This window comes from Gossypium hirsutum, chromosome A10 (assembly GCF_007990345.1).
Source record: "Gossypium hirsutum isolate 1008001.06 chromosome A10, Gossypium_hirsutum_v2.1, whole genome shotgun sequence".
Classification (NCBI taxonomy): domain Eukaryota; kingdom Viridiplantae; phylum Streptophyta; class Magnoliopsida; order Malvales; family Malvaceae; genus Gossypium; species Gossypium hirsutum.
In genome coordinates this window covers 18791567-18863655 of record NC_053433.1, presented here as the reverse complement: position 1 = coordinate 18863655, position 72089 = coordinate 18791567, and the positions used below count along the sequence as shown (strand labels likewise).

General features: G+C 33.5%; 1 protein-coding gene, 4 non-coding genes and 1 pseudogene across 6 annotated transcripts; all 6 read right to left on the bottom strand.

Moving 5' to 3' along the window:
* Window positions 1-37863: 37863 nt before the first annotated feature.
* On the bottom strand, window positions 37864-40166 carry LOC107895759 (oxygen-evolving enhancer protein 1, chloroplastic-like; annotated as a pseudogene).
* Window positions 40167-40177: 11 nt separating this feature from the next.
* LOC121208808 (small nucleolar RNA Z105) lies at window positions 40178-40249 on the bottom strand. The gene has a single exon (XR_005903931.1). It is a non-coding gene; the product is annotated as a small nucleolar RNA Z105 (small nucleolar RNA).
* A 50-nt stretch (window positions 40250-40299) lies between these two features.
* Window positions 40300-40384, bottom strand: LOC121208835 (small nucleolar RNA SNOR75). The gene has a single exon (XR_005903959.1). It is a non-coding gene; the product is annotated as a small nucleolar RNA SNOR75 (small nucleolar RNA).
* A 6057-nt stretch (window positions 40385-46441) lies between these two features.
* Window positions 46442-51996, bottom strand: LOC107897518 (wall-associated receptor kinase-like 14). Of its 2 annotated transcripts, none has more exons than XR_005903249.1 (4): window positions 50808-51971; window positions 48891-48965; window positions 47378-48698; window positions 46442-47288 (listed from the first exon to the last, which is right to left on the bottom strand). XR_005903249.1 is itself a non-coding variant. In XM_016823005.2 (4 exons), the coding sequence occupies exons 2-4, from the start codon at window positions 51583-51585 to the stop codon at window positions 47470-47472; spliced, it is 2082 nt and encodes a 693-aa protein (XP_016678494.1). In that variant the 5' UTR covers window positions 51586-51592; window positions 51874-51996; the 3' UTR covers window positions 46442-47469. The 2 variants fall into 2 exon arrangements, 1 of the variants encoding a protein (XP_016678494.1); XM_016823005.2 differs by having other exon boundaries at window positions 46442-48698; window positions 50808-51592; window positions 51874-51996.
* On the bottom strand, window positions 46448-46519 carry LOC121208806 (small nucleolar RNA Z105). The gene has a single exon (XR_005903930.1). It is a non-coding gene; the product is annotated as a small nucleolar RNA Z105 (small nucleolar RNA).
* On the bottom strand, window positions 46591-46675 carry LOC121208836 (small nucleolar RNA SNOR75). Its single transcript, XR_005903960.1, has one exon. It is a non-coding gene; the product is annotated as a small nucleolar RNA SNOR75 (small nucleolar RNA).
* Window positions 51997-72089: the final 20093 nt, after the last annotated feature.

Genomic DNA, 72089 nt, shown 5'->3' with positions numbered 1-72089 from the left:
GAATGCACAGAAAAAAATTTGGGAAAATACTTTTGGGAAAATTCAATTGATTAAGACAATACCTAAGAAAAAAATCCACCTAGACTTCACTTGTTATTTGACTCTGAATCAAACAATTTATTCATTTGACTTGATCCGTAGAAATCCTTAAGTTATATTATTATCTCTCTTAAGACTAATAACGTCTAACCCTAGGTTGAATAATTGAAATCTCTTCTGATTAACACCCTAGAATTGCATTAACTCGATCTATGGATTCCCTTATTAGGTTTCACCCTAATCTGACAAAATCTTGTCACCCTATCTCTAGGCGCTCAATCAACTCCGCTTAATTATGACAATTTTAATCTTAGACAGGGTCTACTCCTTCTCTGAATAAGATCATTAACTTGAATCAATATCCTGGAATATTAAAACAAGAATTAAGAACACATAATTAAGAACAAGTCAAATATTTATCATACAATTCAGAAAATAATAACAAGACCTATCTTAGGTTTCATTCCCCTTAGGTATTTAGGGGGTTTAGTTCATACTTATGAAAGAAAACATCTCAAAAGTATAAACGTGACAAAACATAAGAAAACCCAAAACTCCTGAAGGAACTTGAAGGAAGATCTTCAGTCTTGATGATGAATCCGGCTTCTGAGATGGATCAATCAGCTTTCCTTGAGTAATTCCTTGCTTCCTACTCTGCGTCCCCCTTCTAATTGCCTCCTCAGGTGTTTAAATAGGCTTTTGAATGCCTAAGAACCCTAAAAATTGGCCTTTTCCGAGTAGGACTATACTTGGGCTTAGCAAGGACACACCCGTGTGCGATTCCTCCAGCCCGTGGTCGAGGCTGTTGAGCAGGCATGGGCGTGTAGTCTACCCCTGTAAGTCGTGCTTCGATCCTACCAAATGGAAACGCTCGTGTGAGGAAGTCCAGGCCGTGTTGATTTCCCACGTGGGTCTATTTTCTCCGTTTTCGGCCCGTTTCTTGCTATTTTTACTCTTCTATGCTCACCTAAGTATAAAACATGAAATTAAAGGATTAGAAGCATCAAATTCACCAAATCTAAGGAGAAATCATCCGTAAATACACTAAGCATGGGATCAAAATATGTATACATTACAGTTTATCACTTACCAAACATTCATACACTTATACAATATACACAATTACTAAGTTCACCTGTCAACCACAATTTCACATGATGAATTTATTTCATTGAGCTCAATTTCAAACATCAAATATCCAATCATATTCCAGCATTTAGCTTCAACTATCACTTACCAACACTTGTCAAATTAGAGAACGTCTTATGGATTTAAGTACGTTGTTCACTCGTTGTCACATTTCACTTTGTCATATTTGGCACACTTTATCATTTTTCCATGTTCGGCACACTTTATCACTTTACCATAGTTCAACTATGGACTTGCACTTTCAAATTTTTCACTTGAGCACTTTGTCACATTGCCATAGCTTAGCTATGGTCTTACACTTGAACAGTTGCACTTTTCCATGATATAATCATGGTTTCATCCGTCAATCCGTCATTATTCACTGAACAACAGTACTCAATCTTACGTTCTACTAAATTTCAACTTTGCTTCGATTTTCATATTATTACAATATTCATGATTCAATAACAAATATATATAAAATAATACATTTAACCATTCTTCATTTAGCAAATAATTATGAAAGTTCAAGCATATGAACTTACCCGGGTCGATTTGCAAAATTTGTGAAAGTTTAGGGTCTAATCAGCTACTTTTTCTTTTCCTCGACTTGCTTCGGGTTCTCGATCTATCATTGTAAAATCATTCACTTATCAGTATTGACTTCACCTTCACTCTATTTCACATCCTTAATGTTTATAACTTGCTTATAAGTAACATTATTTGTAATTTCACTATTTACTTATGCAAATTCAATGCTATTCATCTATATCATAGTCACTAAATTATTTTTATCTTGAGACACAGAACTCCAAATTAGGATACGATAATTTTTCCTAAAACTAGACTCAAATATCTTCTTACCATAAAATTTTTAGAATTTTTGGTTTAGCCAATAAGTACAGTTTATTCTTTAAAGTCACCCCTATTCTGCTGTCTGACAGTTTCGACCCTTCACTAAAAATTAATTATCTCCTTGTACGGGACTCAGATGATGTTCTCATTTGTTTCTCTTGAAAATGGACTCATTAAAGATTTTAAAAATATAAATTTAAGGCCCTAAATATTTTTCTCCAATTTTTTATGATTTTCCAAATTTAGAATAGGGGAATCCGAAATCATTCTAACCTTGTCTCACATAATTTATTATATCTCATAATTTACTATTCCATTGCTTTCACTGTTTTTTCTATAAGAAACTAGACTAAATAAGATTTAATTTCATATTTTATTCATTCTCTAATTCAATTTCTAAAATTTTTGGTGATTTTTCAAATTTAGACTAATGCTACTATTCAAAACTGTTTTAATGCAAAATGTTGGTTTCCATTTCGCCCCAAACTTCACAATTCATACAATTCAATCCTTGCTCAATTAACCTCTAAATTAAGCTAATTTTTCTCAATTAATACTTTACCTAGACATTATAAGTTATTTCACAACTATTGAAATTCAGAATTTCCACATAAAACCCTAGCTTCAAACTCTTTTACAATTAGGTCCCAAACATTCACTTTCTATTCAATTCTTTCAATAAAATCAGCATATAAACAATTTAAAGCTCTAATTCCACGCTAAATCATCATATACTTCCAGAACATATTCATAGCAACTTTTAATTTCTTTCATAGAATCAAAAACTAATGAATTCAATAAGTGGACCTAGTTGTAAAAGTCACAAAACACAAAAATTTCTAGAAATAATCAAGAATTAAACTTACTTGTAGTAAAAGTATGAAAAACTAGCTTAAGGAAACCCTTCTATGGTGTTTTTTCTGATGAGAATGCAGAAAAATAAAGAGAAATCTAGATAATTCCACTTTAGTCCTAGCTTTATTAAGTAAATTTTGCAATATTCCAATTTTGCCCTTAATTCATCAATTTTCCTGCTAATTTCATGCCCCTTGCAGTCCAACCCAAAAAAATTTTGGGTCTAATTTTCTTCTAAAACCCTCCTTAATAGTCACCTAAGCTTTTCAATCACTATTTAACTAGTTTTGCATTTTTTTTCAATTTAGTCCCTTTTAACCAATTGACTATCCAAATGTTAAAATTTTATAACAAAATTTTAATACCAACTCAATGGCACTCCATAAATATTTTTAAAAATATTTATGGCTCATTTTATGAACTTGAGGTCTTGATACCTTGGTTTAGACCCAATTTACTTATTAATTTCTTTTTAAATCACAAAATCCACTAATCCAAAAATTCCCTTTTCATCACACTTGACTCATACGTATTATTTATTAAATTTTAAAACCTGTGTATCAGATTTAGTGATCTTGAATCACTATTTTCAACACCATTGAAATTTAGGCTGTTAGAGAATTAGGGTCTAAATTTAGCCTGGACTGGTAATTCAGATCCAAGCTCATTAGAGTAATTGTCGTTGCAGGGGATTTAGCCTAGACTGGTAATCCCAACAATACTCTATGAGTTTACATTACAGGGGATTTAGCCTGGATTGGTAATCTCGCTGTAAGGATGATGTTCGCGGGAGTGTGCTCTTTGAAATGGAAATGTGCGCACATGAATATGAATTGATGGACCCTGAATTGTACACTAAACGTGTACCTCTAAAAATCCATCAAAGTTATGAGAAATTCAATGGGATAAATATGGAAAAATAACGAGGGAATGGAAATCATGGTATTGATGAGCTCATCAATCGTGGTATATATTATTGATACATGGAAATTATTGGACTAACTTGAATGTTTAGTTTGTGCATGTTAGGGTAATAATGCATTGAATGGATATTTGAATGTTTATTGCATTGTATTAAAAATATTAGGTAAGTATAATTCTTGTTACATGAGCTTACTAAGCACAAAGTGCTTACCCTGTTTCATTTTCCCCTGTTTTATAGTGTTAAGAGCTCGGAGGTCGAATTCGGTCGGAGACACATCACACTATCAACCTCAAGATTTTGGTAGATAAAGAAACTTTATTTTGGAAATCAATGGCATGTATAAGCTAATAAAGTAAATGTTAATGTGAAATGATTGTAAGGCCAGCCATTGGTATGGCTAACAAATCTTGGTTTTGGTATGTGGTGAGGTTATCTTATAAACATGCATGAATTTATCTTGAAAATATGTTTAATTGGATTGGTTGATGTGGATTGGTCTCAGTTTAAAATTATAGGGAAGGTTAGATATCTATAAAAGGGTTATATTGAGTTAAAAAAATTAATTCGTAAACTCCGGTAATGCCTTGTACCTTATTCCGGCAACGAATACGGGTAAGGGGTGTTGCATTTGTTGGTATCAAAGCTACGATTTAGCTAGTTCTAGGACTGACGTAGTAAATACGGGATTAGCTATTCATGTCATTTAAATTATTATTAATAGTGTGATATCTCCTGATCATTTAAATGTGTCTTCTTATAGTAAATGTCTGCCTACCGAGTTCAATCTGAGGAAGCCAGGAGTCATGCTCCGACTCCAGAACGGGCACAGAGGGAAGCCGAAGTTACTAGTAGTACAAGGCCCATATTTGAGGGCCAAGGTGAGGAGGCAAAACGAGCCTTCTTTCAAATGATGAATGAATGGTTTAGTCAATACTTAAGAACTAACCCTGTAATGCAACAAGCTCAAGCTTCCCCTCTTGCTCCTCCATCGGTTCCCGAGACCCCACAAGGTGCAGGTACTGAATCTGTTAGAAAAGGGAAAGCTTCGGTAGATAAAATTCAAAACTATGGGGCCGAAGAATTTCGAGCAGCATTTGATGATGATCCCGAACGGGATAAATTCTAGTTAGAGAATACCACTCAGTTTTGGAGGAATTATCTTGCACACCAGAAGAATGTCTGAAATGTTTTGTCTCACTACTAAAAGACACAACTTACCATTGGTGGAATACTAAAGCTTCAGTTGTTCCAAAAGAAGAAATTACATGGGAATTCTTTTAGACCGAGTTCAGAAAGAAATATATCAACTAGAGGTTCCTCGATTAGAAGAGAAAAGAATTTCTTGAGATAAAACAGGGTTACAGATCAGTATCTGAGTATGAAAGAGAATTTGTTCGATTGAGTAAATATGCTCAGGAATGGGTACAGTCAGAAACCAAAATGTGCAAACGATTCGAAGAAGGGTTGAATGAAGATATTAAGCTACTGATCGAAATTCTTGAAATTCGAGAGTTTGCTATATTGGCAGAGAGAGCTTATAAAGTAGACGAATTGAGCAAAGAGAAGAAACAGGCTGAGAAGGAAGCTCGAATTTTTAGTAAAAGACTAATGGGAAAATCTTAGTTTTCTACTTCAAAGAAATTAAAGAAATACTAGGATCGTTCTACCTCAGCCACTGGATATTCGGGTAGAGAGCAAGGTTCTCAACGCACTAATCCAAGACCTTCCACTCCATCAGTGACCAGTGTTGGCAGTGTTGGTACCCCTAAGCCGAGATACCAGTACTGTAATAAAGCTAATTTTAGAGAGTGCCAGCTAAAAAGTGGGGCTTGTTACCGATGCGGTTCATTTGATCATTTCCTCAGAGATTATCTAGAAAATGGTGAAAAAGAAGCTGAACTGACATCGAAGCCGATTAATCTAGTTTCGAGGGGTAGACCGCCTTGACCATCTGGTAATGTCAGTGGTAGCCGAGGAGCTACAAAAGATACTGCAGGCAGGCCTGAGGCACGAGCACCTGCTAGGACATATGCCATTCGTGCCACAGAAGATGCCTTAGCACTCAATATTATTACTAGTACATTTTCTTTACTTGACACTGATATTACTTCATTAATTGATCCTGGTTCTACGCATTCATATATATGTATAAAGCTTGCATGTGTTAAAGATTTATCTATTGAACCTAATGAATTTGTGTTTAAAGTCTTGAACCCCCTAGGCCAATCTGTTTTGGTGAATAAAATTAGTAAAAATTGTCTACTGATGGTAATAGGTTATTATTTCCTGACTGATTTGATGTTACTGCCATTTGATGAATTTGACTTGATATTGTGCATAGATTGGCTAACCCAGCATGATGCAATAGTAAATTGTAGATAGAATACATTGCACAAAAATGTCAGAATGTTGAGTTACTCCAGGTTAAATCTAATCAAACAAAGGGGTTATCTGTTGTGATTTCAATGATGGCAGCACAGAGGTATGTCAAAAAAAGGTATGATGCTTACTTGGATTATGTACTAGAGACCAAGGCATCTGAGTCGAAGATTCAGGCAGTGCCAATGGTATGTGAATTTTCTGATGTGTTTCCAAAGGAATTACCAGGGTTGCCACCAAAAGGAGAAGTGGAATTTTCTGTAGATTTGATTCCGGGAACTTCTCTGATTTCCATAGCTCTGTACCAGATAACTCCTACAGAATTAAAGGACTTAAAGACACAGTTACAGGAACTTGTTGATAGGGGTTTTGTTCGACTGAGTCATTCACCTTGAGATGCTCCAGTTTTGTTTGTGAAAAAGAAAGACGGGTCTTTGAGACTGTGTATCGACTACCGGTAACTTAATAAAGTAACCATCAAGAATAAGTACCCGTTACCCCGGATTGATGACTTATTTGATCAGTTGAAAGGTGCTACAGTGTTTTCAAAGATTGATCTCCAATCAGGTTATTATCAGCTATGGATAAAGGAGTCAGATGTGCCAAAGATAACCTTCAGAACCAGGTATGGGGATATGAGTTTCTGGTTATGTCGTTTGGGCTAACTAATGCACCTGCAGTATTTATGGATTTGATGAACCGGATATTCAGACTGTACTTAGACAGATTTGTGGTAGTATTCATTGATGATATTTTGGTTTATTCTCTGGATGAAGAAGAACATGCAGAACATTTGAGAATTGTGTTACAAATTCTGCGAGAGAAGCAATTATATGCTAAATTCAGTAAATGTAAATTTTGGCTTCAAGAAGTAAGTTTTCTCAGACATATTGTATCCACTGAAGGCATCAGGGTAGATCCAAGTAAAATCTCAGCTATTGTCAATTGGAGTCCATCGAAGAATGTATCTGAAGTTAGAAGTTTCTTGAGTTTAGTTGGTTATTATCGGAGATCTGTACAGGGGTTCTCTATGATAGCTTCTCCTATGACTCAATTATTGCAAAAAGATGTAAAGTTCAGTGGACTGATGAATGTTAGTAGAGTTTCAACCGATTGAAAGATCTACTAACAAAGCACATGTATTAGTGCAGCTTGAACCGAGTAAGAAATTTGTTATTTACAGTGATGCCTCATTAAATGGTTTAGGTTGTGTCTTGATGTAAGAAGGTAAAGTAATAACCTATGCTTCAAGATAACTTAAACCACATGAAAGAAATTACCCAGTACATGATATTGAATTAACTGCCATTGTATTTGCACTGAAGATATGGCGGCATTACTTGTATAGTGAGAAATGTCATATTTATACTGATCATAAAAGTCTGAAATATCTTATGACGTAGAAAGATTTGAATTTGAGACAGCGCAGGGGGCTTGAACTGATAAAGGACTATGATTTGATTATTGATTACCATCCGGGTAAGGCTAATGTTGTAGCTGATGCTTTGAGTCAAAAATCTCTATATGCTTTACGAGCTATGAATACCCGATTGTCACTGACTGATGATGGTTCAATCATAGCTGAATTGAGAGCTAAACCGACATTTCTACAACAAATATGTGAAGCTCAGAAGAATGACGAAAAGTTACAGGTTAAACGGGTACAATGTGAGTCAGGTACTAATTCTGAATTTCAAGTTGAGATTAATAGTTATTTGTTATTCAGAGGTAGGGTATGTATATGTAACAGCCCAATTTTAAGTGGTTTCGAAAACAGCGAGTTGGAGAGCACTAAATCTGACAAGTGAGTTGAAAATTTAATAAATTAATACCTATGAGTCAAGTGTGATTATAGAAGTATTTTTTTAATTAGTGAATTTTGTGATTTAAAAGAATTAATTACATAAAATCAGGTTAAAAACGAGGTATTGAGACCTCGGATTCATAAACCAAGCCATAAATATTTTTATAAATATTTATGGAGTGTTATTAAGTTAGCATTAAATTTTCGTTAGAAAATTTTAAAGTTTGGCTAGTTAATTAATTAAAAAGGACTAAATTGAAAATAGTGCAAAATTTGGTAAAGTAATTAAATAGCTTAAGTGACTAATAAGGAGGGATTTAAAAGGAAATTAGGCCCAAATTATATGGTCTGGACGGTTTGGGCAAGAAAATCAGCAAAAAGACAAGGAGAAACAAGGGCAAAATTGGAAATTTTGCAAATTAAACATATAAAATAAAGACAAAATTGAAAAATCTAGAGATATCATCATTTTTCTTCAACAAAAACGCCATGGGAGGTCTAGAAGTTGCTGGTTTTTCATATTTTGACATATGTGAGTTCAATTTTTACTTTTTCTTAGTAATTTTTATGTTTTTGTGACTTTTACAATTAGGTCCAACTATCTAATTCATTAGTTTTTGATTTTATGGGTGACTTTAAAAGATACCATGAACAAGTGTTGTATGATTATGGTGAATTATTATGGAATTGAAGTTCTTATTTTATTATATGATGATTTTATTAAGTGATTTTGATAGAAATTGATTTTAGGACCTAATTGTGAAAAAGTTGTGAATTAAGGTTTGGTACTGAAATTATGGTTTTCAAAGGTTGTGTAGTAGCAAAGAATTAATAAATAAAGTGTTTATTAAGAAAAATTAGCTTAATTGATGGGTTAAATGAGCAGAGACTAAATTGTAAAAATTTTAAAATTTAGGCAAAAAGTGTAATTTCGTGAATTAAAGGGTATAAACTGTAAAGTAGAGTAAAATTAAAATGAATACTAATAAATTAATAATTTTACATTTATTGGTATCAGAGCTTCGGTTTAGCCGATTCTTTGAACAATTGAGATGTGTAAAGTGTATAGAAATACATGCCATATAAATTTGTGATAGTGTGATGTGTACGATCCGATCTAATCTTTTTTTTTTGCTTATAGACAGAGATGCTTTCCAACCGAGCTATTTCTATAGTACTAAAAGTGATATTGAGATATTTGAAATGTGTTTATGATGAGACGGAACTTAGAAAAGAAGTGAAGATGTTATAAACTTAATTATCAACATTTTTCACTAAAACAGTTTTGGACAGTAGCAGTAGTTCAAATTTGAAAAATCACCAAAAATTATAGAAATTGACTTAGAGGTTGAATAAAATATGAAATTAAATCTTATTTAGTCTAGTTTTACATAGAAGAAACGGTGTAAGCAAAAGAATCTTACTTTATGAGATATTTGAATTTTATTTGAGATAGAGTTAAAATGATTTCAAAATCCCCTTTTTTGATTTGAAAAAATCATTAAAAATTTTTAAAAAATAATTATGGGTTATAATTTATATTCTTAAAATCCTTAATGAGTCTATTTTCAAAATAAACAAACGGAAACATCATCTGAATTCCGTAAGAGAAGATAATTGATTTTTAGTAAAGAAAAGTCGAAGCTGTCAAACAGCAGAACAAGGGTAACTTTGAAGAATAAAATATACTTATTGGCTAATCCATAAATTCTAAAAATTTTATGGTAATAAGATATATGAGTCTAATTTCATGGAAAATTAGTGGATCTTAATTTGGCGTTTCGTAGCTCCAAATGTAAATAATTTAGTGACTATGACTCAAGTGGAAAGTTTTGCTATGAACAGTAAATATCATGAATTATTTGAAAATGTTCTGAAATTTTTAGTAATGCTCTGTAAACCTATTCTAGTGTTGGATACGGGTTAGGGGTGTTACAATATACCTTATAATTTAAAGCTCATACAGAAGATTTTACACGAGGCCCATAGTAGTACTATGTCTATACATTCTGGGAGTAATAAAATGTATAATGATCTGAAAAAGATGTACTGGTGGTCAGGTATGAAACGCGATATCTCTGAGTTTGTATCAAGGTGTTTGATATGTCAGCAAGTTAAAGTTGAACATTAGGTACCTTCGGGGTTACTTCAGTCAATCACTATACCAAAATAGAAATGGGAAAGAATCACTATGGATTTTGTATCGGAGTTACCATTGTCTCCGAGGAAAAAAGATGTCATTTAGGTGATTGTTGACCTATTGACAAAGTCAGCGCACTTTATTCTGATACGTATGGATTATTCTCTAGATAAACTGGCTGAATGGTACATATCTGAGACAGTCAGGTTACATGGAGTGCCTATCTCCATTATATCGGATAGAGATCCCCGATTTACGTCTTGTTTTTGGGACAAATTACAAGAAGCCCTGGGTACTCAGTTGTATTTTAGCATGCATTTTATCCTCAGACAGATGGTCAATCTAAGCGTGTAATTCAAGTATTGGAAGATATGCTCTGGTGTTGTATACTAGAGTTTGAAGGTAATTGTGAGAGGTATCTACCTTTGATTGAATTTTCTTACAATAACAGTTATCAGTCTAGTATTAAAATGGCTCCGTATGAAGCTTTGTATGGTAGAAAATGTAGAACACTATTATATTATGCATGTTAAGACCATACCATTTGATTTGATATGTCAAGATGTTAAAGGCACTTAGGTATAACCCACTCACTCACAAAATCTTACCTTCATAATTAACCCTTAGTGAACCCCTTTGAGCCTAACAAGCGATTAATTGATTTACCTTCAATATTAACCCATAACCTATTATTGTTGAAATCCCCTAATTTGATCCCTATTTTTGTCGAGATTTGATTTGAACTAATTGCTTAGCTATGTTTTTCTCTTTTATGTATTTGACTTGTTCTTAAAAAAAATGTGTACTTCAATACATATTAGTAGTAATTCATCGTTTTTAAGCTTGAGTGTTAATTCCATATTCTGAGAAGAAGCTCACTTATATTCAACTGATGACCAGTCAGTTTTCTAACTAGGTAATTTTTCAATTCAATCTTGATTCTAACTTTTTCTTTCAGCTTGTAACCACACCCCCTAACCAAAGCCACGTTACAACCCTCTAAAAGACCTTTTTAATTGATGTATCAGGTCAATATATAGTGGTGGAGATTTGATTTTCAAGCAAGTCTATGGTAATAACTTTTCATATTGACTAATGAGTGCTTTAATTGATGTCCTTAAACACCTTGATTGATTTAAGTGGATCTTTAGTGAGGATGTTAAACTCTGCGATACTTTGATAAAAGGTAATCACTTAGACGAAAGGAGACACCTATGTTTTCGTGATAAAATGCTCAACTTGGAATGTTTGAAACTTTGATGTACTTTTAGTTGAATTTTCAATGTATGAATACTTATGGATTATTTTGAGATATTATTGATAGGGATTATCAATTGAGAAGAATTTATTTTGATTGTGAGTTGAGGATTTTGCTTGAGGACAAGCAAACGCTTAAGTGTGGGGGTATTTGATAAACCGTAATTTATACATATTTTTATCCCATGCTTAGCACATTTATGGATGATTTCTCCTTAGATTTGGTGAATTCGATGCTCCTAATCCTTTAATTTCATGTTTTATACTTAGGTGAGCATAGGAGAGTAAAAAGAGCGAGAAACGGGCTGAAAATGGAGAAAATGGACCCACGTGGGAAATCAACACGGCCTGGACTTCCTCACACGAGCGTGTCACATGGCCGTGTCCATTTGGCAGGATCGAAGCACGACTTACACGGGTAGACTACACGGCCGTGCCTATTCAATAGCCTTGACCACAGGCTGGAGTAATAGCACACGAGCGTGTCATACGGGCGTGTCCCTGCCGAGCCAAAGCATAGTCCTATTCGAAAAAGGCCAATTTTTAGGGCTCTTAGGCATTCAAAAGCCTGTTTAAACACCTAAGGAGGCACTTAGAAGGGGGACGCAGAGTAGGAATCAAGGAATTACTCAAGGAAAGTCGATTGATCCATCTCGAAAGCTAGATTCATCATCAAGACTGAAGATCTCCCTTCAAGTTCCTTCAGGAGTCTTGGGTTTTCTTATGTTTTATTATCTTTATGCTTTTGAGATGTTTTCTTTCATAAGTACGAACTAAACCCCTTAAATACCTAAGGGGAATAAAACCTAAGACAGATCTTGTTATTATTATCTGAATTGTATGATAAATATTTGATTTGTTCTTAATTATGTGTTCTTAATTCTTGTTTTAATATTCCAAGATATTGATTCAAGTTAATGCTCTTATTCAGAGAAGGAATAGACCCTGTCTAAAAGTAAAATTGTCATGATTAAGTGATGTTGATTGCGTGCCTAGAGATAGGGTGACAAGATTTTGCCGAATTAGGGTGAAACCTAATAAGGGAATCCATAGATCGAGTTAATGCAATTCTAGGGTGTTAATTAGAAAGAGATTTCAATTATTCAACCTAGGGTTAGACGTTATTAGTCTCGAGAGAGATAATAATACAACTTAGGGATTTCTACAGATCAAGTCAAATGAATAAATCGTCTGATTCAAAGTCAAATAACAAGTGAAGTCTAGGTGGATTTTTTCCTTAGGTATTCTCTTAATCAATCGAATTTTCCCAAAAGTATTATCAATCGAATTTTCCCAAAAGTATTTTCCCAAATTTTCTTTCTGTGCATTCTTAGTTTAGTAATTAGTTTAGATAACCAAACCTCTTAATTTTTAGGCTAGATAATAAAATGGAAGTAAATACTAGTACTCATGGTTCCCTTGGGTTCGACAATCTGGTCTTCCTGAACTATACTACTGTTCGAGAGGTACACTTGCCTTAATCGTGATAATAAGTTAGTCTCAAGAACGATTCATTCATAAGTCTTTAAACTTGTCGCGAATGTCACGTATCACTAGTGCTACTGATACAGCTGGTTTATGGCACTAGAGGTTAGGCCATGTCAATTATAAATCACTTGATTTGTTGCACAAATCAAACATGGTTGAAGACATGTCCAAAGTTAAAGTCAGTGACAATGTTTGTGAAATTTGCCAACTTGGGAAGCAGGCAAGATTGCCTTTTCTAGTTGATAAGGCATGGAGAGCTCGAGGCAAGATCAAATTAGTCCATATTGACATCTGTGGACCAATGAAGACTTCTTCTTTGAATGACAGTAGATATTTTGTGTCGTTCATTCATGATTTCAGTAGATTCTGCTGGGTTTATTTTTTGAAGCAAAAGTCAGAAATATTTGAGGCATTCAGCAAATTTAAAGCCTTAGTTGAGAATCAAATAGGTTGCAAGATCAAGGCTTTGAGATCAGATAATGGTGCTGAGTATTTGTCTGAGAAGTTTTAGAAGCTGTGTGAGTAAGCTGAAATTCATCATCAGCTAACAACAATCTATACTCCTCAGTAAAATAGAGTATGTGAGAGGAAGAATCGAAACAGTGCTCGATATGGCTAGATGCTTATTGTTTGAGAGCAAGCTTCCAAGCAAATTTTAGGCTGAGGCTGTAAATACCTGAGTATACCTGCTCAACAAGCTGCCAACCAATGCAGTTAAAGAAAAGACTCCTTTTGAAGCCTGGCATGGACTCAAGCCAATTGTTTCACAGCTAAAATTATTTGGTTGTGTCTGTTATACCCTCATCTCAACTGAGAAGAGAACCAAGCTTGAGAGAAGGGCTGTTCCAAGGATCTTTGTTGGTACAGTAGTACCAATAAGGGCTATAGGGTATTTGGTCCCTCAACAAAGAAGATTTTGGTGAGTAGGGATGTGAGGTTTGATGAAGAAAAAGTTTAGAGTTGGAGTGATGCAGATGCAAGTTTGAATGAAGAAGATCAGCTTGATAGCAGCTTGGAACCAGTTGAAAATGAGCCTAGCAATGAAGATTTTGATGATGCTCCTGTGAGAGGCACTAGAACCATTGCAGCCATCTATCAAAGATGTGATGTTGCAATAGTTGAACCTTTAGATTTTGAAGAGGCTGTCAGGGACAAATGCTGGAAAAAGGCCATGGAAGCTGAATTGGAAATGATCCACAAGAATGACACTTGGGAATTGGTTGATAAACCAGACTAGAAGAAAGTGATAGGTGTCAAGTGGGTATTTAAAGCTAAGTGCAATGCTGATGGCTCATTGAACAAGCATAAGGCAAGTCTTGTGGTGAAAGGCTACAGTCAGCAATATGGCATTGATTTTACGGAGACATTTGCTCCAGTAGCAAGGCTAGACACAATTAAACTTTTTTTTGCCTTGGCTGCACAGAAATAATGGAGAATTCACCAACTCGATGTCAAGTCAACATTCTTAAATGGCTTCCTCAAGGAAGAGATTTTCATTGAACAACTAGAAGGGTTCAACATTCATGGTGAAAAGAACGAAGTCTATAAGCTAAAAAAGGTCTTGTATGGTCTAAAGCAGCCACCAAGGGCCTGGTATGACAGGATTGATGCAAACCTGTTTAGGCTCAACTTTATAAAAAGTGTTAGTGAACCTACAATTTTATAAAGAAGTCAGAACATGAAACTCTTCTAATTGTCTCACTTTATGTGGATGACTTACTTGTAACTAGAAGCAAGGAAGAGCTAATCAATGAATTCAAAGTGCAAATGCAAAAAGTTTTTGAAATGATAGAATTAGAAGTTATGACATACTTTCTTGGGATAGAAATGAACCAATCTGATCAAGGCATCTTAATTAGCCAACATGCCTTTACTTTGAAGATTCTCAACAGATTTTGCATGACAAAATGTAAAACAGTTAGCACACTAGTGGCTCAAGGGGAGAAGCTGACTAGTAGTGGGAATCAAAAGAGGGTTGATGAGAAAGAGTATAAAAGCTTGGTAGATTATTTGCTTTACTTAACAGCTACTAGGCCCGATATCATGTATGCTGGTAGTCTCTTATCCAGATTTATGCATTGCTGCAATGTTGTTCATTGTAAAGCAGCAAAGAGAGTTCTCATATATGTGAAGGGAACTTTGGATCATGGAGTGAAGTTTGAGAAGGCAAAAGAGCTCAAACTGATAGGGTATTCAGATAGTGATTGGGCAGGGTCCATTGATGACATGAAAAGCACATCTGGATACTTTTTTACTCTTGGCTCAGGGGTTTTATGTTGGAGCTCAAAGAAGCAATAACCTGTTGCTCAATCAAAGCTGAATTAGAGTACATTACAGTCGCTACAACTGTTAATCAAGCCGTTTGGCTTAGAAAGTTGCTGTGTGATTTGAATAAAGAGTAGATTCAAGCTACTGAGATTAGGGTTGATAATTAGTCAACAGTTGCTATAGCTAAAAATCCTATTTTCCATGGCAAGACCAAACATTTTAAGATTAAATTTCATTTTGTTTGAGAGGGTGAACAATCGAGGGAGGTAAATCTGGTTCATTGCAGCTCAGAAAATCAGTTTGCTGATATTTTAACCAAGCCTCTCGGTGCTACACGATTTGATGCTTTAAGAAGAAAGATTGGAGTTTGTTGCATACAGTCCAAGGAGGAGTGTTAAGCTTTGGCCTGCAATGCAACATCAGACCAGCATTAAAGATGAACTAGTGGAGCAACAACATTTTGTTTATTTTGTTCATTTGTAACTTAATTTAGTTCCTTTGTAATTTGTACTTCAAGTTAGTAGGATTTGGTCAAGATTTGAATTGATAGCTAGTATGTCAGCTACATTTTGTTTGTAATTTTAGCTATGTTTTAGTCAAGCATTTATGGGAGCAGTTATACATTAGGTAACTATCAATTTTATTGTAACATATATACTTTTGCTGGATGAAATGAAAGGTGAGAAAAATTCATTTTCTTCCTCAACAATTTATTTTTGCTTCTGTTTTGGTTGTTCTTCTTGTAAGTCTCAAGTCTTTGAAGCTCAAACTTCTTTCATACTTTATCTGAGTTTATTATTTTGTTGATCTAGTTTCAGACAGAACTTCATACTTCATCCGGATTACTTGGTTCTGTTTTTCTTCTTGTGTGCAAAAAACCCAACACTATTTTCGAACTTCATCGTCTACTTGCTCAACTTGACGGGATCAAAAAAAGTTCTTTCATTAATCAAAACAATTATTTTCAAAACTGAATCGACCGATTGGACCGAGAACTAATTGGAGTATCAATACAGAGATAGGGGTTGAATAGATTAACTTGCAAATCCATATAAATCCATTGGATCGAGCTAAAAAAACACTCGTTCAACCGATTTTCTTTTTTTAATATTTTTATTTTTATGAATTATTAATAATTTTTAATATATAAAGAAAATAATATTTTTTGTCTTGTTTTTTTTTCTATATGGTAATTTTTAATTGGTTATCTCTTTTTTTAATAGACTCAAGGATTTTATTAACAAAAGTACTAACTTAGGGGGAAAAAGTAGTTTAGATATTGCTTGCGACTGAAAAATATTTAGGTATTAAAATAGAAAAAATGGCAAAGATTTTCTAGTTAAGCCTTCTTTTAAAAAAATAAAAAAATAGACTTAATGATTTGACTAACAAATGTACCAACTGTTGAACTACAACACCAACTGATTTGCTTCTTTGTTTAGTTGTTATTGAGTCAAATAATTGCTGAGATATTTTGCTGATTTTTAGTTTTTGAATTGTTCACATAGAGTAGTAGTAATCCTATTTTTTAGCAGTTAATTATGTCTTTATTAGCTGCAATATATGCTGAAAATATGGCAGTATTATTACTTGTGTTTTGATATAAAATGTATTTGGTTCAGCAATAAATAACAAGTTCTTCTATTTTTCAGTATTCTCTCTTCTAAAAAATATTGTTGTGAATTATGAATTGTGGCATTCATTTCATGTTCTAGTTTACAATTTGGTATCAAAGTTGGATTGATTAAAAGGCATGCATATTAATTTTCTGATAGTTGTTCTTGTTGTTGGTGAGATGGTTGATCTACAAGTCATTGGTGGAATAAAAAATGTGAGCAATCAAAATTATAATTCATGGTCGATATGCATGATGTTGTATCTGCAAGGCCAAGATCTATGGAAGGTAGTTAATGGGAATGAAAGTACACAACCAGAAGAGGACGGAAACGGTGTTCTTAGGAAATGGAAGATTAAGGCAGGTAAGGCCATGCTTGCCTTAAAGACAACAGTGGAAGATGTGTTGGAACACATTCGGAATGCAAAGACTTCAAAAGAAGCTTGGGATACATTTGTTGATCTGTTTTCGAAGAAAAATGAGACAAGACTGTAACTTTTAGAGAGTGAATTACTGTCAATAATGCAACGTAACATGACGATTGCTCAGTATTTTCAGAAGCTGGAATCCTTATGTCGAGAGATTTTTTAGTTAGGTCCACAAGCTCCAATTGGCGAAACTAGAATGAAGAGGGTAATCATTCATGGTTTAAGACTAGAATATCGATGCTTCGTCACAGCAGTATAGGGATGGCAGAATCAACCATCACTTGTTGAGTTCGAGAATTTATTGGCTGGTAAAGAAGCATTGGTTAAGCAAATGGCGGGAATTTCATCGAAAAGTGAAGAGGAAGTTCTTTATGCTAGCAGGAGTAAACGAAATTTCAAGCAACATGCTGTTTAAGGAACAAAAGGAAATCCAGAGGAAAAGGGTAATTGTACAGGTGCACCAAAGCATTATGGTAACACTAAGAAATTTAAAGGAAAGTGTTACAATTGCGAAAAAAAAGGTCACATGGAAAAAATTACTATTCAAGGAAAAAGATTGTTGAGAGCAATACTGCTACGTCCAAAAGTAAAGAAGAATAGGATGGCGAGGCTCTTGTTGCGATAGAAGAAGAGGCGTCAGCTTTAACTACGACAACAAAGAAAATCAATTACGATGAGGACTGGATCATTGACTCGAGCTGCTCAAATCATATGACGAGTGATAAAGAAAAGCTGCAAAATTTATCGAAGTATAAGGGAAGTCATGTGGTGGTGACAGCAAGTGACTCAAAGCTACCAATAGCCTACATCGATAACATTATAATTTCTCTGAAGCATAAGGATGATGATGTATTACTTCAAAATGTCTACCATATTCCAAGTATGAAGAAGAATTTGCTTTTGATAGCGCAATTAACATCTATGGGTCACTTTGTCTTATTTGCCCCATAAGACGTAAAGGTATATCAAGATCTTAAGATTTCAAAAATATCAATAATGGAAGGGTAGAGATCATAATCGATTTATATGATGTTAACGGAGGCTGCATATGTAGATAAGACTAGGAAGAACAAGGTAGCAGATTTGTGGCACATACAATTGGGTCATGTAAGTTATTCAAAGCTTGAAGTGATGATGAAGAAATCGATGTTGAGGGGTCTTCCACAACTTGGAAGTTAAAACTGATTCGATTTGCATTGGCTGTCAATATGGAAAAGCTCATTAATTACCATATACAGACTCTAAGTTTCAAGCAAAAGAACCATTAGAGTTGGCGCATTCTGATGTGTTTGGACCTGTCAAACAAGCATCAAATGGTGGAATGAAGTATATGGTGACCTTCATTGATGACTTTTCAAGGTATGTGTGGGTTTATTTTGTAAAGGAATAATCTGACACATATTTAAAACTTGAGTTCAAAGAAACGACAGAAGCAGAGGTTGAAAAAAGAATTTGTTGCTTACGAACAGATAATGATGGAAAATATAGCTCGAATGAATTTTCTCAGTATCTTCGAGATTATCGAATACATCATCAGCTTACATATGCCAATACGCCATAACAAAACAGCGTGGCTAAGAGAAAGAACAGATACTTGGCTGAAATTTGTTAGAGTATGCTTCACGTAAAGAATGTACATGGAAAATATTGGGTAGAAGCAATAAAGATAGCAGCATTTGTTATCAACCATCTCCTTCAACAAAGGTCATGTTTTCTATCACCTTTTGGAAAATTATGGAATAGAAAACCTTCTTCGAGTTTTCAATTATGTGTGCTATGTGTTCATGCCTAACCATTTGCGTAGTAAAATGGACAAGAAAACTATAAAAATATATTTTTATAACATATGACAACCAAAGAAAAGGTTGGAAATGTTGCAATACTATAAGTGGAAAATGTTACACATCTCGAGATGTAGTGTTCAATGAAGCTTCTTCTTGGTGGATTTTGGAAAAGAATGAACTACTAGATTCAAAAAGTTTTAATGATGCACAACCTTCCCATAGAACAATGCGAATTCACCTATATGATAGTGTGAACTCACATCGTGTGGTCCCAAAGAAGGGTGCGAACACCTTACATGCAAACTCAAAGTGCGAACCGTGTAGAGTACAAGTCAAAACCCAATCAAGTAGTAGGTCAATAATAATAAGAATCCTAACAAATATCAAAAAGTCAAGTTACCTAAGCAAATATTTAACAAAAGGTTTTCACGTTTTGTGTGGCCCAAATTTTGCTCTCTTTTCTAGGTTGTTTTTCCATGTTATTGCTTCTTTTTATGTTTCTCATTGGAAAGCTAATGGAAGCTATTGTGGTCTACTATATTGATTCCCTATTTATTACCTCAAATTAGGCAAATTATATAACTGTAAGGAAAAAAACTATTATAGGAGCCTTTGAGTTAAGTTATTTTTGTTAAATAAGCTGCTACAGTTTTGTTGAATAAAATTAATCTTATACTTCGATTTGAATTTATTTATTTATTATCCAATATTAGAGGTGAGGGATGGAGGTCACATAGTTTGAACTCGTGGCAATTGAGTATCTGACCAAAAATTTAATCGTCACTTTATACAAATCAAGATGTAGGGACGTGAAAAGTTTTTTTCTTTGGCGATCATTTGAAAATTTGAAAATAGAATTTCGGTTTTTTAAAAAAAGAAAAGGGAGTCACCACCGATCCTTTTTCCTAGGTGTGATCGGACACCTGATAAATCTTCGCTTTAACAAAAAAAATTTATTTTTGATAAAAAGAAAGATGAGTTTAGGTCTACGTGAAAGTTTAGAGAAAAATAGGGTTCGGAAGTCGGTTACGCGCGGGGAAGGTTTTAGCACCCCACGACGCCCAAAATTGGTATCTCATTAAACATGTGTTGTCTTAATTTTCAAAAATGCGAGTTCAATGTAATGTTTAATCGTGATCCGATCAAAACATGAGAAATTTCAAGTTTTAGGTTTTTTTTAAGGATGTCCCGTTTTTAACACGAGCCAACGTGATTCACCCAACATAGCGATGAAATCACAAGCTTAATGTTAAAATCGGTACATTGCCTTATTTTTTTGAAATAAAAAAATGTTTCAAAAATAAAAAAAAAACGGATGATGTTATTGTGACAAAAATTCGTGAATAAATAAACGATGCAAAATAATGAGGTGATTAATAAAATAAAAAATATTATAATATAATATAATATTAGGATATTAGAGTAATTATAAATAACATTTATAGTAAAAGAAAAGGATAAAATTTTATTAATACCATAATAAAATAATATATATAACAAAAATGATAATACGTACAAAAAGACATATGTATACCAAGTTTGACATAATAATGTTAAAATAAAATAATAAGTAACAATAATAAATATAATAAATATAATAATAAATATAATAATAAATATAATAATACTATATATATAAAAGTATATATACACATATAATAAAATTTATACTAATATTAAAAACAAATATAATAGGGGTAAAAATAGATATAATAATATGTATATAACGTGGTATTAAGAATATGTGTATAATATAGTATTTAAATATATATACATAATATATATGATAATAATATTAAAAAAACAACTATAAATTTATACAAATATATATAAGTATTAATTGAAACTAAAAAAATAATACTAATAATAGTAAAAGTATACTAATAATAATAATAACGATAATAGTAAATATAATAATAAATAATATTAAAAATAAAAAATGGTAAAAATAATATAAAAACCAAATTAAATCTGGAAAAGGGATTAAATTCAAAACAAAAATGGAGTTTTGAGGCCAATTTAAAAAGAAATAAAGGGAAATGGATTAAATTGCATGCGTGAAACATAGTACAAGGACCAATGATGCAATAAATCCATTCGGCCTAAAACGCACAGCAGCAGAGGGACCGAATTACAAAGCATAACAAATTTCGAGTCAAAATTTAAAACAACTAAAACTTAATTGCATAATAGAAAAACAAAGTGGAGGGGCTAAATGTGCAAATAGCCCCTCCAATGAAAACACGCGGATCCTAAAGTTGGAGCAGGTCGGGTCGCGGGTCGGCCATGGGTTAAGGCTCAAAACGACGTCGTTTTGGGGTTAAAAGGCAGCCCCCAAAACGACGTCGTTTTGGGGGGCTTTTTAAGGCAAAATTTTGGAAAAAAATCATTTCCAGCTTGTTTAAAAAAAAATTCCTTTCCCCCTTTTATTTTCTCTCTGCAGGTATGCACTCCGGCGAAGACTCCGTCCGGTCACCGCCACGGTGGCCGAAAAATTTAAAAGGTATTTATTTTTTTATTTTTTACGAAAATTTTCCGATTCTTTAGTTTTCTATCTTTTTTATTTTTTTGATATATTTTTTTATACATATATATATGAGGAAGTAGATTTGAAAATAAAACTAAAATAAAAACTAAAATCACCTTAGGCCTTTAATTATGATATTGGTGTTTTGGTTGCTTGTCTTGGTGCTATTCTCGTGCTATAATATTGCTAGAGTTGCTGTTTTTTTTTTGTTCCTAAAAAAAAAGAAATCGAATGCCTTTTTATTTCTTCTCATTGTCGAAAAAAATCTCCTACAAATAATTTTTGTTTGGCTTTTTATAGCCATTTTACATCAATTTTTTTATTAATTGCTATCTTTTCTTCTCTGGTTTTGCAGGTGCAAGTGGCGGTGGAGCAGGTGGCAGTGGGTGATGGTGGCAGACCTAGGTGCGGCGCACCTAGGTGTTAGGGGGCTAGGGTTTCTGATTTCTGAAAATAAGTTGTAGGCTGATGTTAGTAGGTTAGGGTTTGTTTAATTTAGGCTGGTAGTTTATGTTTGGGATATGTTAATTGGGTTTGGGTTTAATGGGTCTTGAAAAGGGGTTTGGATAATTGGGTTTGATGCATGTTGGGCCTAAAGTGTAAACGGACCAAAATTGGCTTACAACAGCTGCCCCTCTTTGCTCATTGTCGTGCAACGGGAATAGAGCAAAGACACAAGGAAAGGCCAATTTTGCCCGGTCTTGCCTAGTCTTGACTTCTTTGGTATTCTTCTGGTTCAGGTAGTCTCTTTCCAGTCCACCGCATCTTGTAGCTTTGGTTCAACCCGCTGCAAATTCGAAGATATGCCTTGTAGCTTCAATCTACTCCAATGTAACTTCAAGGATATGAGATTTATGGCTTTGATCTTCTCTGCAACTTCAGGAAGATAAGATCTACAACTTCAATCTACTCTTCTACCGCTTTAGTGAGATAAGGTTTGTGGTCTTTTCTTCTGTGACTTCAGAAATGTAAGATCTGATGTCCTTGATCAACTCCACTGCAACTTCAAGAAGATAAGACTTAAAACTTCAACCTGTTCCACTGCAACTTCAAGGAGGCAAAATCTGGTGTCTTCAATCAGCTCCAATCTTTATTCTTTATTGAGAAACAAACATCAAAAATAGATCGGCCTGCGAACTTAGTGTGTGACCTAGGACTCAACTCACCTCTCGCAATATGAGTTGATTTTTTTGAAAAACTAAAATTGGAAATACCTCGGCGTGTGACCCGAGGTTCAACTCACCTCTCGCAATATGAGTTGATTTTTGAAACACATAAATTGAATAGCAGAAATTGAAAATACCTTAGCGTGTCCTGAGGCTCAACTCACCTCTCTCAATATGAGTTGATTTTTTGAAAAGTAGAAATTGAAAATTCTTCAGCGTGCCCTGAGGCTCAACTCACCTCTTGCAATATAAGTTGATTTTTTTAAAAGCAGAAATTGAAAAACAAAAATTGAAAATACCTCAGCGTGTCCTGAGGCTCAACTCACCTCTCACAATATGAGTTGATTTTTTGTAAAGCAGAAATTGAAAATACCTTAGCGTGTCCTGAGGCTCAACTCACCTCTCGCAATATGAGTTGATTTTTTGAAAAGCAAAAATTGAAAATACTTCAGCGTGTCCTGAGGCTCAACTCACCTCTCGCAATATGAGTTGATTTTTTTGAAAAACAAAAATTAAAAACAGAATTTGAAAAGACCTCGGCATGTGGCCCGAGACTCAACTCACCTTTCGCAATATGAGTTGATTTTTGACGAACAGAAAATACCTCAGCATGTCAGCCAAGGCTAACTCACCTCTCACAATATGAGTTAATTTTTTGAAAAACAGAAATTGAAAAACAGAAATTAAAAATACCTCAGCGTGTCCTGAGGCTCAACTCACCTCTCGCAATATGATTTGATTTTTTTTGAAACACAAAAATTGAAAAAAAAGAAATTAAAAACAGAATTTGAAAAGACCTCGGCATGTGGCCCGAGACTCAACTCACCTCTCGCAATATGAGTTGATTTTTTAAAACAAAAACAAAAACATCAGAATACCAAAACATGTCATCTGGTGGGACTCAGGTGTCTTTTTCTTTGATTCAGTACAGCTATCATCACATCCTCTTGCTCTACTGGAGTACCTGTATATGTCATGCATAATGTTATCATGATATGTACATATTTGTCTTAAATGTCTTTATGCCTACATGATTATGCTATGCGCTTTGGGCTTATTTGTCATATATCCCTTTTTGTTACGATTTTTGTGATGATCTACATTCATTACTTCGACTCTTAACTTTCTCTTTAGCCCCTGTACCCGTCCTCAAGCTTCACGAACAATCTGCGTTTCTCAGATATCACTCTTTTGCCCCTGGTTGAACTTTGTCCTTGCTTTGAGGCTCTTGTACTTATCAAATTCTTATCCGGGTAATGCTTAACATTTCTTTTGTTCAGAGTATGTCATTTTACTATTTATTATTTAAATAAACCACACAATGAGATGCATGAACATGGTCAGGTAGGTACGAAAGGGATACCTCCATTTATTTATTTCAAAGGTGACAAACAAAGAAAGTTAACCAAGATTAGTAAAAAGTGTAATAAAAAGAACGGGGATTGCATTCAGCGGATACAAATGCTTAGATTTTCAACGCATGAACTCTTCCACGTTTCTTAATCAAGAATCTTTTCAAGCATTGCTTCTTGCGTAGAAGATCTCGAGTTTTCAGAAATGCTTCAAATACTGTAGTCTCGCTGTTTGACCCACCGTTCAAAACGTCTTACTTTTTAAGCCCAGTGTTTGCTTCATTAGAACGCCCTTTCGGGTTTTCATTCTAATCTTTTGTGTTAATCAAGACGCCCTTTTCGGGTTTTCACCTTGATCTTTTTTTTAGGCATAATATTTCTTCACAGCATTTGAATTCACTGGATTAGGTAACTCCTTCCCATCTATCTCAATGAGAATCAAAGCTCCACCTGAGAAAGCCTTCTTTACGACATATGATCCTTCCCAATTTGGTGCCCATTTTCCTCGCAGGTCTTTTTGTATTGGGAGAATCTTTCTCAGCACAAGTTCTCCTTCGTGGAATTCTCTCGGCCGTATTTTCTTATCATGGGCCGTGATCATTCTCTTCTGGTACATTTGTCCGTGACAAATTGCCTTTAAAAATTTTTCTTTGATGAGGTTTAACTGGTCATATCGAGCTCGGACCCATTTTGCTTCCTCTAATTTCAACTCCATTAAGACTCGTAGAGAAGGGATCTCAATTTCGATAGGTAACACAGCTTCCATTCCATAGACCAGAGAGAAAGGAGTTGCTCTCGTAGATGTTCATACAGATGTTCGATATGTATACAAAGCAAATGGTAGCTTCTCGTGCCAGTCTTTATATGTCTCGGTCATTTTCTCAATAATCTTCTTAATATTCTTGTTGGCCGCTTCAACAGCTCCGTTTATTTTTGGGCGATAGGGTGATGAGTTATGATGCTTTATTTGAAATTGCTCACACAATTCCTTCATCATCTTGTTGTTCAGATTCAAGGCGTTATCTGAAATGATTCTTTTAGGCAAACCATACCGACAAATAATTTCCTTTTTCAAAAACCTGCAAACTGCAGTCTTCGTCACATTAGCAAACGAAGCGGCTTCTATCCATTTTATGAAGTAATCAATAACCAAAAAAATAAATCGGTGTCCATTAGAAGCTTTTGGGGAAATTGGCCCTATAACATCCATGCCCCACATAGAAAAAGGTCACGGAGAAGTCATGACATGAAGGGGCGAAGGGGCTGCATGAATTTTATCGCCATAAATTTGACATTTGTGGCACTTTCGTGCATAACTAATACAGTTGCTTTCCATCGTCAGCCAGTAGTAACCGAGTTTCATAATCTTCCTGGCCATAGTGAAACCATTGGCATGCGTCCCACAAATTCCTTCATGGACATCTTCAAGTATTTTTCTAGCTTCAATATCATCTACGCATCTCAAGAGCAGTTGATCTTTTCCTCTTTTGTATAGGATGTCCTCATCAAGAACAAATCCTACTACCATTCTTCTGATTGTTCTTTTATCGTTCTCATTTGCTTGTTCGGGATACTTTTGATTCTTGACATATTCTAAAATATCATGGAACCATGGCCGTCCATCTGGCTCTTTCTCAATGCTGAAACAATGTGCAGCGACTTCATATATGCTCATTTGAAGAGGCATTATTTTTGTTTCTCTGTTCGCTTTGAACATTGAAGCCAAAGTGGCCAAGGCATTAGCCAATTGGTTTTCTTCTCATGGGAAGTAATTAAAAGTTATTTCTTTCAATTCTTTAACCAGTCCTGCCACTAGATCGTTGTATTTAACTAATTTTGAATCTCTCATTTCCCAATCTCCACGGATTTGGTATATCACCAATGCTGAGTCCCCATACACCTCTAAGATTTCGACATTTCATTCAATAGCTGTACGAAGTCCCATGATACAGGCCTCATATTTCGCTATTTTATTAGTACAGAAGAAATTCAGCCTGGCAGTGAAGGGATAATGGTTCCCTTCTGGTGATACTGAGACTGCTCCAATCCCAAGCCCCAATGTATTTGATGCACCATTAAAGCTCATCTTCCATGACTTCTCTTTGGATGACTCACATTCTATTCCCGTAATACACATCAAGTCTTCATCTGGGAAATCAAATCTCAATGGCTAGTATTCTTCCATTGTTCGAGTTGCTAAGAAATCAGCTATTGCACCTCCTTTTATCGACTTTTGACGCACATAGACGATGTCGTACTCTGATAGTAGGATCTACCACTGTGCCATTCTTCTTGAGAGTGCAGGTGATTCCATCATGTACCTTATTGGGTCCAACTTCGAAATTAACCATGTCGTATGATCAACATATATTGCCTGAGTATTCGAGCTACCCAAACCAATACACAACAGAATTTTTCAATTGACGAATACTTTGCCTCATACTCTGTGAACTTTTTGCTGAGGTAGTAAATCGCCTTTTCTTTCTTTCCTGACTCATCATGTTGCCCCAGTACACAACCCATTGAATTTTCGAACACAGTCAGATACAATATTAATAGTCTTCTTGGAGTTGGAGATACTAGTACTAGGGGACTAGACAAATACTGTTTTATCTTGTCAAAAGCCACTTGGTATTCCTCGTCCTATTCTTTCGGGTTATGTTTTCGAATGAGTCAAAAAATTGGGTCACACTGGTTGATGAGTTGAGCAATGAATCAAGCGATGTAATTCAACCTTCCTAAAAATCATGACTTCTTTTTGCGCGCGGAGGCAGTAATTCTTGTACGGCTTTTATTTTATCTGGATCAACTTCAATGCCTCTCTTGCTGACGATGAAGCCTAGCAATTTTCCTGAGGTAGCCCCAAACGTACATTTGGCTGGATTAAGCTTTAGTTGGAACTTTCTCAGTCTTTCGAACAACTTCCTGAGGTTCCCAACATGCTCTATTTCTCCCTTGGATTTGGTGATCATATCATCGACGTAGACTTCTATTTCTTTGTGCATCATGTCATGAAACAACATCACAATGGCCCTCTGATATATTATCCCAGCATTCTTTAATCCGAACGGCATCACCTTATAATAGAATGTTCCTTACATCGTTACGAAAGTAGTTTTCTCCATATACTCAGGAGCCATCTTTATCTGATTATAACCCGAGAATTCATCCATGAACGAAAACAATGAATGTTTGGTTGTGTTATCCACCAATGTATCGATGTGTGGCAAGGGAAAATTATCTTTAGGACTTGCTCGATTCAGATCGCGATAATCTACACATATTCGTACCTTGCCGTCTTTTTTCGGTACTGGGACTATGTTAGCTACCTATTGTGGGTACTTGGAGACTTGTAGGAAGCCAACATCGAATTGTTTCTTGACTTCTTCTTTTATTTTTAACAGCATTTCAGGTCTCATTCGTTTTAGCTTCTATTGAATGGGTTTGCATTCTAGTTTCAGTGGGAGTCTATGGACCACTGCATCCTCATCCAATCCTGGCATGTCCTGATACGACCATGCAAATACATGTTTGTACTCATGAAGCAAATCGATCAAATCATGTCTCGTGTTATCTGAAATGAAGGTCCTAATCTTCACTTCTTGCCTCTTTTCTTCATTTCCCAAATTTATTATCTCAACAGATTCTTAATGAGGTAGAATCTGTTTATCTTCTTGTTCTACCATTCTTAGTAAGTCATGAGACGAGACATAGTCTTCAACATTTTCCTTAGTTTCGAACTCTCCTAAACAAATAGCTTTCTCAAAATCGATTTCAAGATTTGTAACTGGTTTGTTCATATCGTTGATATCTGAGCACTTGAAAGTTGAATGGAAAATAAAACTATAAAGAAGCATCAAAGTATTGGGACCAACAAGCATAATATTATGGCATGATGTGAGATATATACAATGACAGGCTGTGAGAAAAGGGAAAAAATTATGAAGTTAGTGAGGATGAAAAGACCATGACAAAATGCATCTTCATTAATGTTCATTTAAATGATAAAGAGCAAATCATAAGCTCTTACAAAAGAATCCCTACTATTACTTAGGGACACACAAAAAGGAGAGTGTTAACATTGAGTATTACTCTGGAGAAGACTTAAAAACTACAAGGAGATCCACAGCAATCCAATTGTTCAAAAAGAATCCAGGAGGACAAGGGCATATCATTGAGACATCTTTAATTGCATCATTTTCTTTTTCAATGACATTTATACTGACATTCTGAGGACCCCTTTCAATTAATAACAGCGTGCTTCGTGGATTATCTTGTCCGGAGTATATCATTCCTACAGATGTAAATGTTTTTGACAAAGGAGGGTATGTTATGGGCTCCCATTCCAATTCTCGGCCTAAGGCTCTTGCAATCCGCCTTTGTCGCATATCCAGTTCGAACTCTAAACCATATCGAGCCTTATGGGGCACTGGTTTTAGAGCTCTAACTATCCCTTACTAATATCTTCCAAAACCTTTCCTCGCTCGGGCTCCCTTTCCCACAGTCAGCTTAATTCCCATCTTGGTATTTCTTGACAGCTTAGGCATGGGAATTTTATTTCCTTCAGCAACAAATGTAGCATTGATGAACTTAAAGGAACGGAAGGAACATTCTACTGCATCATTGCTTACTTAGAGGTATGGTGTCTCAGCATAGATAGATGCGACAATGTCTTCCTCACCCACGATAGTGACCAAGAGACCATCCATGATAAACTTCACTTTTTGATGGAGAGATGAAGGAACTACCCCAGCAGAGTGGATCCAAGGCCTTCCTAAAAGGAAATTATACGAAGACGTGATATCCATGACCTAAAAGTCGATGTCATATATATAAGGACCCACTTCTAGAGGAATTTTAATTTTTCCCATGACTTCTCGTCTTGTCCCATCGAATGCTCTTACTGTAGAGTGACAAGGCCTCCGATAGGATATATCAATTGGAATTCTAGAAAGCGTGGCCAAAGGCATGACATTAAGTGCTGACCCGTTATCAATAAGCACATTCGGTATTATATAACCCTTGCAACGGGTTGTGATATGTAATGCTTTTACGGAGCCCCTACCATTTGGCGGTATTTCGTCATCACTGAAAGAAATAAAATTATCCGTGTTCAGGTTATTCACCCACCTATCAAGCTTTTCGACAGATATATTGTTTGCCACGTAAGCTTGATTTAACACTTTCAGCAAAGCATTCCGATGTGGCTCTGAATTCAACAGCAGGGATAATACCGAGATTCGTGCCGGTTGTTTACTTAACTGTTCCACAACGTTATATTCACTATGTTTGTTGAACTTCAAGAATTCATGTGCTTCCTCTTCATTCACAGGCCTTTTAACTTCTTGTTCAGACGAAGTCTCAAGTTCGACCTCGGCCTCATGCATCGGTGCATCTCCTTTCTGCTTCAAGTCATTAGTCTTCTTCATTAGTTCGACCACTTTAGAGTAACACCTCCCGTTACGAGTGAAGTGTCCTACTTCGCCAACATTTTCGGTTGTGACTTTGGATTTTTCACCTTCAGGTATGATAATGTTGACATCATATTTCCATGGTACTGCCTTGTTGTCTTTGTAAAGGAAAGGAGATGGTACTTCAACTATCATCTTTTGTCTCACTTGCTCCTTTTTTGCATCTTAATAAATCACCAATGGTCGATCGGCACTATAAGGGAAATCCGATGATAGATTATCAGAAGTGCATACTTCTCCTTCATCGGCCTCTTTCATTTTGTTAAAGATCTCGACTTCCTTATTGTCCATCATGTCTTGAAGTAGTTTTCTGAATCCTTCACAAGACTGGATGTCATGCCCCTCGATCTCATGAAACTCACAAAAACAATGACTTTTTGTATTTCTTTCTTTGAAAATTCTATTGGGGTGACAGAATAACCCCTTTTCAACCATTACCTCCAAAATCTTTCGCAGCTGTGTCTTTATTTCAAAAATACAACTTTTGGCACGCCAACTGTCTTCTTTTGTCACCACGCTCACGTTCCCTTCAGTATGGTTAGGGAGCGAATTTCCAGCTGTATTGCCAACACCATCAAATCGTAGAATGCCTGCATCAATAAGACCTTGAACCCTCCTTTTAAAGGCCAAACAATTTTCTGTAGAATGCCCCTGGTTTCCAGCGTGGTACATGCAACTAGTATTAGGATCGTACTATTTTGGGTATGGAGGCTTCAGGGGTGCCATGTAATGTGGAGATATTAATTGTTTTTCCAATAGTTTTGGGTACAGCTCTCCATATGACATGGGAATAGAGGTGAACTGAGGTTTTTCAGGATTGGATCTTGTCAGTCTTTGTTCATTTTTGGGTTGGTTTTGAGCAGGCATGGTATTTGGTGGGAACATGGCAAATGGTCTTTGGTTATCTGTGGCGTAGACGGGGTAAAGAGGAGGTGCTTGATAGTAAGGGCTTTGGGGTGGATAATAAAAGTTTGGAGGTGGGCGATATCGAGGTCGTGGATAGACTGGGTAAGGATTAGAAGTGTGGTGGCTCTTAGTTCCCACCATATGGGCTTCTGCCTCTTTTTTCTTTACAGGTGCTGCCCTTTTCGAGCTCTCGAAACCTTCCATCCTTCCACTTTTGATGACATTTTCTATAAGTTCCCCGGATATTACAATATCTGCAAAGTCTTTTGTGGCACTTCCTACCAACTTATCATAAAACAGTACTTTCAAAGTGTTGATGAAGAGGACCGTTATTTCAGTTTTAGTCAATAGGGGTTCTACTTGAGCCGAGATATCTCTCCACCTTTGCGCGTATTGCTTAAAAGTCTCCGTCGACTTCTTTTTCATCATCTTCAGAGTTAGTCGATCAGGCACCATGTTAGATACATGCTTGTATTGTTCACAAAATGCTAACGCGAAGTCTTTCCATGATCGGATCCTTTCTCTACTAAGTTTATTATACCATCGAAGGGTCGATCCAACCAAGCTGTCTTGGAAACAGTGTATTAGCAATTTATCTTCATTCACGTAACCAGTCATCTTCCGGCAAAACATGACAAGGTGCACATTTGGACATTTCGTTCCATCATATTTTTCAAAATCTAGCACTTTAAATTTTAGAGGCAGAACCAGATCGGGCACCAAACTAAACTCTTTGGCACTTAGTACAGAGAAGGTTTCAGCACCTTCTATCGCCTTGAGCCTTTCTTCCAAGCTCCTATACTTGTCCTGGGCATCACGATCATCCATTTTCAACCTGGTTATTTCTACCGGATCATCCAAATCTGGAACATTGGGATCAGTAGAATTAGCTTCGGGGTTCGATACGAATATACCTTGCCCCAAATGAGCAGGGGGTACGGGTCGTTGGTCCAAGCTTACAGGTTCTCCTCGAGGACATTCTCTTTACATTACATGTCCATGAGGTGGAGTGAATCCTAGGGGATAGAGCGGATCCTGATCATGATTAGTTCTTGGCTGAGGCTCCATAGTATCAAGGCTCTGCATAGGTCCTTTTCCTTTGACCAAAACTATCATCATCTCCATCATTTTGGCCATCTGATCTCTTTGCTCGAGCAATTCCTCTCGAAATCTTAACATCAGATCTGGTCAACTGCTATTGCAATTCTCTTTGGGTCCTTTCCATCCTTTCAATTCTCTCATTGAACTCAGCTTCCATAATTTTATCTTTTCGACGCGTCCTATAAGAATGGCGTGATTCCAAACTTGTAGTGTCGCAACTGCGGATTATATGGTTTTAGCCTTAGTGAATGATTATGGAGATATGTATATGCAATGAATGAATTAATGAATGAATGTCAAATGAATGTTAGTTGTGAATGAATGTGCAAGAATTTGGTGTCGATTTCAAGATGGCCCCTACTTAGGCATTTCATTAATCAAAAGAGTATTACAAAACATTTCGCTATTTTTGATTCAACAGTTATACAAATTTTCTAGCCACATTGCCTTGTTTCTTCACTCGTTTTAAGAATTCTGATATGCTTGATCTTTGACTCGGAGGGAATTGGCACCTGAGAGCTTCGGCTTCATCTGATGATTGCACGACTTGCATAGCCGCCTTGCGAATTTCATTGATCAAAAAGTCGAGTTGCATTTCCTTTTCTTGGAGAGCTCTTTCGTAGGTGTGAGTGTCTCGGTCGTACTGACTATTCTTTTCTTCTAGGGCCTTCAGGAGATTATCCAACTGTTGCTGATGAGCTTGCAGTGTTTTTTCTAAATCTCGTACTTTCCCTCTTAGCTCTTGATGTTTAGACTGGCTAGTCACAAATTCTGCAGACACAGTTTCAAACTCAACATTCTTCTTCCTTAACTCTATCATAGCACGCGCAGCTTTTTTCTCTTCTTTCTTTGCTTTCCCTTTCCAGAATTCCATCCTACCTTTGATGTTGCTAATTTCTTCCTTCCATTCTGCTGACGACTTGCCCAAACCACTATTTTTTATAGTGTTTCTTAATTTTTATTTTCCAAATGAAGGTCCCTTAAGTCGTTTCTCACGATCTCAGCTTCTTTTTGAACTTTCATGGTTTTGGATTCTTCAATTTGAACATCGATCTTCAGCTGGTAGTTTTCCTCTTGAAGAGAACTAATATCCTGTAACAGCTTGGCCTTTTCACGTTCGAATTCATGTCTCGCTACTTCCAGCTCGGATGGCATTTCTTCTGAGAAAGGATTCTGGACAGTGTAACTCGTCGGTGAGATTTGTTGACTATTCACTCATCGTTTTCTCCATAAGTCATAATCTTGAGTGATAGTATCAGCATAAAGGGCTAACTCCATTAGGTGAATTTTCTTCCAAGACTTTGCAGTATCTCGGACTCTTTTCATGTAGCCTTCACCCGTAAAAGCGAACTCTAATTGTGCCAATCCTCCGGTAGCGGGTATGAACTGTCATGAAGCAAACTGTCTTTGAACCATTAACGGAGTGTATCCAACTCCTCCCCATAATCCTAGTAAATGCACCCAATCTTGGCTTCCACATTTGTATAATAGAATTGAAGGACGGATCCATGGTGCTCTCCAGGTTATATCTTCGGTATGAAGGTTCTAAAAAACTGAAACCCAATGCTATTCGGTGACGTCCTTTGGCCAATCTTTCTCAAGGTAAGCTTTCAATGGGGCGAATATTTTTGAAAACATGTGGAAAGGTGTGTGCTCCACTTTCCAGAAATGGCTTAGAATCCAGATATTAAGTAACTATGCGCATCTGATAAAACGTCCTTCCCCTTTCCTCCTACAACAACTTAGAGATCTAAAAGTCTCGGCCAAGATAGCCGGGACGGGGTAGATCCCTTGCTTCAATCTTTCGAAGAAATCCACTACCGTGACTTCTATATACCCGAGAACTTTTGGGAAAACAATTAATCCGTAAATGGCCAAAGCAAATAGATCAATCCTCTTCACAATATCTGGATGGTTTTGAACTAAATCTCGTAGAGAAAACCACGGAACACAACTAACTTCGTTCTTTTTCTTTATTTGTTTTTCAGCCCACATATCAGTCATTATCGTTAACCTCACTAACTTTTTCTTGAAGTCATTGGTTTGGGCTCTTTCACATATATCTTGCTGAATTGTACATTGTCAATGCGAAGCAAGACAGCATACTCTTCTATAGTCGGAGTCATATCTTCCTGACTGAAAGTGAAACATTGGTATGCTGGGTCCCAGAATCGAACCATGGCTTGAATCAGTTGTTCGTCTACGTTGACGGCGATCAAGTGAGCTATATCACCGTACTTTTCGGTAAAGATGCCCCTAGTGTCTGAATCCCACTGTTTCCAAATCCGAGTCATATCTTCGAGGTTATTCTGACGAACATTTGTAGTTACTTGCTCGGGAAGATTGGAGGTACATCCTTCCGTTAAACTGTCCCCTTTCGCTTTTTGAGTTTTCAAAGACCAATCTCGAATCACGGCATTTTTCTCGGTCACTTGTGTAATTGACTCCTCCATCAAAAACCCATTTTTGGCAACCAATCTCTAATCAACACCTTCCTAATCAAGATGCCTATGATGCATGATGAAAAATAAAAATAAAAATAAAAACAAACAACCTTGGTTAGTAATCATAACAAATATGAACTGAAGAAAAACTATGAAAAAATTAAGTTACCCGGTCCAATAGACCCGATTCCTTTGCAAAGTATAAATGTAAAAGAAATAAAAAGTAAGAGGCGTTTCTCCTATGTACTTATTTCGGTGACTATTAATGGACAGAGGTTCGGCATGGCTCTAATTAGTTGGCTCATATGGTTCACTATATGTGGTTTCGGTTCTAGATAGGTACTCGAATTGTCCGTACTGTCATCTGCTAAGATTAATACGAAGCCTCGGTCATTGCCTATCACAGGCTTACAAGTTCAATTCGAGGGATCACATTTACTTATGCCTATGCGGAGGGACAAGTTAACTCACGAAAGCATAAGTCATATGTAACCGGAAAGTATTCACTAGCCTGTGCGGAGGGACGAGTTAACTCATGAAGGCATAGCGTTTACTTTCACTTAAACGGACAGAGCCCGGGTAGAGAGCTTATGTTATGCAAAATGCAAGTGCACGGTGTGTAGGGAGAAACTCACAAACCTTTCATTTTATTTTAAAACTACGAAACTAAAACTATAAAAACTTAGAGCTGAAAAACAAAAGATAAAACAAGTTAGAAAAATATTTACAACATGATGCAAATGCATGATTTTTGAAAACAAAATTTAAGGATCACGACTAAATATTAATTTGAACAACGAAATTTGAAAATTTTGACAACACGCATTTAATTCGACTCGACTCTCAAGAATGGGTCCCCAGTGGAGTCGCCAGTTGTAGCGACGTGAAAATTTTTTTGCTTTGGCGATTATTTGAATATTTGAAAATAGAATTTCGGTTTTTTAAAAAAAGAAAAGGGAGTCGCCACCGATCCTTTTTCCTAGGTGTGATCGGACACCTAATAAATCTTCGTTTTAACAAAAAAAATTATTTTTGATAAAAAGAAAGACGAGTTTAGGTCTACGTTAAAGTTCAGAGAAAAATAGGGTTTGAAAGTCGGTTACACACGGGGAAGGTATTAGCACCCCCACGATGCCCAAAATTGGTATCTCATTAAACATGTGTTGTCTCAATTTTCAAAAATGCGAGTTCAATTTAATGTTTAATCGTGCTCCGATCAAAACATGAGAAATTTCAAGTTTTAGGTTTTTTTTTTTTGAAGGATGTCCCGTTTTTAACACGAGCCAACGTGATTCACCCAACATAGCGATGAAATCACAAGCTTAATGTTAAAATCGGTAGATTGCCTTATTTTTTTGAAATAAAAAAATATTTCAAAAAAAACGGATGATGTTATTGTGACAAAAATTTGTGAATAAATAAACGATGCAAAATAATGAGGTGATTAATAAAATAAAAAATATTATAATATAATATTAGGATATTAGAGTAATTATAAATAACATTTACAATAAAAGAAAAGGATAAAAATGTATTAATACCATAATAAAATAATATATATAACAAAAATGACAATATGTACAAAAAGACATATGTATACCAAGTTTGACATAATAATGTTAAAATAAAATAATAAGTAACAATAGTGAAAATAATAAATATAATAATATATAAAAATAATACTATATATATAAAAGTATATATATACACATATAATAAAATTTATACTAATATTAATAACAAATATAATAGGGATAAAAATAGATATAATAATATGTATATAACGTGGTATTAAGAATATGTGTATAATATAGTATTTAAATATGTATACATAATATATAATAATAAAATTAAAAAAAACAACTATAAATATATACAAATATATATAAGTATTAATTGAAACTAAAAAAATAATACTAATAATAGTAAAAGTATACTAATAATAATAATAACGATAATAGTAAATATAATAATAAATAATATTAAAAATAAAAAATGGTAAAAATAATATAAAAACCAAATTAAATCTGGAAAAAGGATTAAATTCGAAACAAAAATGAAGTTTTGGGGCCAATTTAAAAAGAAATAAAGGGAAAGGGATTAAATTACATGTGCGAAAAATAGTACAGGGACCAATGATGCAATAAATCCATTCGGCCTAAAACGCACAGCAGCAGAGGGACCGAATTACAAAGCACAACAAATCTCAGGTCAAAATTTAAAACAACTAAAACTTAATTGCATAATAGAAAAAAATGGAGGGGCTAAATGCGCAAATAGCCCTTCCAATGAAAACACGCGGATCTTAAAGTTGGAGCGGGTCGGGTCGCGGGTCGGCCATGAGTTAAGGCTCAAAATGACGTCGTTTTGGGGTTAAAAGGCAGCCCCCAAAAAGACGTCGTTTTGGGAGGCTATCTAAGGAAAAATTTTGGAAAAAAAATCATTTCCAGCTTGTTTTAAAAAAAAATTTCCTTTCCCCCTTTTGTTTTCTCTCTGCAGGTATGCACTCCGGCGAAGACTCCGTCCGGTCACCGCCACGGTGGCCGAAAAATTTAAAAGGTATTTATTTTTTTTAACGAAAATTTTCTGATTCTTTAGTTTTCTATCTTTTTTATTTTTTTGATATATTTTTCTTATATTTATTTTTTTTTACGAAAATTTTCCAATTCTTTAGTTTTCTATCTTTTTGATATATTTTTCTTATACATGTATATATATGAGGAAGTAGATTCGAAAATAAAACTAAAATAAAAACTAAAATCACCTTAGACCTTTGATTATGATATTGGTGTTTTGGTTGCTTGTCTTGGTGCTATTCTCGTGCTATAATATTGCTAGAGTTGCTGTTTTTTTTTGTTCCTAAAAAGGAAATCGAATGCCTTTTTATTTCTTCCCATTGCCCAAAAAAATCCCCCACAAATAATTTTTGTTTGGCTTTTTATAGCCATTTTGCATCAATTTTTTATTAATTACTGTCTTTTCTTCTCTAGTTTTGCAGGTGCAAGTGGCGGTGAAGCAGGTGGCGGTGGGTGGTGGTGGCAGACCTAGGTGCGGCGCACCTAGGTGTTAGGGGCTAGGATTTTTGATTTCTGAAAATAAGTTGTGGGTTGATGTTAGTGCGTTAGGGTTTGTTTAATTTGGGCTGATAATTTAGGTTTGGGATATGTTAATTGGGTTTGGGTTTAATGGGTCTTAAAAGGGGTTTGGGTAATTGGGTTTGATGTATGTTGGGCCTAAAGTGTAAACGGGCCAAAATTGGCTTACAACACAAGATGTTTAACCAAGATTTGTATTTAATTTAGTTTTTATTTCAAATGAAATATTGATAAATGTTAAGAGTTTTAGGTATAAATCAAAGGTTAAGTACTTATTTGAATGGAGTTAAAGATTAAGTACTTATTCAAATATGGAAAAAAAAAAAAAAAGAGGGCTTGTTTTCGGTTCCATCATCCATGTTATTGTTTGTGAAGAAAGAAAATCAATGATTTGGCAAATTTTCACACGGAACTTTGATCACTTTCACAAGTTTGTTCTTCAACTCTAGTCATTACTTGATAAAAGATGACTACAAGTTTAGTAATTTGGTGAGCAACCCACTCCGTTTTGGTATATGAAGCAAGGGGATAGAATCTATACTTAGCTATGAAGCACGGACACTTACGACATAAGGGTAGTATTCAAATATTGAACAAGTCTCCGACGAGGATATGAATATAAAGATGTGTATGTGTTTAATAATTTGGCGAGTAATCCAATTTTGGAATTGGGGCTGCTTAGCTATGGAGCAGGAATACTTGTATTAAGAGTGTCAAAAGTGTTGGACATATGTTCAATATAGACACGATTTTTACAAGGTAAAAATACTTGTCGGACATGCAAAGGCAGGTCGAACAACATTATGAATACAAAAGATAATGATCTCAGTGTGCTTATCATTGGATTAAAAGAAATTTTAGCAACATGCGGCCTTAAATTACAAAGAATAATCACTCTGTGAGTCAAGTTGAGCATACCAGATACCAGTGATCTTCACATCCTTAGGAGTCTTGGCACCCAAGTCAGTGTCAGATGGCTGAAGGCTCTCAAACACACCGATCACTTCACCAGTCTCAGGCTTGCTTTTCGTAACACTCAATGTGATTTTCCCCGATGAACTGGCAGCACTCTTGTTGTTTTACTTGGCCAATTCTTCCTCATCGCCTCTTCCACCAGCAGGCAAGGCCACTGCATTGTCGTAACCAGTCGAACCACCTTTTCCTTTCGGGTCCAAGAAAGATGAACCACGGTAAGCCAATACGAGGAAGTCTCCACCAAAGCTCTCGGTTTTGCCTGATGCAACCAATTGCTTGATGGTGAAAAGGAATAGCACACGTTCGCCGCCAGGGAGCTGGACTGTTAACAGCTGCGTAATCGATTCCACCTTTCTCCTAGATTTTGACTGTGCCATCAGGAGATACTTTAAACTTAGCTTTTATAAACTGACATTAATCTTAACTCAATTTTTTGTGAAAGTTGGACCGGATGATATATAACGCCCAATATGTTTTATATAATATATTAATCAAATCAAGTAAATAATAGAATGTGTTTTTTTAATTAATATTTGTTATTATATTTTTATTTTAATGTCAGCATGAATATCTTTTATTATCATGTTTTCACATTTTATTATTTATTTCTCTTGATTTAAACTTCTTTCTATTAAAATAAACTATGTTTTTTTTTTCACATTTTTGTACTTAAATAGTTTTTTGGTCAACAATATTATTTTCTTTATGAGGTTGATATCTTTTATTAGCTAAAAGAGTTAAATTTTTTTAAAAAAATAAACAATTTAAAAATAATTTATATCAAAACTAATTTTTAAACTAGTCAAACCACAAATTTTTAATTAAATCCATCAAATTAATTATTAAAAAAATCATAAAAATAAAAAATAAAACACCTTGATTCAACAACCCGGTTGGACCAACAAATTTAATTAGATTTTGAAAAGACTAATCTTTTAAAGTACTTAAATCAGTATCTAAATTATTATTCAAGTAAAAGAACAACACTATCACACAAATTATACTTAACGATGCCATACATTGAGCGTTGAGATTGGTCAATAGACATATGCTGAGCTTCTAAGCCCTAATTTAACAAGACTTTTAAAATGAAATAAAAAGCTTTTTAACTTTTTAAAAATGTTGTTACACAAAAATGAATTTGGTACCAATAAAGGCTTTTTTTAAAATTTTTTTAAAAAATAATACATTAAATGAATATATTTTACATTAATATTTTTTTTCTTGTGTCAAGCAAAGCCCTGTAAACCCTAGTGACACTAAATCTATTGACTATTATAAAAAAAATTATAAAAAATATTAATTAAATTATAAAAATGAAATAAAAAATTAAATAATATTACAAAAAAATGAAATTAATGTTTACTATTTGCATTTAGTCAGAGATATATTTACCATAGAGATAAATTAATTGTCAAACTATTGCTAATATGAACAAATTTCTTAGAAAATATAAAAAAAATTAATAATCCAAACAAAAAAAATAGAGAGAGAAATTTATATAATTAATAAAATTTGATGTGAAAAAATAGATTGAGGGTTACTTTTTTCATTTTCCTAATGGTTAAATTTTTAAATAATCATTGGAGGTAACCGTTAAAAGAAAACACAGCTAAAAACACGTTAGCACTTTTTAGTAAAAAAAATTCTGTCAGCGCACTTTTACCAAATACAAAGAAAAAAAACACTGACATAAAATATTTTTCTGAATTATCTTCTGAAAATACGTCCCTATTAGCACATTTTTTAATTTTCAGCCTAAACTTGTTATTATTTTTAAAAACGATCAATTTTTGTAAATAATTTCAGAAATAAGCCTCTTTTATTGAGACAAAAACACTTTTTTTTTAATCAAAATCAATAACAAGAAAATTTAACTTCTACTCAACAATATTTTTTAATCTAAAAACCAAAACTACTTGTTACAAATTACAATGAATTAAAAAACTACCCCAATTAATTATATTTATCCTCGAAAATGTTAATTTAAACTTATTAAACATTTAATAAGTAGATGAAAAAATCTCAACTTACTCCTTTCAAAAATTAAGATAAAAAATTACACACCCCTAAAGTAGATCAAAGGTAAGACAAAGATTCACAGGTAATCCTCATCAAACCTTTCTGTTTCTTTATTAAAAATCTTTACCCAATATAAAACCATTGTACTGGCATTCAGAATGAGTAGGAGGTGATTGATCATCACAAAAGGTCAGATTTTTTGTTACTTCTTCTTCATTATGCCTCGCACAAAAAAACGATCATTTTTTTTAATTTAAAAAAAAAAGAATATGGATTTCTCTCAGACAAATGCCTCGATTTGTCGTCACGATTTGAAAGAATGGAAGTCGGACTCGTCATCGTATTCCATCATCACCGAGAAACCCTTTCTATTCCACCACTTGCAATCTTTCATGGTTAAAAATAATAAAAACAAGAGGAAGGGAGGGAGAAGCCTATTTCGTTTCAAATTCTTGAGGAAAAGAACGAGGCTTTGACATGGAAGCCGTCCTGGATTTATTATATAGGAGAGAAGTGATTTAGGGTTAGGGTTTCCACTTCTTTAAAGTTTTTCATAACCATTGGGCTTATTTCTTGCCCTGTTGTAGGCTGTGAGGCACTGGCCCAATCCAGATTTTTTTTAAAAAGAAAAATATATGTTATTAGTTGTTGTAGTTTGACAAAATTTGAGATTTATTGTGTGTATTTAAAATAAAAATAAAAAATTAAATTCTGCGACTGTTTTGAGTTAAACACCATAGTCTAAGCATTAAAATTGCAAGTAATTTGGCATGTTGATTAAACTTGTGTTATATGATGTTGATTAAACCTTTTAAAAATTATTTTTACTAAAATAAAATAATAATATTAATCCAAATTTTAAATCACATTAAGTTTTTCAATATTGACGTTTGTAACAAATCAAAGCGTGATACATAAATTAAAAATAAATAGAATTCAGCAGCCCACCCCAGTATGAGTTCAACAATCATCTTTTGATGTCGATTTTAACTTAAATTATTTTAATTTTTTATTTAAAATATATTTAGTGCTCAGAATTTAAAACTTTTTTTCAATATAAAATTTGTGTTTTTTTTTGTCTAAAGTGGTACACGTATTTGGTAAATGTTATGTATTTTAGTACTTGAATGTAGTAGTATTAACTTTTTAATGTTTAATTTAGATTTTAGGTAAATTTGATTATAGTTTATAACTAATATTATTATATTTGAATCTTTCATGATTTTGTTAATAGATTAAATTTAGTGTTAATTTTAAATTTATTTAATTTATCAAATACAATCCCATTGAAGTGTTTTAATTCAAAATTTAGGGTCAATTTGATAAAACTTAGTTCCTAATATTGTTCATTAATTATGAATTTTCATCAAATCAACTCTAAAACTCAAATTAAACATTAAATTTGGGCTTTTGGTGCTTCCCCAAGTTAAGATTTCAATGGAATTGTTGAAAAATTATTTTACAACATTTCGTATACACCGAAAAATACGGATTAAAATCTTGAAAAAGTTAAACTAACATGCTTGGTACACTCAATACTTTGTAAAATCTTTTTGTTTTGGTTTTTGCGTAATTTTTTGTTTATTGTGTTTTAATTACTTCTTGGGTTTTCTTTTAGGTTGTGTTTTGTTGTTCTTGAATCTTTACCTGAATTGTTAAGTTTTGTTTGGCTTTTGGATTAACGAGAAAGCAAAAAGCTCAATCCGTTTATCAAAAAAATAGATATTTTTTTGAGAATGTAAAGTTACTTTATAAAATTAACCATATTAAATAAAAATAATATTAATGTATTTTAATATTTTACAAAAAAATTATTATTAATAAATATTTGAGTTAAATATTTAATAATAATTTTTAATAATATTTATTATTAACAAATATTTAAACTAATCCACAATTTTCTCACATTTTGATCTAATCCAAGATTGCATATTAATTCAAGATTGTGAATATGTATAATTTGTAATTTTTCCTCGCTACATTGTAGGTGTAAATTCAAGTATATTCATATATTACTTATATAGAATGAAATTATCTTAATAATAAAATTTTAAATTATTCGTTTGATTAAGATGCATGACATTTTTTTAATAACATTTAGATTTTTCATTTTTAACACATAAGAATTTTCATATAACTTTTGTTAGGGTGACATGTCATATATCTTCTTTATGAGAAATTTGGGCAAAAAATTTGTTTAAAATTTTAATTTTAGAGTTGATGATGTTAATGTTGTTGCTGGAGCAATATCAGATCATATATGAATAGGTTTTTTTTTTGTACAAAATTAGTTAATTGTACAAGTTCTCTTAAGCTTTTTGTGCTAGAAAATGTAATTTACTTGTAAGAAAATGAAATGTAGATTTTTATCTACTAATTAAAAAAAAACTTACTTTATAATAATGAATACAAGCTATAGAAACTAAAATACGACAAAACAAGCAACACAACATTTTTTTTTTCTTTGGAATAAAATTTGGTTGGTTGCCTGGTAGTTGATACCATTTTAGTATTGCTCATATCGGCCAGAACGTTCCATTCTGTTAGTAAATTGGAATAGTGCAAAATTTAGTCGGTATTACTTGTACTGGTTGATACAAAAAAATTAAGGGTAAATTACACAAAAAGTCACTCAACTTTGGAATAGCTAACAAAACAATTACCTTAGTTTCATTTGAGTCACTCAACTTTAAAAAAATGACAAAACAATTATTTTTACCATTTTCCATTACAGACGTAACGGTAAAGTGATATGATAGATTACGCCTTGCTTGGTGTCATTAATCGTCCAACTGACCGATTAGCACCAATTTAAACAACCCTATCAATAGCAATTTGGGATTTATGCAAAAGAAGAAGAGGATAAACAGCCCTATCAGCACCAATGTAAACCTTTTATTCTTTCTCTCAATCTCAAATTCATTTCCAACCTTAAAATTTTGTAAACACTCTCCACCTCCTCTCTTGCCTCTCTCATCCGCTTATCTTCATAATTTTTTTCCAGATCCCTTTACTTTCCTAGTTCTCTCCTATTTCTTCTCACACAATAATTAAAACTTTCATTCACAGCAAATTCAAATTAAGCAAAACTCTCCCTTTCCCTTTGTGGGGGAAAAAATCTCAAAAAATGTTCATAAAGGTTTTAATCAATTGGAGAAGTCATAGTCTTCTCGGTATGAGGGATTTAAAGCCTAATGAAACACTCAGTCATGATAGTCTCTTCTCCTCACCTATTTTTGTAAAAATTTCGATAAAAGAAAGATAAATTTTTCTCTTTGTTTTGGGTTTCGAATTAAAATACAAAAAGCAAAACACCAAAAAAAAGCTTTATTTTGATCTTGAATGTGACAGGTTTTTGTGTTTATGCACTGTTAAGAGTTTGGATTTCCTTGCTTTTGTTTGGCCTGGGTTTTTGGTTTTAATCTGTGTGCTCCCCTTTTTCCTTTCTTGTTTGCAGGATTTGGTTCTATGTTCTTTTTTTCTTTTTTAATGTTGAAACTTTTTTCTGATTTCTTTTTCTTTCTGTTTCCATGACTCTCGCTCCCATTTAGCTTTCAGAGATTGAGCAAGAGACTGAATAGTTTCCATTTTCCCTTCTTCTCCATTTCTTTTATTCTTCTTTTTACCCTTAACCAATCATTTTTTTTATTGATAACATGTTAAATTTGCATGATTTTTGTGTTTAAATTGGTTAATTCTTGAACTGATCCCTGTTAAATTAGTGATTTTATGTTTTAATCTTATCAGGGATTTAATTGGGATGTTATGAGTTAAAAACAAGCAGAAAAGGATTAATTTACAGCATTTTCAACAAAGTGGGGCTGAATAAAAAATGTGAAAATAGCCAAGGACTCATCATATTTATTTTAACTTTGTAAAAGCCAAAATTAGAAAAAAAAATCTGATTTTATTTATTAAATTTTAAATATGTATTAGGTGATTAAACCATATTTAGTAAGTAATATGTATATAAATAGGGCTTTAAGGTAGCTTAGAAAACACACTTGACACGTGATTCATTTGGATTAAATAAGAATTAGTTTATTTTCCTTTCCAAATTCTTACATCAATAGCTATTGCAATTCAATTTTCATTTATTTGTTCTTTGCAAAATTTGTTTAATTGCTTTCTAAGTCCGTTCTTTTCTCAATTCCCACCATTTTCGTTCAAATCTACTCCATAGGCAATCAAAGCATGAATAATTTCATGCTTGACTAAATACCAACTTAGTTTTAGACCAATATCCTTTCTAGTCAAGAATCGTGAGATACGTATCCGTACTAAAAATCTTTCCAATCGGTATTCACATTTTTCCTAAGTATCAGGATCGACAACTCATCCATTAAAGTTAACTCAATTTCAAGTCAAAAAGTGCATTGGTTGGAGTCGTGTTTGCGGACAACTGGGGAAACAAGTTGGTCATGCTGTATTCGAATCTCTGAGAACAAATTGAGGAAAAAATGATCGGATTTAAATGACCCATGTGGTTGAGGCTGTTAATTCAAGTTGGGTTCTTTAGAACGCAAGGCTGTCGGAATCTTGAATCGGGAACGTGTGTATCTCGGTTAGATAATCGGTAAGGGTTGGTTTGCAGGTCGTATCAAGACTAGCTATGAGAGTAAGAATTGACAGTTAGGATGTTCTTAACTTCTATAATCAGCTTATTGTTTGGAGGTGAAAATTAATTTTCGAAGATCGATTCAAAATTCAGAATCTACCGAGTCTAGGGCTAAGGCTTATTATCTCTGATTACAAAATTCGAATTTAATTTTCAATTTATTTAATTATTTATTTATGTTGTTTCAATTATTTAATATCTAAACATTTTAAAAGTTCTCTGATTTATTTTTTTTACTTTTCAGCAGGTCCGTTTGGAGTCGTGGACATGACTATTGTCACGATTATCAACACGATAGAAATTCTGATCGCAAGTTAAACATGAAAGTTAATTATAATACCAATCTCTATGGACTCGACCCTACTACCACTATTTATTACTATCTAGAGTCATTTTGCTTTTAGGAATTATTTTTGGTAGTTTCGACGCCCATCATTGACCCTTTGACTACTTGTCCAACGTGACAAGTGAACTGGCCACATCAGCTAGTTAACTTGTCACATCAGCGATTCTGTTAAGATAGTAACAGAAAATGTTAACTAGTGATTGATTTGTCACTTTTTAATAACATTAGTGACTGTTTTGTCATTTAAAGTTTAGTGGCTGAAATGAAATCAAAGTGATTGTTTTGTTAGTTACCTTGAAGTTGAGTGATTATTGGTGTAATTTACCCAAAAATTAATTTTAAAATATATTATAAATTTAAAATTAAACTTTTATTATTTAACTTGAATTTATTGAATTATGAATTGTTAGATACATAATATGAGTTGATCTAATTGTTTAATTTATGTAATAATTTTTTTACTTGTTTATTTTGAGTTTGTTTAACATTGTATTTATGAAGTTTATTAAACAACATTTTATATAATTAATGAGTTTTTTTTTAAATTGTATACTCTATTATTTGTTTGACTTGTTTTAAACATTTTTGGATTAAATTTTTTTTCATAAATTGGTACTTAAATTTGCTTTTTCTTTTTTATCTGATGTTTTTTTTTATCACAAGTGATATCAAAAATACTTTTTTTTTTCGAGTTATACTTTCACCGGTGAAGTTTATTTAAAAACAAATTTATACTCAACTATGTTTTTTTCTTCACTTTTTTTTATAATATATATGAAAATCAGTGGTTGAATTAGACACTAATTTTTTTAATTTAATTAAATAAATTATAAAAAATTCATATATATAAAAAAAATATGGTTGAACCTGCTTATATTGATTCAATAACTATTTCCTAATTAATACCCAATTGATTTTCGAGCCAACCAATCAATTCAATTGTTTCTCACTTTAATCAATCAAATTAATTTGATCTTAAAAGCACTAGTGATTTACGTTACTCTTTGGGAAACTTAAAAACAAAGTTAATCACAAACATTTTAACTTCTTTTGGAAAAGTAATTTTGAACAAAAGAAGAAGAATTATAAAAAATAAAAAGAAAAGGAATGAATAAAAAATATTTTTTAAAGTGAAATTTGGATACCAAAGTAGGTAAATGGATAAAATAATAACTTAAGGTGGGCTTAAAGTAATAGGATGAAAAAAAGAAGAAGACAATTTCTATGTTAAGCCCACCATTAATTGATACACACATCCTCATCCTCAAATTTCAATTAATTCAAAAACTAGCCTAATTAATTTTATTTATCCTTTACAAAATTCTAAGTTTACACACACATCAAAGGTAAAACTGGCAATCCTCTTCAACCATAAATCACTTATCAAACCTTTTCTCTTTCTTTAAAAAAAATCTTTACCCAAAATAAAACCATTGTATGGATATTTTTTTAGCGGCATTCAGAATGAGTAGGAGGTGATTGATCATCACAATAAGTCAGATTTTTTGTTACTTCTTCCTCATTATGCCTCGCACCAAAAAAATAATCATTCTTATTTTTTGGAATTAAAAAAAGAGAGGTAAAAACACAAAGAATATGGATTTCTCTCAGACAAATGCCTCGATTTGTAGTCACGATTTGAAAGAATGGAAATCGGACTCGTCATCGTATTCCATCATCACCGAGAAACCCTTCCTGTTCCACCACTTGCAATCTTTCATGGTTAAAAATAACAAAAACAAGAGGAAGGGAGGGGAGGGGAAACCTATTTCGTTTCAGATTTAAAGAGGAAAAGAATGAGGTTTTGACATGGAAGCGCTTCTGGATTTATTATATCGGGGAGACGTGATTTAGGGTTAGGGTTTCCACTTCCTTATAGTATTTCATAACCATTGGGCTCATTCGCCCAACCCAAGTTCATTAGTGAGAATTTTTTAAAAAAGATTTGACAAAATTTGAGATTTAGTTCTTATATTTAAAAATTTTAAAACTTAAGTGCTTCAATTATATTGATTTAAACATCGTATTTTAAGTTTTTTTTGTAAAAATTTATTAATTATGTGACGATTTTATCCAATTCAATCGGCTACGTGTATACTTTGACGACTTAATTTCAAACATGGAAAAAAGTTTAATTTCCTCCTCTTTAATATTGAAAAGAAAAAAAATAAGAAAATAAGATTTAAGGGTTTTGTAGCCTAAAACATGAAGATCAGAACACTCCCATTCCCCTCTCCCCGGAAAATATGCACTTCAGGATTCTTTTCCCAACTGATCTTTTTAATTGATGACCCATGAATCTGTTTCAACATTTTAGAGAATCAAAGGCTTTGTAAGTATGTCAGAGAATCAAAACTCATATTAATAAAAGCAAAAGTAATCACTTTACCAATTGCTATAAACAATTCCTGGTTTCAACTTTGCTTGCAAGACGGGAAAAAAGTATCGATAACAATGATACGGAGCACTACATATGAGGCCTCATTCTCGCTGAGATGCATTACCCAACAAGCTGTTTGTTGAAGGTGAACTTTCTCCACTTAACCAATACTCTTGGACTGAAACAGGGGAACTATGATCTTCTTCCCTTTGCTTCACAACCAATCTCTGGCTTCCCATCTTTGTACTTAAACATTTTTCACTCTCATTATCTGACGATGAATAAGAGGAAGCCGATGGTGACAAGCTGGGAACCCAGGCGCTAAACCGGATGTGTTCTAGCTCTTCGGCCACTTCCGACATGCTAGGCCTCATGTCACCATGAAAAGCAAGGCATCTAAATGCTAGCTCAGCCACATTATGGATTGATGACATTGTCCAAGCATCCTTGTGTGGGTCAAGAAAAGGATCGATTATCTCATCGATGCAGCCTCTTCCTATCCTATCACTAGCAAGTGCAGCCAAGTTTACCTCGCTATGCTGCCGGGCGAAATCGACCACTTTCAATGCAGTTATTATCTCCACGAGAACAACCCCGAAACTATAAACATCACTTTTATCCGAAAGATGGAAGTACTGATGGTATTGCGGATCGAGATAACCTGGTGTTCCTTGTGGGGCAGTGGAGATGTGGGATGATTCTGTCATCCCCAGCCTTGAAAGGCCAAAATCAGCCACCTTTGATCTATAATTATAATCCAATAGTATGTTGCTAGACTTTATATCTCTATGAAAAATTGGGGGATTCACAGAGTGAAGATAAGCAATAGCTTTGGCAGTTTCAGCAGCAATGGTAAGCCTTACTGTCCATGGAAGTCCTTCACCCCTCTCTCGTTGCAGATGCTGCAATAAAGTTCCATTTGGCATAAATTCATAAACCAGGATCGGTTCGCCTTCCTCAATGCAGCAACCTAAGAGACGAACAAGATTCGGGTGGCTGACCGATGAAAGGAGCTTGATCTCATTCATTACTTGATCAATGCTAGCAGGGTCTCTAAACCTGAACCTTTTTATGGCAACCCAATCAACATTTTGGAGTTTCCCTGAATAAACTGCACCATAGGCTCCAATCCCTAGTCTTTGTTTATCAGAGAAACCATTTGTAGCTTTTTCAATTTCTCTATAGGCATAGAAAGGAACACTAGAATTGCCGGCTGCTTCATATATAAGCCGCTTTGCATTCATCCGTTTGTTTATCGAATTAGTTCGCCTTCGAATATAGCAACATAAAAGAGCCACCCCACCCATCAACAAAGCCCCAACCGCAAGCCCTAACAACACAAACACAACGACAGGGTTCATATGTTACTCGAATATGGCGTAAGTATTTGGAAAGCCCTTAAAGGATTTAATCGAAAATCCTTTGTCCAGGTATGTATAGGATACGAATGTCATACAAAGATGCTTACTAACATTGACAGAAACTATAAGAATGATGATAACAGTACTTGTTGCTCGATTACCTCCAATAAGAACAACAACTCTTGTAGTTCCCCCGCATTTGCCAGACATGTATTTTGAAGCATTGCATTTAGAAACTGTTAAATTGTAGCATTCGGAAAAAAAGGAGTTACTGAGTTTATCCAATTACAATTATTGAATATAATCAAAGCAAAAGACCATGCGTTTAAGCATTTCCTATGCTATTGTTCTCACAGTAATTACATCACATTTATGGTATAAACTATATGCTAATATCTATATTACTGTATATAATTGTCTTGATATGAATATTCAATAATTATTTAATTTTTTTATCTTCATAGTTAATAAACTGATATTCATGAAAAATACGTGTCGGACATCGGATAATGTTGTGAATTACTTGAAATGAGTGTATAAAACTTGTCTCGAGACCACAAATTTACATGTCAAAATCTAGTTTAAACATAATTAGTATAATATGTCCCCGAGGTCGAAACTAAATTGTAAGTAAAAAATGTAATTTTATCATTTCAATAGCCTATATATTTATAATTTTTAAATGATTAAATCAAAATTTTATCATTTTTAGGGGTCAAAATATAATTTTACTTTTATTAATTTAAAATTTTAAAAGATATAAATAGAAAATTTTCTATTTTAGGGGAGTACTCCTGCGTCATGGATTGCACAAATCTAAGTCTGTGACACCAAAAGAATTTATAATTTCTTTTTAAAATTTATAAATGATAAATGTTTTCAGCCAAAAGTAAATAACATGAATAATAAAATATGAATAAATTTCTTTACTTTTTATTACTGGTAAGGCATACGCAAATATAATTTTTTATTATTTTTTAGTAAATATTAGTTCACTACTCCGATTCATTTCCCATAAATATATAATCAATTATATTAGTTAAATTAAATTAAAATTAATTTTATTTATAAAAATACCAATAGGACATGTGACAAAATTTTAAATTAGTTTGTGGAGTTAAAAATTTTCACTGCTTGTATTAAATAAAATGACAAATGATTGTGTTAGAGATAAATTATTTTAGATCAAATTATGATTATGGTATTTCTGTTATGCTTAAATTTAGATTTTTAGTATCTATTCTTTAATTTGATATAATTTGATTACTCTATATAATATCATTGGTTAGTTGAGATAGTTGATACCCTTAATTATTCTGATCAAACATTGAGGTTAATTTTTTTTTAAAAAAATACCCATTCTATGTTTTTAGGAGAAATTCATGTAATTATTTTAATGGATATAACTAAAGATCTTAATTATTTGGGCTAACTAATGTCTTTAATCAAACCATGCCAAATTAAAATATAAATACTAAATCTCAAATGTGAGCGTAATAGAGATATAAAATACAACAATTTGATCATTATCTAATAATGACTAGAAAAAGAGTCATATTATTAATTAGTCCGAATATAGCACTCTTAATATTTTTAGTAGTTGATACAAATATTTTTAATAACACTTATTCTAATTTATTATGCGAAAATAAATTGTTTTGATAGAAAACTATTTAAAAAAAAAGACTAAAAAATTAGTTAGAATAGCTAGAGATGTTGATTAGTTCAATAATCTAATATCAGTAATCAAATTATGTTAAATTAAAATATAAAGATTAAATTTTAAATGTAAGTATAAAAGAGGGACCTGAACTGAAAATTTACCATTATAGTTATAATAGCAAAAAGGAAAATGTAAGTTCCTTCCATGATAGAGATTAAAACACTGAGGAAAACACAATTCAGTTTTATTTATAAAAAGCTTGGATATATTAATAATTTTATAAGAAAAATATATAGCGGAGGATATTGTAATTTTCTTAATAGCAGTAAAGTTATAAAATTTTATCCCCTGTAGAATATTACCAAAAATAATAAATAAGAAGAAAAAAATGATTGACCCGGTTCGGTTGACTTACCTCTCCGGCAGCCATCGCCAGCTCGGAAGCCATCTCCTTCAAACCCGTCTTTGCAAAAGCACTTAAACCCCACCGTCGTATTACCAGTCTTGACAGGCTCATAATTAGCATTTCTATCACAATCAGGCTGCCCCTTCATCCACCATTCCAAGTTAACTCGATCGAGTTCCAAAGAAATCGATGAGTTCCTCGCCGAGTCAACCACAAATGAAGTCGAGGAAAGCACGAAACGGCACTGCGTTCCATTAACTTCCTCGAAACTCAACAACTTCTCACCAGGATTGCCGGCGAAGCAACTTATGTTGCCGCCCTTAGAAACACAAGGGTTGAGATTGAATGATGGTTCTAAAAACTTGGGCCTTATTTCACATGGAGCTTCTATGGGTTTCGAACAGCTTTGTAGCAGAAGATTGTTGGAAGTTGAAACGGCGTAGTTTTCTCCGAACAAAGCATTGATCGAAGAAACCTGTCGGTCGCATTTGGTGGGAAGGCCGACGATGATGTATGTGGAAGTCACGTTGAGGACATGAAAGCCTCCGATCCTAACACCGCTTCGGGTGCATCTGAGTCGGATGGGGCAACCCGATGAGAATCCGAATGGATACGGCAAGGGTGTTGTGAAATTGTTGGTTACGCAAGAGCCATGGCACTTATTCTTCTCTGAATGAACAGATTTTGCTCGGGAGCTAAGAAAAAGAACTATTACTGTTATTGAAAACCATAATTTTGCTGGACACAATATCATTTGGTTTCTCCAAGAAGAAAACAGAGCAACCATCAGCTACCTAAAGACGAAGAAGAAGATAAGAAAAAGAAACAAGAATTAAGGGAAAAAAAACGGAGCTTGATTAAAAGAAACAGAGTAGAAAGACGTAAATATAGGGTAACTGGAAAAATTTTAAGTAGAATTGAGAAAACAGAGTAATCAAAGGCGTTGGGGAGGCATCGAATCTCAATAAATGCGACATAGAAAGAAAGGTCAATGCATTGGTTAACTGGGGAAGGAACATGTTTATAAGAATTTCTTAATGGGTTTGGATTAGTTGAGAATATTTATGAGCTTTACCGCAGAATTCTTTTTCTTGTTCTTGCTGTTCTTCAATGGTTGCAGGCATCCTTAGACTCGGCTCTTTTCATGTTTTTATTTTTTATTTTTATTTTTTAAATTTGGGATTGAATAGATAGATTCCTACTCATTTATTTGAATAAAGTTATTAATAAAATATACAATAAATTGAACTTTACAAATTTTAATTGAATAAATGTATCATAAAATTTGATCGTGGAATACAAGTTGCAAGTTTTTTTTTTATATAAATAATTTGAGAATATATCTATCTATAAATGTGCAGTGTTGTGGTCTGGAACACACGTGGAAGGAGAGATTTTGGTATGTCGTAAAAAAAATTATGTAATAAATAAATACGTTAAATATTGTATAATAATCAAATCAACGTTTTGATTAATTTATAAAATAGTAAATTACACCATCAATTACTCAATTTTGGGTAGTTGGCAAAACAGTTAGTCAAGTTTCAATTCAAGCACTCAATTTTAAAAAAATAACAAAATAATCACTACTAACCATTTTACGTCACAGATGTAACAGAGCTATCATTTTTCCATTACAAACTTAACAGAGTTGCCATTTTCCATCCTTTGTCACTACTCTCCCATCCCTCTCCCTCTTCCCCACCCTCCCTCCCTCCCTCCCTCCCTCCCGCTACTCTGAATCTCTCTCCCTCTCCCCCTTTTCCCCACCATCCTTCCTCCTACTCTGATTCTTCCTTTTTTTTTCCATTTTACCACCTTCTGAATATGTTTGGAGCACACGTTTTTAGTATAATCCTTTTTTATTTCCTGCCCTTTCGTTTTGTTGTTTTGTCATCAGGGATCATACAAATCTCGATGATCTCCTATTTGCCTTCAAATTACTGGTTTTTAAGAAAGCTAATTAATATAACATCCCTACTGCTTTTGGTTCAACCTCGTAACAATTGAAGCTCTGTTAGAGATGAACATGAAGAAGGTAATACAGAGCTTAGCTTTAGCTATGATTTTATAGTTTGTCTATAAACCAAAAGATGAGCCTAAATTAACTATTGTGCAACAACCAGGGCTTAAGTTGTCTATAAACCAATTCATATGTTGCAATATAAGACCAACCCTCGTAGACTGGACTTGTTGTGCATAGAAACATTCAGAGATATATCAAAAGCATCACAAATTAGAAAAGAACAAATGCAACTCAAAAACATTACTTTCAGCAATAAAATTCCGTACTTATGATTTAAAACCATCAAGCAACTGTTGTTCCAATAGGGTCGGAAGCGTGTAAATTATTGTACTAAAAATCACACAAAGTTCAATTCCCAGGGAAGAGAGGTGGATCACATGGATCTCTTAAATACCAAGTCTTTCCTTAGACAAAATATCCCTTCTATAGTAATTTAATAGCACAATTAAATACTACTATTATACCCCCAAATATTGAAAGAAAAATAGGACAAGAAAGAACACAAGAGATTTAACGAGGTTCGGTAAATTATACCTACGTCCTCGGGCACTAACACCAGATGATAACTTTACTATCTCCAAAGTATTACAAACAAATAGAATTCCTTAAGAATTCTCAAATGGGAGAAGAGAGAAAACTAAGAGAGAAAGATTGGTTGGGATGAATTGAAATGAGAAATGAGAAGGCCTATTTATAGTTGAGGTTTAAGGACCAAACAATAAATAGCCCATTATCTCAAGGACCAAAAAAAAATTATCCCATGCCACTTTTTCAAAGTCAACTTTAGGGTGCTAAACTTGCACCACTTTGTATTGTTTGCCATTAATGTTGTCTCCCATTAATGTTAACAATCTCCACCTTGAAGATTTGATTAGGATAATCACATCTTCACACACTTCCTTCAACTCCCCAAATTCGATAAAGCTATCTTTTGTAGTGCCTACAAATGCACTCTCGAGCGCCATACACCTGAAGGTGCTCAAATTCTTAGGATGTTAATCAAGTTCAAACAATGATTAAACTTGATTGTTGTTACCACCTTGGTCATCATATCTGCGGGATTATCTGCTGTCGGAATCTTCTGAAGTAGAATTTTTCCTTTTTCAAAGACTTCCCGCACAAAGTAATATCTTACGTCGATATGCTTGGTTCTTGAATGATAGACTTGATTTTTCGCTAAATGAATAGCGCTCTGACTGTCACAATATAAACTTATGTGACTTTGAACAACTCCTAAGTCTTTCAACAATCCATTAAGCCAAATAGCCTCCTTAACAGCTTTTGTAACTGCCATATATTCTGCCTCTGTAGTAGACACAGCTACTATAGACTGTAAGGTAGACTTCCAACTCACTGGGGCTTTCGCAAGAGTAAACAGATACCCCGTAGTTGAACGACGTTTATCTAAATCACCAGCAAAGTCGGAATCAACATATCCAACTACAAACTGACCAAGTGCTTCATCCTGTTCAAAAATTAAACCAACATCTACGGTTTTTCGAAGATACCGTAGAATCCATTTCACAGCTTGCCAATGTCCTTTTCCAGGATCATGCATATACCTGCTCACAACTCCAACAGCTTGTGAAATGTCAGGCCTCGTACACACCATCGCATACATCAAACTCCCAACTGCATTAGCATATGGGACTTTCTCCATATATTCTCTTTCATCTTCAGTCTTCGGAGATAATTGAGCACTAAGTTTCAAATGAGAAGCAAGTGGGGTACTTACATGTTTTGTGTTTTCATTTACACCAAAACATTGTAATACCTTTTTCAGATATTGCTTCTGATTTAAACAGAGCTTGCCTCTCGGTCTATCTCTACTTATCTCCATGCTGAGAATCTTCTTGGCCTCACCTAGATCTTTCATCTTGAACTCTTGATTCAACTGAGCCTTCAGCTTATCTATCTCTTTTTGGCTCTTCGAAGCGATTAACATATCATCAACATACAAGAGTAGATAAATGAAAGATCCGTCATGCAGCTTCTGCAAATACACACAATTGTCATATTTGCTTCTTGTGTACTTCTGCCTTCTCATAAAGCTATCAAATCGCTTGTACCACTGCCTCGGGGATTGCTTCAATCCATATAGCGATTTGTTTAGCTTACAAACCCAATTTCTACCACCAGCATCTGTGTATCCTTCGGGCTGAGTCTTATAGATCTCCTCTTCTAACTCACCATGCAAGAAAGCCGTCTTAACATCAAGTTGAGCTAGCTCCAAATTCAACTGTGCTACCAAGACCAACAAAATTCTAATGGAGGAATGCTTCACAACAGGGGAAAATACATCATTGTAGTCAATTTCCTCCTTCTGAGCGTAGCCTTTAGCTACCAATCTTGCCTTGTAGCGAATATCCTTATTGCTAGGAGATCCATCTTTCTTTGCGAATACCCACTTGCATCCGATTGCCCTTTTACCTTTCGGTAATTGCGCCAACTCCCAAGTATTGTTCTTCCGGAGAGACTGCATTTCTTCATCCATGGCGCTTTTCCATTTATCACTTTCTAAGCTTTGCATTGCTTCTTGATAAGTGATAGGAATATCATCAACAACGGAAAGGGCGTAGGCCACCATATCAGTAAATCGAGCAGGTTTACGAATTTCTCTCCGTGGCCTTGCAACTGCAACTGGTTCTGGTGTACTTAGTGGTTCTTGGGTCAGAACCTCTTCAACCTCTAATTCCTCCATTGTGGCTGGAGAATTAGACTTATTAACTAGGCAAATCCCCATCTGCTCAAACTCCACCTGTTTTGGAGTACACTCTACCTGCTGTGGAGTATTGCTCGTCTGAATATCTTTATCTGCTACCTTTTTCAATGTGGCAGATTCATCAAAGGTAACATCTCTGCTACAGATCATTTTCTTTGTGCTTAAGCACCAAAGACGAAATCCCTTCACTCCAGAAGTGATTCCCATAAAGAGAGCTTTCTTTGCCCTCGAATCTAACTTTGACTCCTTCACATGGTAATATGCAGTGGATCCAAACACATGTAAGGAATCATAATCTGTAGCCGGTTTTCCAGACCATACCTCCATAGGAGTTTTTATTTCTAATGCAGATGATGGCAAACGATTAACAAGATGGCCAGCGTATGTCACAGCCTCAGCCCAAAATTGCTTGCCCAACCCAGCATTGGACAACATACATCGAACTTTCTCCAGCAATGTTCGATTCATACGCTCTGCCAATCCATTCTGCTGTGGTGTATCCCTAACTGTGAAGTGTCGAACAATACCATACTCTTGGCACACATCGAAGAACGGATCACTTTTATATTCCCCTCCATTGTCCGTCCTAAGCCGCTTGATTTTCTTGCCAGTCTGGTTTCCGATCATAGTTTTCCATTTAAGAAAAACTCTAAGCACTTCATCCTTAGTTCTCATGGTATACACCCAAACTCTTCTGGAAAAGTCATCAACAAAAGTAACAAAGTAGTGTTTTCCTCTCAATGAAGGTGTCTTGGAAGGCCCCCACACATCTGAGTGAACATATTCCAAAATACCTTTTGTATTATAGATAGCAGTACCGAATTTCACTCTCTTTTGCTTTCCCAGAACACAATGCTCGCAAAATTTTAATTTGCAAGCCTTTGCACCTTTCAACAATCCTTGCTTTGCCAGAATTTGCAAGGATTTTTCGTTGGCATGTCCCAACTTCATATGCCACAACTGTATTGAGTCCAATTCTTTGTTGCCGGAAGCTGCAGCGACTGCTCCAATAACTGTACTACCTTGGTAGTAATACAAGTTATTTTTCCTGATGCCCTTCAATATCACAAGTGCGCCAGATGTCACTTTCAAAACCCCATCTCTCATAGTAACAACTGAACCATTGGATTCCAAGGCTCCCAATGAGATGAGATTTTTCTTCAAACTGGGCACGTACCGAACATCAGTCAGAACTCTGGTTGATTCATCTTTATTCTTTAATTGGATTGAACCTATCCCAACAGTTTTACAGGCATTGTCATTGCCCATATAAACAACTCCTCCATTTAGTTCTACTAAATCAGAGAACCACTCCCGGTTAGGGGACATATGATAGGTACAACCCGAATCCAATATCCACTCATCTGAATGGAACGACGATGATGATGCAACCAGTGATAGTTCAGAGTCACTAGTATCATGCTTAGCAACACAAGCATCTACAGCAGCTTTTCCCTTATTCTTCAACTTTGGACAATTTTTCTTCCAATGGCCTTTCTCATGACAAAAAGCACATTCATCTTTCCCGAGTCTGGACTTTAACTTTGATCTCCCCTTTTGAGTTTTCTTCCAAGTGTATGAACGACCTCGGACTACTAAAGCTTCTGTATCTCTGATTGAGTTTTTCTGTTTGTCCTTCTTTCTCTGTTCATAACTGTATAAGGCCGCACAGACTTCGCTCAGAGATATATCACTCCTGCCATGAAGTAGAGTAGTTTCTAGGAACTCAAACTCCTCAGGAAGTGACCCTAACAGCATCAAAGCCAAATCTTCATCTTTGAATGTCTCATCCATATTCAGCAAATCAGTGACTAACTGATTAAATTTGGTGATGTGATCATTCATTGTGGTACTTGGGACGTATGTGAAGCGAAACAGTCTTTTCTTCAAGTGGAGCTTATTTTGACTGTTTTTCTTCAAAAAATTTTCTTCAAGTGCCACCCACAACTTATTTGCAGAAGTCTCCTTTGAAAAAGCATACCTCTGCTCTCGAGAAAGGCATGATCGAATTGTGCCACATGCCAACCGATTGATCGCCTTCCAATCTTTCTCCTGTACATCATCTGGTTTCTCTTCATCAATGGCAATGTCTAGACCCTGCTGAAAAAAGGGCATCTAGAACCTCACTTTGCCACATACCAAAATGGCCCGTGCCATCAAAGATCTCCACGGCCAATCTTGCATTTGCAATTGTCGGTCTTATCCACATGGACGATGTTGAAGCTCCTACACCGACCGTTTTCTCCATAATCTTTCAATATACCTAAGGAAATCTTTTCTGATGTGGAAGATCAGTTTAAACTGCAACCACAAAGCATACTACGATTAACCTTCGGCTCTTGATACCACTTGTTGTTCCAATAGGGTCGGAAGCGTGTAAATTATTGTACTAAAAAATCACACAAAGTTCAATTCCCAGGAAAGAGATGTGGATCACATGGATCTCTTAAATACCAAGTCTTTCCTTAGACAGAATATCCCTTCTATAGTAATTTAATAGCACAATTAAATACTACTATTATACCCTCAAATATTGAAAGAAAAATAGGACAAGAAAGAACACAAGAGATTTAACGAGGTTCGGTAAATTATACCTACGTCCTCGGGCACTAACACCAGATGATAACTTTACTATCTCCAAAGTATTACAAACAAATAGAATTCCTTAAGAATTCTCAAATGGGAGAAGAGAGAAAACTAAGAGAGAAAGATTGGTTGGGATGAATTGAAATGAGAAATGAGAAGGCCTATTTATAGTTGAGGTTTAAGGACCAAACAATAAATAGCCCATTATCTCAAGGACCAAAAAAAAATTATCCCATGCCACTTTTTCAAAGTCAACTTTAGGGTGCTAAACTTGCACCACTTTGTATTGTTTGCCATTAATGTTGTCTCCCATTAATGTTAACAGCAACAACCTTGGAATCAAATCCTTAAAACATACCAACAAAACTCACTTGTATCTATCTATCTATTTATCTATCTATCTATCTATCTATCTATCTATCTATCTATCTATCTCTATATATGATGATCAAATCGAAAGGATGAGCCAAATTGACCCACTGTAAAACTCTCTTTGTCAAAACCATATCAGTCACCCTTTTTCCTAAAAGAGCATCTCTCGGTGAGCCTAGCTTTACCTCCTGTAGGCCGGCAAAGAATAGTCTGGCAATTGCCACATACCACTACAGTTTGAGAGTAGCTAAACACAATTATTTTGTCCCCAAACCACAAACACAAGTATGTCAGAATCATCAAATGGATACCATACATAGCTCAATAGATAAAACGTAAATTTAGAGACCCAAAGACAACTTACATGTTGAAGCAGCCTTGACATTTCACATCCTTCACCAAACAAAAGCCAACGCCCAAAGAAAAAAAGTTAATCCCAACACATACATATATCTATATATGTACAGAGAAATGAGTTTTTTGAAAATTACCATGAAGAAGGATTGAGCAAATCGATGTCATTTTGGAGAACCTAATAAGTTCCAAGTTATAAACAAAATTCAAATCTATAGGTTTAGTAATGAAAAAAAAATGACATAAAAAGAAAACAATAACAAAATAGAACAAAGAGCAACTTCAACGCACCATTTTCGGTTTGGTGGCTTGGGTATTTCAACAGTAACTTATAAACCCTCGAAATCTTGAAAGGCGACAGAGGGTTAGTAAAGGGACAGTAGAGGAAAGAGAAAGAATTAGAGTAGGATGAGGGATGATGGGGAAGAGAGGGAGAGAGAGAGAGAGAGAGAGAGAATCAGAGTAGGGGGATGGAAAATAGTAGCTTTGTTAAGTCTGTAACGAAAAATGGTTAGTGGTGATTATTTTGTTATTTTTCGAAAGTTGAGTAACTGAATTGAAACCTGAGTGATTATTTTGTCAGCTACTCCAAAGTTGAGTGACTGTTGGTATAATTTACCCTTTATAAAAAGATAAAAACATGTCGGTAAAAGAAATAATTTTTTACTGCTTGGTTAACTCATGAAATTAAATAGTTAATAGCATATAAGTTATTTTATAAAAAGAATGATTTTATAATTATTTTTCAATTGAGTTGATATATAATGGATTCAAAATTTTGAAGGTATAAATATAAATCGTACTTCAATGTAATTTGTTAATTATAATTAAATAGAACAAAATTACTATTAATACATTCATTATACATGAAAAAAATGATAAATTGATAATGAATTTAAAGTAGAATAAATTCGGAAAAAATGGGCATATTATACCAAAATAAAATTTAAATTGAGAATTCCCACAGAAATAAATACAGATTTGGTGTAGTAACATATTATGGAGAGAATGGAGGAGTTCGGATGTGCAGATGCAATGGTGTGTGTGTTTGTCATCTACACAGCTTTTAATTGCAAAAATACATTAATATTAATCCAAATGTTGAAAAAGATGAAACTCAAAAAAGAATAAAAAAGGAAGCACTGCTTCAATCTTTTTCTTTTTTAAAAGTAATGCTTTTATTATTCACAACAAAAATCCACGTTAATGAGACTGATTCAAATAAATGAATGGTTATTATTGTAAATTTTATTTTTTAAATATCTAAAATTGGAAAATAATACCCCAGCAGCAGTATTTTCTTTGGTCAACAGTTGACTTTAATGCTAAAAGTTTACGGAAAATTATTGTTGAAGTCATCGTTTTATAGAAAATTATAAAACATAAACCAAATTTGACAAAATAGTTGTAAGATGAAAATATGTGTAGTGGGTGACCTTTTTCCTTTATTTTAAACATTAACTCATACTCCAATCTTCTTAATTAATAATTAGATTAACTTTGAAACAATTATGTAAGTAGCTGTGAATTTTTTTTACTTTAATATGCTTAATTATTTAAATAGATATGTCCAAAAGTTTTCTAAAAATATGTTTCTTTTACCAAACTGTAACAATAATAATAACCTTCAAAAATACTGAATCTAGAATTTTTTTTTAATAGGGACTGGAATTTAATTATAATAAATTCTTTTTAGCAAGGCCAGAATTTAATTATAATTTTTTCATAGATCAAAATAAAAGTTTATTATGAATTAACTTAATTATTTTTTAAGGGACTATAGAAAGTATTTTATTTATAAGAGTTCTAAATTGATTTTTTTTATTTTGGGGCTAAAGTATAATTTCTATATATTTTAAATTTTACTTTCTCTATTTATTTATAATTTCACTATATGAATCTTAAAATGTCATAAAATTTTACATTAGTAGGAGTTGAGTCTCTGTTCCATTATGGGTGTGGAGATAATTCTCCTAAAAATTACATATTCTGAAAATTACCCTTTCAACCTATCATTTGGATAAATAATTAAATTTTTTAACGATATCCAAGTTAAAAAAAAAAAAGAAAGTATTTATGAAATCATATTATTTTTAGTATTATATCATATCTAAATTATTTGATGAAACATCAACAAGGTTAAATTAAGATTAGCTACCCATATGAAGTATCCTAATTTTGACTTTGAATATTATTTTTCATTATGGACTTCGATATTTAATATATATACATTGTTCAAACTAATTAATCAACTTTTTCTTTTTTTTTTTTTTATATTTCCTTAAAATATTCAATATTCTTCAAAAACTTTAAGTCTTTTTTCTTTATTGCGTGCTCGGGTTCCAAAATTCTTGAAGATCATCAAATCAATAATTTTTGTATTCCTATTAATTTCTGTTTTAATTTTTTTAGGTATAAATTAGGATTTAGTTTCTACATTTTAATTACTTAAATTTTAATTTTTATATACTTTTTTAAAATTTATAATTTTAGTCCTGTCTTAAATTATGAGTAAAGTTTTATTAATAATTTTATACTATACGTAAATTGTGTATTTAATCACTATTATTTAATTTGATCAATTTTAGTCCTTATGTTTTTTTTAAAAAATTTTAATCATGACTCAAGTAACAACAATTAAATCTTGGATAAACTACACTAGTAGTCACTCAATTACGGTTTTTTTTTCATTTTTGGTTACCCAATTATGAAAAGTTACAAAATGACCACTCAACTATTCAATTGTCTTTTTTTTGGTCACCCAACTATCTTTGATTTTTGGTGGTTCCAATTTTGTGCCAATTGGTGACAAAAAAAAATTGAATAGTTAGATTACTATTCTGTAACTTTTCATAATTAGGTGACTAAAAAAGAAATTTATTAATAATTAGGCTGGATCATTTTTTAACTTTTCATAATTGAATGACCAAAAAAAAAGGAAAATCATTGTTCTATGACCTCTACTACAATTTACTATTAAATCTATTAACTAAAATGATATGTTTTTTTGTATTACTAATATTATACATGTGATAATACATTTGTCACATAAGATTTTGAAAATAACAAAATTTAATGGCTTGTGTTCGGTTATAAATGAAATTTAATGGCTTGTGTTCGGTTAGAGAATGGCCTAAGAAAAACGCCAAAGGTTGTGAAATATTCCAACACAAAATTTGGCGTTTAGGAATAATCCAAATGGATGAAATTAAACTTGGCGTTTAGGAATAATCCAAATGGATGAAATTAAACTAGGACTCTAGGAGACTGGAACTGGCTTAACCACTTGTGTTGGTATGGTGACTACCTTTATTCTTTCTTTTGCCAAACTTGTGAATGCCATCATCTCTTTTGGGTCTTGGCTCATTTTGCATTACCTGATGAGTTTAATTTAATAATCTCCACTCCATTCATAATAAATGTAATACTGCTGAACTTAAATCAGGAATTTACTCCCCCCACCCCCCCCCCCCAAAAAAAAAACAATATACCACATTCATTTTACATCTTCACTTGGAAAATTAAAAAGCCGACAAAAAGTGTGTAGCCTTTGTATTATAACGATGGGATCAAATTAGTCTATCTATTATTAAATAGATCAATTTAGTCACTATATTGTTAAAAAGAATAAATTGTAATAGAGTTAACATTTACCATATAAAAAATGTCTTCAAATTTATTCTTTTCAATTATTGTTAAATTCCAAACAAAATATTTCATTTATAGAACGATAAAAACTTTAAAAATATTAACTCCGTTAGATTCTAAATGTTAACTCTATTTCAATTTAGTTAATTATTAAATTCTGTTTAATAATATATAGACTAAATCGATCTATTTAATAATAATAAAAATTAATTTAATTTAATCCCTATAATAATCCAAGTACATACACTAAGTTGTGGATTCACATTTGCTCATAGTGATAAACCTAACACACTAGCATATTAGTCCATTCTTACCTAAACATATTTGTGGATCCGAGAAAATATTCCTCACTACTTTTTTTTCTTAATTATTTGTTTATTAGTTGAATGATACGTATTTGAACATTTAATTCAATGATATAAAAGCTAATTGGTTTTTGTATATGCATTAATAGGATTAATGCTAAGCGGCTCAAATTTTCCTTACAAAAAATGTGTTACTCTCGTCGCATTCAGATAGAATATATATTACTAAAAAGTATATATATCCTACGCCAGACCCATTTCGCATGAACCACAGATGAAAGGGATAATTATTTCTTTGGTTAAAGCAAACAATTTGCAAAGAGCAGCAATGTTTGACGAGTACGGTGAAAATGACTTTTGTCATGTAACCATTTCTGGCTTTTAAGGTCTTTGATTTACATGTATCATACTCAAAACCTTTCATGACGGGAGTCATGCATATATAAATATATTTTCAGATGGTTTTTTGTGTATATATATTGCTCTTTTCTTATAAAATTCAAAGACTTCCTTTTCGGTTATCTACTTTTGTTAACTTTTCAAAGACGACCATTTTTAGAGTTTTGGAAAATTAAAAGTAGATTTACTATGCTTTTTCACACCAATTTTTCAAACTTTTCCACCATCTTTTTCCAGAACCAAGCATGCAACAGCAGACAAGATGTATGGAAATTAACCTAACTACGTGACCAAAATATATACATATATCTGTACTTGAAATCTGTAATTCTAAAACCTTAACATTTTCATTTTAATTTCAAGGAAATAGATCCCTAACTTTTTTATTTTTAGGCTTTTCATAGTATTAGGTCAGGTTAAAGTTTTAAAACTTTAAGCATTTAAGTTCGAGCTGCACCATATGCAAATATCATATATAGTTGTTCTTTGCATTATTATGTGTTTAATTCCCACAATGTGTGAACCCTATTTATATATATTTCGATTTTCAATCCCTTATTTTTTTATATTGAATTTACTTTAATTTTAGTTTATTAAACATATACAACATATAAAAATAACATTATTAAAGTAATAGTTAATAAATGTAGTTAAATATTGTGGTAAGAGAGGGGTATTTTCCACCGCAACAATCTTCCATCATGCTATTAAGAATCCATTTAAGGTATTTGAAACACAAATAAATAGTAAATGGATAAGTAATTTGTGTGGAAGATGGTTAATGACCCAATAATTAAACATAACCAAATACATAGTTTGTTAAATTTGCAATAAGCTTTGGAGAATAAAACTAAAAAGAAGGCATGGAATGCAGGGATTGGCATATGCCAAATAGATGGCTAGATAAAATGAAAATGAATATATTCATTTTATATTAGTCCCCACACGTAATAGAAACCATTTGTACATGTTTCGCATGCAATTCCTTGGGGCAAAGGACAACTCCCCAAAACGTGCAACTTGCGGTGTAATAAGGTTTTTATTTGACTGACAAAGTCATGCATGTGGAAAGACAAAGTTTGAAAGGTGGGCTTGAAAAGTTTTTTATTTTAATTGGATTGGGGCTGACTGGAATTTCCAAAAACTGCGCTTTACTCTTTAAAAGAAATTGAATGAGGTAATCCAAATTCACAAAAACCAAAAGCTTATATAAAATTGGGATATTATCTTATTTGTATCTCTTTTTAATAACAATTAATTATAGTTTTAATGTGTTATTTCTAGGTGCAATATAATTTTTTTTTATAAATGTTAAAGATTAAAGTCTTATATGTATGTTAAGCTTTGGTTGAAGTAATAGTCAAAAGCTTTGACCAAGTATAAGGTAATAAATGAAGTTTGATTTCGGTTTAATTATACATATTTAAAAAATAAATAATTAAATTTATTTTTATGTTTAATAAATATAATTATTTATGTATGTAATATGTAAACTAAGATGGTATTATATTAATAACGGTGTTAGTAATTTGTGAAAATTAAATCAAATAAAGGTATTATGTATACAATTGCACAACATCAAAGTTCATATATTACATTACATATTAAACCAAATTTTATATATAGTTTTGATGTTTATATATCATATTTATTATAGGATTAATTCATTTTCTGGTTCCTGAACTTGGTAAGAATTTCCACATTAGGGTCTGAACTTTTTTTGTCAAACTATTAAGGGCTAATTTGAACAAAAAGGAATTCAGGTCATAATGTAGAAATAATTGCCAGATTTAAAGATTAATTTGAAAAAAAAAATCATACCCGAGAATAAATGTGAAGTTCCCAAATAGTTTATTAACCCTTCATTGTGTAATTAAACTTGGATTTCCTCTTCAGGCAACATGTTTAATAATATTGGAACAAAAAAGCCCAATTTGTCTTTGTAATATTATAGAAACACGGGTCTATATATTCTTGTCTCTTTTGGTTCAATTTTCTTCGAAGTAGATGGCATACCAAATATATCTATTTAAGGACGTTTAGATTAATAAACAGTAACTATGTCTACTCAAACCTTACTTGTTTCAACTGAAGGTAGTTCAAATCCAACCTTATCAAATTTATAATGATAATAGTAAAAGGAACGTACATGGATAAAAAAAAAATAGTAAAATACCATATTCAACGTTGGGTCTTTTCTTTCTCTTTTCAAGTGGACTTTATATATATATATATATTCATTCATCACTCTTCCTAAAAATATCGAACCAATTTTCGAGTTTTAAAGAGAGAACTGGAAATCTTAATGAACAAAGCAAGGTTGATGACACAGTCGGTTTTGTGGTAATATGATGATGATGCTAAAGTTATGTCCTATAGCGAAAGCTAAATATTTGTCTGCTTTCTAATACTGAGAATGAGACAAAGGAGTATATGTGTGGCAGTTGTTCCTATGTAAAGGAGTTGTGGGGGATTATTTTGCGTACTAGTTTTTTTTTTTTTTTGCTCGGCCAAGAAAAGTTTATTAAGACCTCAAAAGAGGTAAGATGAGTAGCCACTAGCCACCCAATACACCAGAAAACATTACAAAAACCTCCCATATAGAACTCATAGGACAAACACCCATATCACGAAGATAATTTAAGAAGATACAAAACTCCCCCAATAACCCCCCCCCCAAAAGAAAAATAACACCTAAAGAAAGCCCATATAAAAATAATTAATATCATGTACAATTGGGCAACAAAACTCGAAAGCTTCTTCAATCACTAACTGCTCTCAATAATCAACGAGACCATAATTTTCTCCTATAATCCCACCTTGCAAAGGCAATCTATTCCTGAATCTCTTCAACAACAACATCACAGTTAACTACTTCATCTCTCTTGAAAAGGCTTTGATCCTACTAAGTAGTTGGCAAAAAAATCTCCCTTGCAACATTATCTTAATTGCACAACTTCCATTTTCCCATCAGCATATCTTTCATTTCACTATTCAAACCCCCAAGTCCACTTCTTAATACTCACAACTTCATTAACCTTAAACCCTATTTTGCATAAGTGGTTCGAACTTGGACAGCTCACGGTAGGATATTATGAGAGAATGAATTTATATGGTAAAGGAAAAAGCCTTCTTTCAACCATCATCAACTTGCTTGGAACACTTCCATTTATGAAATTTAGCATGGCAGCAGCCCACGGTTGATCTAAGTGATCTTTAATCATGTTAAATTGATTGTACAAGCTAGATTAAGTAATAGTAAAGGTGTTGTTAATCATTCTGTGGAATTGTTAAGGGATGGGGCTTAGCTACTGAAATTTCTTCTCTCTCTCACTTTTTATTTTTTATTTTTTTATTTATAGAAATAAAATGCCTACTTATCCAGTATATATATTTGTGGTTACTGACAAGTATTTTAACGGTGAAGTATGGGAATTGAGATTGGCCAATTTTGAGTTACCCACCTGTGCTTTATGATTTTACCAGCCTCCCCATTTTTGACCATGTAACCCTTAACTCTTCAATTTGGAAAATTTTGTAAAGTACTTGTACTTGATACTCTATTCTACACGTATTAAAAGAACATTGAATTTATTAGGAATTTGTCTTTTCTTCGTCACCAGATAAATAAAGCTATCCATTCCATTGTACCACCCAACAGCATTCATTGCTACTTATATATACGTATATCTTGGGATGCGTATCATCTGTATCAATAACGGTTTTAAAATATGTATTACATTAAGAGTATATGGCAAACATGAATATACTCGAAGCATAGTCATTTTTTTATTCCCATATATGAGAAGGTATAAGATAAGGTCAAAACTGCAATAATGATACACAGTGCTTCTCTTGGAGTCAAAATGACAATAATATACACTATCCAGTTCCCATTGGACCATAGACGATAAGCCTCTCCAACGAGAGAACCTGAAGCACTCTTCTTCATTGTGAAGCATCGTGATTAGGTTTGAGTTCAGGGGCAGGTGAAAGCATCACCCATTTCCATCCACTTTTCTTGAGCTTGTCCGGAGCTGCCAACCAAAGCCTGTAAAACACTTTGGACTTTGCTTTTGCATTTGTGATAACGAATACGCCTAAGAACAACTTGCTTGTCTAGGCCTTCAGGGGAAGATCCAGCGATCTGAAGCTGGCTGCTCACTACTCCATTACCATTAATCATTGTTTGAGTATCGTTTCCTTCTGGGCTATTCACATATCGCTGAGCTTTGGAAACCATGAAATCCATTTTCCTGTAAGAAGAAAAAGCTTTAAAAAAAGTGATATATGAAGATAACAGGTGACAGATGGGGGCTGTAGTATTTATAGACATTAACAATTCGGTGATGTTTGGTCATTTAGTGGTTTTGTTTTCTTCTATTATCATGGACTTTTTACGAGGTTGTGTTCCAAACCAGTGGCGAATGGAGAGAGCAACTTAATATGAGATTGGCCGACTGAAAGCAACCATGATATATACCGTGGGTGGAGGCATGGGTGGGGTTGTGAAACTGGGTGCTATGGCGGCTGACTGCTGTTGAGGATAAAGTTGGCCACGCAATGTTGATTGGTTGACACCTGACAAGTTTAGCCTTTCTTTCTATAAAACAAAAAAAAGGAAGATTAGCCTTCCTGTTTCGAGGTTAAATTTGTGGGATCAGGACCATTTCTTTTAGCTGTCTTTTGCATGGCTTATGTTGGCAACTTTTAACTGGCTGTTCATTTCGGCTTTATTTGGATCAATAGGTTGGGACAATTATAATGTATTTCTGTTTATTGATATTTTTAATTTGCAGGATTTATTTTGGAATGTATCTCAAGAGCAAATGATTATGATTCGTGCTACGAAGGAAATTGAATATATTTGAAATTGATAGAAAGTAGAAAATAAAAAAAAGTAGAATGTAAAGAAAATATGTATTTTATTGATTAATTAGGGTGTTTATAATGTTTATTCAAAGTTTATTTAGAGATATAAGAATTATAAATGAAATAAAATTTTAATTTTAACGACTACTAGAGTTCTAAAGTACATCAAACTTATCTTAATCTTGATGAACATTTACTTAATAATAAAATATTTATAACACTTCTATTTGGATATCTATTAGTAGATAATGTGTTTCGTTCAAACTTTATTGCCTCATTAAAAACCTTATCAGGAAAACCTAATGGGACAAAACCTCGATTAAGTAAAAAAGAGTATAATGCATATTTACTCTCCTCATGACAACATCACATAATATATCATATTCTAAGTATTCAGTTTTAAATACTAGCTTTTCAAATGATTATTTGAACAATTTGCTAAACATTTATATTTGAAAGTCATGAGTGAGGAAGACTTTTGGGGAAATATATTTTGATCTCTTCAAGAGTTCCAACAATAATCAAAACAAAATTTAATCATGATCCTTCTAATAATACATATAGGTATTTTGGATCATTTTATAATCTTCCTACAACTACTATTCACTAAGTCAAATTTATAAAATATATTCAAATCATTTTAATTTATATAAATGTCTACGCAAACATATTAAACGATTTCCTGAGAATTTCTATATGATTCTAGCATTCTAAATCCTCTAAGGATTTTAATATAAATTTCACCATATAGTGATTCATATAACATCAGTAACAACAAACACTAGATGCATGTCAAATATGTCATGAACTAATATACTAATAAGATATTTACAGGTTATTGCAACCACCACAAAAGAATATCATTTAAACCAATGCCACGGCTCAGCAAAAAACTTCATTTTGTTATTTTGTTTTAAGAAAATTACTCATTTGTACTTCACTGGTTTTATACCTTTAGACGTTTGGATTACTGATATAGAAACTTTACAAATTTAATTATACTTTGCGTCTTTCCATTTTGGCCAATCTATTCTATATTTATATTTCTTGACAGATTTATTCAAGATCCTCATTTTCTTTCATTATCTCAATCATATTATTGCATACAAAATCGTTGTCTACAACTTTTCTATTTTAGGGTTCCATATTTTCTCGTATTGACATACCTTATCGAGATCTCTTTATTTTCACTATTTCTATCTTTAATTTTAGGTGTCAGAATCTCTTCTAGAGTTTTAATAATTAGTTATGTCTTAGTTCTCTTCAGGAGCACTTTCTTTACGATATGACCATCTAGATCTATTCTTTCTTTTACGAGAATTTTCATATTTGAAACTAATGGATCTACTATGCTTCAAGCATGCATTACTTTCAATTTATTCCAATAGGTTGTCCAATTGAGACTTCAACATATTAGCTGGTATATAAGACTTGGTTATTATTTATTAAGTCAATAAATATATTTGAAAATTAACTTACAATAAAGTAAATTATCTTTTGAATTTCTGGTTCAAATTACTTTCTACGAGGATTTAAATAATGATAATTCATTTAGGTAATTATTTCATCAAACTATTATTTCTCTCTCCATAATGTTGGAAAAACTATCAAATCAAAATAGACTTATATCATAATTAAATCTCCAATTCTTTCAAAACATCTAATAATACAAAGAGATTCAGAATATATAATCCCAACATTCTTTGAATACCCATTTTGTACATTGTGGTGGAGTAACTTAAATATACATTATACATTTAAACTTCTAAAATGGGTTGTATCTGACTGTTGACTAAAAGCCAATTGTATTGAGGAGTATTGACACTACAGCAAAATATACTTTTAGCGGCGCTTTTTTTAGCCTTTAGCGGTGCTTTTCAAAACGCCGCAAAAAACGCCGCTATAGGTATCGCCACAAAATTTTGTGGCGTTTATTTAAAAAAAACGCTAAAAGCCATGGCCTTTAGCGGCGTTTGTTGGAAAAGCGCCACTAAAAGTCACGGCTTTTAGCGGCTTTTTTTGGCAAACGCCGCTAATTTTGACAGATTTGCTATATATTTTTTTCACCAATATCCAGCCCTTCCTGCATTAAAATCCAACCAAATACAACAAATATAATATAAAATGTAGCCAAAAATAGCAAATTTAGCATAAAAAATACAACCAAAAATATTAATTCTAAATGATACTTCAAATTTAACGAAAGATATATGATATAATTAATAAATAAAGTATAATTTAAAATATTCTTACAATAATGTTAAACGTGACAAAGTTAAAAACATTCTTACAATGAGAAAACTAATGTCTAAGATGGCGGCTTTTGCGATTGCTGAAACATCTGCATCATCTGCTGAAGCTGTAGCTGGAGGTCATCGTACTTTTTGCTCTGCTCTACTGCCATCGCTGCTGCCTCTGCCTCCCTCGCTGCTGTCGCTGCCTCCCTCGCTGCTGCTGCTGCCTCCCTCTCTGCTGCCTCCACTCTAAGTTGTTGTTGGAGTTCTTCATATTTTCGTTGAACCTCGGAAATTTGCTCAACCGTGTTCGCTTGCATCTGAGCTATCTGGTCTCTTAACCTCTGAACTTCAGCTTGAGCTTGACTTCCGGAAGGCATGTATTGCTGGGAGCCGGATCCAAAATATTGGGTCGGGGTAACACCAGATCCTTGAAATCGAACACGACCGTACCTTTCAGGACCCAAAAATTCAGTGATAATTCTGTTATCAATGTTCTCAAGATTAACAGAACTATCAGTCGAAGCAATCGCTTCATATTCCGCCTTCTTCTCCATTAGTTTCTCCTAAAAAAGCAAGTAAACAGTTAGAAACGAAATATATAATAAAAATGAATGCAACATAACTTAACATTATTTAAAACTACTAACGATGAATTGAATTAAACAATTATAATTAAAGATTATAAATATTTAGAATAAATCAAATATTAAGTAAATATACCATAATTTCTCCAGCTTCGGATGTCATAGGAGATCCATCTTTCTTCCTATACGTAATCTCAAAAAGCTGAAGGCGTCCAACTTTTTGTCCAGATTTGACTTCCTACAATATAGTAGTAAAAATATTATTTAATAGTAGAAAGTTATTAATATTTGAAAGAACTAATAAATTCATAATACCTCGGCCTCAGCTACAGAAGCAAAACTTCTCGACCCTGCCGTGTGCGTGTATTTTTGTTTTTGCCTGCTGCTTGTTCCAACACGCTCACGGTCCTACATAATGAAATTATTATTACGTATATAGTAAACACTATATATAAGAGTTTGGAAATACGCAATACCTCTCCTTTCTTTGAATTCCAGAATCGAACCGCATCTTCCCATTGGTACCTCAGCATTCCCGGCGGGACATTTCTTAATTTTTCCTCGAGGCTTATGTCTTTCTTAAAATATTATTTTTTTAAGTGCTTTTATTGTCTCTCCATTTTTTACCCAATGCCTTCTTGATATAATCATCGGAGACCTCAAAAGCAAATCTCTCCTAAAAAAACACAAGTTTAGAATGTAAAAATAAATAAAACTTAAACCAAAGTATTATAAATTACATTAACATTTATTTACCTTAATATTAGCGAGAGCTTGATTTTTGTTGCTATCAGGCATGTGATGCCATGATTCATAGTTGATGGGCAACATATTGGCATTTCGTGCTAAAATGCCCAAATAGCCTGCTAAAAGTCGAGCTTCAGATCCAACAGGCTGACCATGAGTATTTCTACTTACTTTGACACGCTCAACAGGATCTAAGTTGTATAGATCTCTAAGCAGCGTACGTCCTCGAACTCTGCGTGTCCCACCACTTTCAGCTGAAAAATGATATACTATTATTATATTAAAATTGACAAATAAATCAATAATAAAAGTCAATACATGTAAAATGAACTTAACATTACTTTGAAATTCTTCAGGCTCGTCAAGTGTCTCCGGCACATTCGAAGATCCAACAACTGTCTGCTGTTCACTATTTCCTTCTTCTGAATTTGGAGTATTC

Coding starts and splice junctions, on each gene's coding strand:
- LOC107897518 (XM_016823005.2), bottom strand. CDS start 51,585: ATGGTTGCTCTGTTTTCTTCTTGGAGAAACCAAATGATATTGTGTCCA. Junction 48,966..50,807: donor TGGCGATGGCTGCCGGAGAG/GTAAGTCAACCG, acceptor ACAATTTAACAG/TTTCTAAATGCAATGCTTCA. Junction 48,699..48,890: donor AGTTGTTGTTCTTATTGGAG/GTAATCGAGCAA, acceptor TTGTGTTGTTAG/GGCTTGCGGTTGGGGCTTTG.